At 36.2% G+C, this 72089-nt stretch overlaps 4 protein-coding genes and 1 non-coding gene across 5 annotated transcripts; 2 read left to right on the plus strand and 3 right to left on the minus strand.

Moving 5' to 3' along the window:
• Positions 1–8235: 8235 nt before the first annotated feature.
• LOC136218457 (sphinganine C4-monooxygenase 1) lies at positions 8236–10261 on the minus strand. Its single transcript, XM_066005331.1, has 2 exons — positions 9807–10261; positions 8236–8970 (listed from the first exon to the last, which is right to left on the minus strand). Exons 1-2 carry the CDS (start codon positions 10041–10043, stop codon positions 8416–8418), a joined length of 792 nt encoding a protein of 263 aa, XP_065861403.1. The 5' UTR covers positions 10044–10261; the 3' UTR covers positions 8236–8415.
• A 9077-nt stretch (positions 10262–19338) lies between these two features.
• LOC136218459 (protein GAMETE CELL DEFECTIVE 1, mitochondrial) lies at positions 19339–21795 on the plus strand. The gene is made up of 3 exons (XM_066005333.1): positions 19339–19853; positions 21080–21269; positions 21378–21795. Exons 1-3 carry the CDS (start codon positions 19366–19368, stop codon positions 21588–21590), a joined length of 891 nt encoding a protein of 296 aa, XP_065861405.1. The 5' UTR covers positions 19339–19365; the 3' UTR covers positions 21591–21795.
• Positions 21796–22277: 482 nt separating this feature from the next.
• LOC136218458 (PH, RCC1 and FYVE domains-containing protein 1-like) lies at positions 22278–41044 on the minus strand. The gene is made up of 10 exons (XM_066005332.1): positions 40569–41044; positions 40374–40487; positions 39911–39997; positions 39097–39186; positions 38723–38803; positions 38356–38526; positions 36100–38202; positions 25118–25264; positions 23402–23691; positions 22278–22760 (listed from the first exon to the last, which is right to left on the minus strand). Exons 2-10 carry the CDS (start codon positions 40419–40421, stop codon positions 22667–22669), a joined length of 3111 nt encoding a protein of 1036 aa, XP_065861404.1. The 5' UTR covers positions 40422–40487; positions 40569–41044; the 3' UTR covers positions 22278–22666.
• A 5893-nt stretch (positions 41045–46937) lies between these two features.
• LOC136218460 (cullin-3A) lies at positions 46938–50916 on the plus strand. The gene is made up of 2 exons (XM_066005334.1): positions 46938–47389; positions 48765–50916. The coding sequence occupies exons 1-2, from the start codon at positions 47229–47231 to the stop codon at positions 50800–50802; spliced, it is 2199 nt and encodes a 732-aa protein (XP_065861406.1). The 5' UTR covers positions 46938–47228; the 3' UTR covers positions 50803–50916.
• A 16810-nt stretch (positions 50917–67726) lies between these two features.
• Positions 67727–67832, minus strand: LOC136221119 (small nucleolar RNA R71). Its single transcript, XR_010684907.1, has one exon. It is a non-coding gene; the product is annotated as a small nucleolar RNA R71 (small nucleolar RNA).
• Positions 67833–72089: the final 4257 nt, after the last annotated feature.

Consider the following 72089-nt stretch of genomic DNA (forward strand, 5'->3'; position numbering starts at 1 on the left):
AATACTTAAGACGACAAGAACGGTTAACAGACATCATTGGCCAGCTATCAATGGATGTTAAACAACTCCATGCCAACCAGATTGCATACTTCAAAAGTGTGAGGTTCACACCCCCATTTCCACACCAACCATGAAACAACCAAAAACTCTCCCACGGGGCAGTAATGTCTCTAAAACTTCAAACTTTTACTTTTCATTTGCTGCCCTTCGCCCCAAAAATGTTTAAATTCCGTATTGACGACAATCCGAGAAGAAAATGGGGGAGGGGAATTTTATAGAAGTGTGTGATGCAGTGGTGAGGGGTAGGGGAAGACCTAAGCAAACTTGGAGGAGGGTGATTGAGAGTGATATGAGTTTATTGGGGATTGAAGAAAATATGGTAGTGGATAGGACGGAGTGGAGGGAGAGAATTCGTGTCGCTGACACGACTTGATTTCAAGGTTTTATATGATGGTTCATGTTAGCCCACCCGAATCATTTCGGGACTAAGGCTTTGTCCTCAAAGCTATCATTGCTAGCTCATACTTTCCATGCTAATAGGATCGAAAATCATGTGACTTAGTACTGAAAACCCCCATGTATTATCGAGATTAAATTAACCAATTTAGAAGTGCCAGAATATTTTTGTATTCGTTTACACATTGACAGCTTGAATGATCTTCAATGGGCATGCTCAAATGTTTGATAATATGACTTTGAAAACAACAACACGAATTTTCACCTAATCCTTAATAGCATATTTGTGCCTACACATTACACAGAGCAAAAGCATTACAATTTGCTCTATCTTTTTCTGAGTGATGTCCACACAGACCGTAAATTCTAGAACTTGCCATGTTATACGTTTCAAGACCCCACTCGATGAGTTCATAAATTGAAAGTTTAATGAACCTTTGTATTTGCCTTGTAGATATTTTACCCTCCTCTATTTTGTTTTTGTTTTTTTGTGATTAACCCGAGTGATTACCTTTCGAACTATACCAATTTTGTATATGTAGACACGACCTATCTTTGATCAACTCATTTGATCATTATCACCCTAATCCTTGCATATATCCTATCTTGTTTGACCAAGGGTATATTTGCTCTATTATTTTGAGGAGTTTTCTCATGTTGGAAAATTGTCATCCATATTACTCTCTTATCATTTGTTGAGTGAAAGATTCTGAATAATTTCAGAGCTTCACCAAAAAAAAAATCGAAAAGCACAAACAGAAACAGAAAAAAATTCATGCGTTTATTTTGCACATTTTCCTTGTTTTCATTCCCTATTCACTGATTGACTTTCCTTTCGTATATATAATCATTTTTGTTTCCTTTGTTTGAACCAAACTCCCGTACTAGGTTCCTTTAACTTTCTAAAATTGGACTCATATATAATGGTGGCGATTCGATATATCGGCAAGCTTATGGTAATTTGTTTCTGTGTTGAGACTTGAGTGAATCCTAAAAATACATAGAAAATGGTTCCCATAAACACTTGTGAGATTGAGTGACTCTTCGAGTGAGTGTTGTTGATTTTGTTTTGTCCTTCTCTTGCATAAATGACTTGCCATATTGTTGAGATCTTTCAAGTAGTTAAGTAAATCCTAGGAAATAAAAATATTCTGATGCGGATAATTGTTGATTTATTTTCTTCATAATGCATGGGGGTTTAGGAAAAGGAAACATGAGAAGTAGACAAAAAGGTTGAGATTTATGACATGATCTGATATGCTTGAAGACAAGCATTGAGCTAGTGTGGGGTATTTGTTAAGTGCCTATTTTTTATATCTTGACACTCATTCTAGATCGATAAATTGAGCTAAAATTGACCACTATGACGGGTAAATTACACCCATGGCCACTGATCTTTACCCATTTAATATTATGGCCATCGAACTTCAATTCTTAACAGTATGGCTATTGAACTTTACATTTTTTAATACTGGTAGCCACTCAACGCCTCAAAAACAACCGTTGACGACCTAAAAGTAAAAAATCTGAAGCGTTAATGATATTCTAAGGAACTTTAGTTCTTGAAAATTTTCGTTTGAGATCATTTAGGTGTTGTTTTGTTAGGAGAGACAGTGGATTTTTAGAGAGAGAAAGCTCCAAAAATTTTGATTTTGGAAAATAAAAAATGTGGTTTCATGGTAAATGTCGTTCTGAACAACTTTACTTCTTGAATATTTTCATTTTGAGGTAGTTAGCTACCGTTAATGGTCATTTTGAGGAGTTAGTTAAAATTGAGTAGCCATCGATGTTAAAAAGTATAAAATTTAGTGGTGATACAGTTAAGAATTGAAGTTCAGTGGTCACAATATTAAAATGAGTAAAGTTGAGTGGCCATGAGTGTAATTTACCCCCACTATGCATGCTATTATGCTTGTTTTTCTGTTTTCCACCTTTTCACGAGCAAATGGAAAATATAAGGACTTTCTAGCATATGAACAAAGCTCGTGAGGACTTGAGCCAGAATTGGGAAACTTTTAGAGACTTAGAAGCAACCTGGAAGTTAGTCTTGTCCAAGACTAAGTGATCGCAGAACTGCTGATTTTTTTTTATCAGAAACAACTTTCTCATTTGACTTATTCCAGCCTATTTTTCTGTTGTAATTAACGGCTCTTTGCCACTCCAATATATTCTCCAATAGAATATAGGTCATAGGTAAACATTTAGTCCACTTTCCCCATTTTCTTAGGATTTAGTGGAGATGAAACCATTTTGTGAAGGATTTTTCTTCTTATAAAAAGGAAAACTCTCATTTCTTCTGTATTCTATTTTTTCCATTATTACTTTACATTTACTTTCAGAAAAGCTTGAGCTTCCATGGCAATTTGTAGTTAATCGGTTAAAGGTTAATTCAAAGGCGGGGTTTCTTCAGTTATTATAAGATCATTATTTTTATTTGCATTCTTCTAATTCATTATTGTTTATTTTCTCACTGTAATTCGAGAAAGCATATTTTTCCCTTGTTAATTAAAGCTTCGAGCAGCTTGGCCAATTGTTTAAAGGTTTAAAAATACAATAGTTAATGAGCGAAGCTAAATCCATAATTGTTTAGTTGAGCCCGTATAAGTAGCAATTAACAGACAGATCCGATATTTGTTTGTTAAGTGAGAATTATAATTTTATTTGTGAATCAATATCGCTAAGAGTTGGATAGCCAAGATTAGTTTCTTCTCATTCTTAAAGCTGCCAGCAGGTTGAATTCCATCCACTAAAGAGAAATTATTTGTTGATTAGTAAATAGCTATAGTCTTACTTAACTATTTAATCAGAAGGAAGAAAGCTAACTCAACATCTAATACGGTGTATGCTTAGGAAATTAAGTCTCTGTCTGTACTTTTACCTGGAAGTGTTGTTAGAATTTATTTATACCCATCAATTATCCAGTTTTATTCTTTGTTTACTTATTCGTTATTGAAATCAATCAAACTCAATCCCCTTTTGAGTTATTCTTTGCATTTGCTCTGGTTATCAATTGGAAGTTAAGTCAATATTAATTCTTCGTGTTCGACCTCGACTTACCCTGTTTACAATTAATAGTAACAATTGAGTTGAGAATTTAATTTGGTGGATTCGACACCTATCAAACAATCTAAACAAAAATCGCAAATAATTCATAAATAATGTTAGGACTTACATTCTTTCCGACTTTTGTCATTGAAATCGCACAAAGAACACATTGAGAAATCGCACAGGTGATAGAAAACGTTTTCGCAGAAGAAGAAAGAAGTAAAGGGAAATAGTTAAGTTGTTGTATCTATACTAAGTGTATTTTGGGCAAGACAAATTTGAAAGTATCTAGTTTTGTAAAGGATGATATAATGGATCTAAATATGCACACTGATGAGAATCAGATCCATACCAAGAACGAGATTATATTTACGAATTTTAGTCATTTATTCGATAATCCTATGAAGTGTGCGAAGTTCAAAATGAAATCATTTAATCCATTTCGAGTTACGCGAATATCAAATTCAAAACGGATCAATTAGAATTAATTCATTTTGAATTTTGATTTTGAAGGAATTGAATTTGGATTTTAAGGAGATCTAATTAAGTTGGATAATAAGTTTTGGATGGTGGGAAATTATTTGCAATTTAAAGAATTGCACAATTTTTCTTTAGTATGAGACTACATGAAGAATTATGAGGATGACTTTTACTTTGACTTTCTAGGTAATAATTTTGACTTGCTTAGTTACTTTTTTACCTTTATATTTATTATGTTTATTTTAGTTATGTAAAGGCAAAGTATGTCCAACATGATTTAGTTTTAGTCTTTAAATATTTCCAATTTTCTAAGTTTGTAAGAAGTTTGATATCAATAAAAATATTACTCTTAAGAGTTTGTGAGTGGTTTCTCTTGTGTTCTTTGGGGCACTACTTTGAACAGTTCGAGATTAAATCCTTAATTGTTGGAGACTGTGATTGAGTCTTTACAACCTAGTTTTGTAAGGGTTCTTTTCTGTCCGACCCTGATTCGTTAGCTTTCCTATGGATAAAATCTAGTTGTCAGATTTTCGAGACACTGTTCCTCGTGGGTTCGCATCACACACGAGCCTCTCAATTGGACCAATATTATAATTTATCCTTTTAACAATTGAGATTTTAATAATTTAATAATTTAATGTAATAATTAAATAAATTTTGAATTTATATAGAAAAAAAGGTTTTGAATCGAAGTTCACCTAAATAAGAGTAAGGTCATGTTCTTTTTTTTTATTTAATTTCAGTATAAGTAAGTTCAGTTCAGTAGCATTTAGTTCAGTTAGGTTCAGTAGCATTCAGTTAATTTAACTTCAGTTCAGTAATTTATCATTATTTATATATAGTTTATTACTATTATTATGATTTATAATTTAGTATTATTTATATATAATTCATCATTATTTATTATAATTATAACTATTTATATATAATTTATTATTATTTATTATTATTTGTTATTATTTATAATTTCATATTATTTATATATAATTCATCATTATTTATTATAATTATATATATTTTTTTAAATTTACGCACAATACACTTACATTAAAGAAGAAAGAAAAATCTCCACCAAATCCGGATGTGATTCGAACCCATGACCTGGCAAGGCATAGGTAATCTCTCAACCACTATTATATATAATTTATAATTTAATACTATTTATATATAGTTCATCATTATTTATTACAATTATAATTATTTATATATAATTTATAATTTGGTATTATTTATATATAATTCATCATTATTAATTATAATTATATAATTTATAATTTATTATATGTATAATTTATCATTTTTTATTATAATTATAATATAAAATTTATCATTAAATATAAAATTTATTATAATTATAATTATTTTATGCAAGTTAAGTTAAGTAACATTTAGTTTAGTTTAGTTTAGTTAAGTAGCATTTTGTCATGTCTGTGTCTAAATTTCTAGAATTTATACCTAGATATTAATATATATTATAATTATTGGGTGTGTGATTTTTATTTGGTGTTATAGGAAAAGTTTGGAGTTAATTTGAGGGTTTTATGTGTAAAATAAAAGTTTAGGATAATTTTTAAAAGATTATATAAAGATAGAGCACCAAACTAGATATTTGCCAAATTTGGATATAAATCCCAAATGTTCCAGAATGTGTCGAGCATCGTCTTCTTTTCTTTTCTTTTCTTCTCTGTTTCTTTTTCTTTTATCCTTATCAAATCGTTCTTCGACCGTTTCTCCACCGTTTCTTTGATTTATGGAGATTCGACCGTTCCAATCACTCGAAATTTAAACTAGATCATCCTTATGCATAGATCTAAAGAGTTTTTGAGTTTCGAAAGTGTTTGGAGGGGAACATCTTAGACAGAGCTTAGAGGAGAATTGAACGGGTGTATTTTCTTCAATTAGCAGTCAATGTAAGTAATTATCAACTATATTTTGAGTTTTATGTGTGTGTGTGTGTGTGTGTGTATATATATATATATATATATATATATATATATAATCAAAGAATTTTCAGAAATTGATATTTTATGATTATATAGGAATTTTATAAAATTGGGGTTTTTCGCAATCTTGCTTTTTATTGTGAAATTATAGTCCAAATGAACTATTGACTATGTTTATATGTGAATTACAGATTTTACTGGGTTATATTGATTTGAGGTTTCGTTGGTTGATTAACTTTGGAATTTTATTTGATTAAGGATTGATATTTTGGACAATTGAAAACTTGTGAGATTGATCATGATCAAGTAAAGTATATACATATATACATATATGTTTTTGGTTTCAATCTATATATATATATATATATATATGGAATAAAATATTTGGTATCCATTGAGAGTAGTCCGGTTTGGTGGATTTAATGCTAAAGACCATATTTAGTGAGAAATATGGTCTGTGTACACAGTTTGAAGACCTATTGGGTATGACAGTGAAGTGTTGGGTGAGACTATATGGGATAGGCAACGTTAAGAGACGTCTCGTATATGTTGTGATTTGTGATTGAATTATAAGGGGATGAATTCAAGAATGGATACAATATTTTTATGTTTTTATGTTTTTGGTTTAATACCTTAACTATATTATGTACTTAAGTTTTGAGTATATTTTATAAGGTTTTGATTAAATCCTTTATAAATGTATATATGTAGCTATGTTAAGTAAATTTGGTTTTTATAGCTGATAGTTTCTTATTGAGATTTTTGTCTCATTTTTTCCAAATGTTTTTAATGTTTTGTTTTAGGCGAAGAAGTGCAAGGTACCGAAAGGGGTACTTGATCCTAGGGCGAGGTTCGGTTACAGCTGCGAGGTGCAAGTCGTCTTTAGGGTATTGCATCCATTTTGTTCATGTACATATATGTGGATAGTATATGTTTGAGGACACTTGTATAACTTGTTTTTGGTAGTGTCCTTTTGTTTGGTATATATATATATATAATTAGCTGAAGTTGAGAACTTGTTAAGTAGTGTGATATAGGTTATGAGTAAGTCATAACTTGTTTATATAGGTGATGCTGGAAAATCAGATTCGTACCTGAATCTTGTGATGCATTTTTCGACCAGATATAGGCCGAATCTGTCATGGAGTCCTAAATGAAAATTCTTTATTATTATCTTACGTTTCCAGAGTTTTTTGAATCGCCTTAATCGGGCTCCGTATGAAAAAGTTATGCTGGAAACGACATATGTTGATCATTTTAGCTTTAAACCAGAATTTGGTTTTTGCTTTGATTTTTCTCCTTATTTGAGAGATACTGTTAGGCCAGATATTCTGGAGCATATCTTATCTGATCTTATTTTAAGTCGGGTTTGACACATTTAATTCGGTTCAATTAAGCAGCATTCAGTTCAGTTAAATTGAAAAAGAACCTGATCTAAAAGGATCTGTTAGGCCAGATATTCTGGAGCATATCTTTGTAAGGGTGCATGAAAAAAAAAAAAAAAAAAAAGTGCAACTAAGAGAATTACAAAATGAAGAAGCTTTATTTGTGTGTCGAGTGATTGAAATAAATTATCAAAACAAAGCAGTTGTATATTTTGTAAACCATAATAAAGGGTCTAGGCCCCAACAAAATAAGTCAGCTATTACAATTGTGTTTAATGGGTGCTGAAATAATGTAGAGTAGAGTAGGTATTCTGTCACAAACAAATACATGAAGAAGTCCAATTTTAATTTTTGACAATCAACGTTGGCCCCTTTCATACTTGGGAAAGCATAAAGGTACCTTAATACATAAGAATAAGCTAAGCTCCATCTACTTGTCAAAATTATGTCATCCTAACCAAGTTTAAGTTTAGGAACCTGAACAAGTACAAGAGCCCCCTATTATATAAATACATTAATGAGATAGATAAAAGAGGCTGAAGGGTGAAGCCTGAAAGGGTAATAAAGAGTAAGCTTAGTTTAGTGCCACTGCCTATATATATATGTGATGGAGCCGGACCACCTATAACAAGAAAAAACCAAGGGCTTTGGATTTGGTTATAGGTAGGTAGCTATTAATGGGTGATTGAAACACCTTGTATTGTAGCTAGCTACCCGACTGAAACTGAAAGGAAGGTCATAATTCTCTCATTGAGATGCTGACCTAGACCAGACCTGCCATTTCTGGTTTTCTCTCTATCTATTCTTCACAATCACAATCTAACTAACTAGCACCAGGTTAACCAAGTGCTCCATTGCAACATTTCTAGGGGCACAACCAAGCTATATGTATTATGGCAACAAAATCACAGTGTCTACTGTAAATGTGCCAAAACCCGTACGGTTCCATCCTCTTTTCTGTTACCTATGTAAACAAATGTAAGCAATGCACAACAGTATTAAGTATATACAAACCACAAAACCCTGTCTGAGTCTGATATAAATTATAAAACAAAAAAAAAAAAAAAAAAAACTTATACAAGTAGCACATTGTTTGACATCATTATTTAATCAGCCTTGTACTCCTTAGCAGGCTGTGCTTCAAACCCACCCTCTTCTCTCCTCTCAAGTGAGTAAGGCATATAAGTCCCAAGAATTCTATCCCAAATCACAAAGAATGGTTGGGAAAAGTTGTATTTGGTGCCGTAAAGCTGATGATGAATATCATGATAAGCAGTATTATTTCTAAACAACACATGGAACAGGTTTCCAGGAAGCCATAACCCACAATGGTCATCTACTGTTTTGATGGTAGCAAATGAAAAGAAGAAAATGGAAGTTCGAGGAGACATTCCCGAAAACAGAAAAGATAAGGCCCCCCCAATTGTGTCAAGAAGAAGCCCCTCCACTGGATGGTTATATAAAGCCCCAAATGCATATGGTACAACAAGCCGATGATGTTGAGAATGGATATGCTTATACAGAAACTTGTTCAGATGCATGTATCTATGCATGAAATATTGCCAAGTGTCCAACACAAACATTGCAGTCAAAAACTGTCTACCCAGAACCATTAAGGAAGAGTGATGACCTAGGGCAGCCAGTGAATCATCTCCAGTTACCTATGGAAGAAACAAGATGACAATTTTAAATCAGTGAAACCCCTATACTATCAGAGTATCAGTATCCATCAATAAGTATCAAGAAGTAGAAAAGAAACATGATCAAGTAAAGCACATAAGAGCAAGAACAACATATTGTAAAAGGAACAGTCTGGTAAGTGTTAATGCATCACTACTAACGAAAGGGACATAGATGAGTCTGGTAAGTGTTAATGCATCACTACTAACGAAAGGGACATAGATGAGTCTGTTAAGTGTGAATGCATTACAAATGTAGATAAGAGGACAACAAAGTAAAATGAAGAACAAAAGAAATATTCTATTAATGGATTACAACAACGTATTCCAATTCAAACACAGAGAAGATAAGTAAGATGAGAATTAAAAAGCCATGCTAAATCAATTCCTACAGAGACACTATTGTTTGTTTGATTTCAATGTTTACTTCTTGTTAAGTGAAAACAGAAACATAACAAACTTGGTGTTTCACAGGCACATGTATCAGACCATCACATATATATAGGCAGTGGCACTAAACTAAGCTTACTCTTTATTTACCCTTTCAGGCTTCACTCTTGATCCTCTTTTCGGACTTCAAATTATTAATTACAAAGCAACCCAAGAAACAAAAACACAATCCATGACTGCGATGATTTCCAGACGACAGAACAATCTCAACTTAGAAGTTATCGTACTTGAAAGAAACTACATGCATCGGTAAGTTATGAGAAAGTTAAATTTCATCGTAGAAGTCAAACGAACAATGAAATATGGAAACAGGCTACGATGATCGGGTTTCGAACATGAATAGTGAAATAGTATTAAGAAAAGCATACCTTGAACAAAAGAATAGCAACAACTGCTTGAATAGATTGCTGAAGAAGAACGCCTCTAACAACAGTACCTTTAGACACCAAATTTTTCTCATCTTCATCCTTCTTCGTATGCAATCTATAATTTTCAAAAAATCCTAAAATAACATATAATCCGGAATAAACCCAATACACAAATATTGGTACAAAAGTACCCAGTAATTCATCTGAAACTTGAAAACCCATGTTATGATCCAACATAAATGAAATTATAAAAAGGAAAAAGCTCGACGGCGATGAATATCAGTATAAATAACAAAACATGGGTCGTTCAGGGTGGGGTCATATGAATTATTTTAGGGTTTAAATGAGAGAAGAAAATTCCATAGAAGTCGTTGAAATCGAAAAGGGAAAAGGAAATCACAGAGGTGAATTTGGATGGAAACAGAATAATAAAAAATAAAAATCAACCAATAATGCATTCGCCGATTCCTTTGATTATATGAGTTCGGTCAAAACGACGCCGGCTTTGACTGAAAATATCGGGAGAGAATCTACCAGTGTCGTGTAATATCTGAAAGCCTCTCGCTTACTTGACCTAAATAGCGACACGTTATCAAGAAGGAATAATAATGAATAAAGGGTACTACTATCCAAAACAAATGAATAAGCCTCTTTGTTTGGTTAACGGAGGTGAGAGTTAAAGAAGGTAATGGAAAGAGAAGGGAAGGGAAGTGATGGAAAGAAAAGTTAAAAATTAATCTTGTTTGAGAGTTTATAAGATGTAAACGAGGTTAAATGTTTAACTTTGTTTGTGAGTTTAAATCTGAAGGGGAATGATGGTTAAATTTACTCTGCAGAGATAAAAAATTTTAAAAAAATTTACGTTACTCCTATTAACCCTCAATTTAGAGGTTAGAGGAAGTAAACATTTAACCCTATTAACCTCCATTAACTTTCAAAAAATAACTCACAAATAAGGTTAACTTAATACTTAACCTTCCATTACTTCCATTAACCTCCTCCCAAACACGGGCTAAAGGGTTTGGGTGTCAATTAGCTTCGTAACTTGATATTTTTTACAAATTGAATCTTGAAAATCTAATATATTACAAATTATTACAAACAACTCCTTTTGACATTCATAATTTTGATATCAACACTAATACAATCAAATTTTTTTCAATGACATCTTTCCATAAAATTTTAGGCAAAAAGTATCACGAGTCCCTTAATCTTTTAATTTTTTATTCATTAAACAATTGATTTTTTATTTAGATACATTAAACCTCTGATTTTTTTTTTTTTATCATATTAAGCCCCTAATAATCAAAAAATCAATTTTAACATAAAGTTCGGTTACCAATTTGTTATTCATTTCACATGCGTTCGGAATTTGTACTTTCAGAGTTTTAAAACAGTTTTTTATATGTGTAACATGGTTATACAAAAATCGTAAAACTTTAAATTCAAATTGTAATAAATATAATTTCAAATACATATGAAATGAATAACGACTTTTTAATTGAATTGGATATTCACAACTAACTAATTTATCAAACAATGGTTTAATAAGATAAAAAAATAAATGATCATGAACTTAATATGTTCAAATGATCAATGACTTAATGAACCAAAATATAAAAATGAGTACCTAAAGATTCCTTTTACCAAAATTTTATTACTCTTTAGTCAAAGGTTTTATAGTCATTTATTAATTAGAATTTATCATTTTTAATCAATTAAATACTTTAAAAGTGAAGAGCTCCAACAACAAAACTACTCTTTTTTTCCAATTTTTCCAATAGATCCTCCAATGTAATTTTATTAGCCTTGAGTCAAAAGTTTTATAGTCTTTTACTGTTATACCATTATTTTAATTAGCAAGGATTTGATAATGGACAAATTATAAATCTGGACCAACTGAAAGAGTCTATTAACATATTTGACACATTTTGCTTCCATCTCACCAAATTAGACACTTCCATCCCTTTTGGATAAATATACATACCTCCATTCAACTTCTACTTCTGCTCCTACTCCCGCTTCTTCTTCTTCTTCTTCTTCTTCTTCTTCTTCTTCGTTTCAACAAAAGGGGTCTAAAGGATTATTACTCGGCTTCTCTGCCGGAAAATAAACCAGATACAGCTGCTGCTGATAAATTTATTGTCGTTCATCGGCGTTCATCCACCTCTGGCTGATAATTGATCTGAGTTTCCTTGGACAGAGTTGCCATGGTTGAGTTTATTTCTTGATTTTCCGGTTGTTTCAGTGGTTGATTATATGGAGGATTTAGACGCGATTTTGATTTTTTAGCGGTGAAGAAGAAGAATTATGTGAAAGAAAATGGTATCGTTTCAATTTTTCCATTTTTGTCGCATTTGTGACGAAATTTGTCACATTTCGTCACAAATGCGATAACAGTTGTCGTATCTGCGTTATCGCAGCTGTGACAGGAGTAATTTTGTCGCAGATGCAACAAACTTTGACACAAATATGACAACTCTTGTCGCAGACGCGATAACTGCTATCGCATTTGTGACGAAATACGGCGCAGAAGCGACAACTGTTGTCGTATTTGTGATGAAATACGACAAATTTCGTCACAAATGTGACAAAAATGGAGGAAATTGAAACGATACCATTTTCATAATGGAGCTTCATAATCTCTTTTTTCTCTCTGTAAACCACCATCTTTTCTCTCTCTAGACTTGGCGATAATTCCGCTTTTGTAGGTTTGGGATGGCGAAGAAGACATTGAGAGTCTGAGGAAGAAGGTGAATTGAAATAAGGGTATTCTTGTCCAAAGTGGATGAAAGTGTCTAATTTGGTGAAATGGAAATAAAATGGGTCAAATATGTTAATGGACCCCTTCAAATGGGCTAGATTAGTGATTAGCCCTTTGATAATTAAATACTTTTTTCATCTAACTAAATAATTTATCTAAAATAATTAATTCTTTATTAATTGATTACTATATATATATAGTAGTGGAATTAATTGATTAATTGATTACTTTTTTCCACAAAAGTCACACTGAACTCTTTTCCGTGGATTCCAACCTTTCCTACTGAAGGACTTACCTCCAGAGTAATGATGAACATGATTGTGATTTTTATCAGACAGATGGTACTGGATTGATGTCACGTCCTTTCGAAGGCATGAGGATTCTTTTTGAACCTCTATGATAAATTTATGCATGATTTTTAAATTTTAATCCTACCTAGTGTTGTCTTGTAGAAGATGTCGGATGTCTCCGAGTTTTACTTCTTCTATCTCCTCACATCTTCTCCCAAGAGCTCTGATCTTTTTATTACACTTTTTAACTAGAGTATAAACATCATACAGAGCATTGACCATTTCAGTTTGGAAAAGATAGAGAGTTTACCTCATAGTTTTGTTGTTCATTTTCAGAGACATTGGGAACTTCCACTTCCTCAGCCATTGACTGAACCTCTGTTTCATCTGCCATGAAACAGATATTTGCAGTTTCAGTGCCATCTTTTTTAGAGGCATAAGATTCATCATTGTCACTCCATGTTGCAACCATGGCCTTCTTACTATATTTCTTTTCCTTTTTGAGTGTCGGACAATTGGATTCGATATGTCATGGTTGATGACATTCAAAACACGTGATAGGCTTGGAAGATTCTTTTCTGAATTTGCTATCACCTTGCTCTCTTCTGTATCTGTCAGACCCCTTGAAAGGCTTCTGATATTGACCACTCTTTTTGAACACTCGTTTCATTTTGCGGGTGAACATGGCCATTTCCTCATCGTCAGTAGTGCTTTATTTAGAGGAGTCAACTTTCAGCACTATGGACTTCTGTTTCTTGTCTTCTAACTTCTCCTTTCTCTCAAAATTCTTCATCGAGAGTCCATGAGTAAGGAGAGAGCCAATTATCTCATCATACTTGTATGTTTCCAAGTTCTGGGCTTCTTCAATAGCAGTCTTCTTAGCCTGCCATCCCTTCGAAAGGCTTCTGAGGATTTTCTTGACCTTTTCTTCTTCAGAGAACCCTTTCCCAAGTATTTTTAGCTCGTTTATTATATTTGTGAATCTGACATTCATATCAGAGATGCCTTCTCCATCTTTCATTTCAAACAGCTCGTCAAGTCTCAAGTTTTGGTCCACCTTCGACTCGTTGACTTTGTTGGTTCCTTCATAGGTCACTTCCATCTTGTCCCATATTTCTTTAGTAGTCTCGCAACTTGAGATTTTATTATATTCTGCAGCATCTAGAGCACAGTGAAGCATGTTGATAGCCAAAGTATTAGTTTGCAATTTTTTTAAGTCATCTTCAGACCACTTGTCTTGTGTCTTTACAACAGACGTTCTTACTACTGTTTTAGTAGGTTCGTGTGGGCCTCTGGTTACTGCTAACCAGGCACTCATGCTCTGTGGTTGGATAAAGTTTTTCATTCTGTTCTTCTAGAATGTATAGTTTGATCCAAACAACAGAGGGGGTCTGGTAATGGATAGACCCTTTAGAAGAACCTGAGTGGCCTCGTTACTAGGGAGGTCTCTTGTGCTGTTTGAAGCCACAAGCTTAAGATAGTGTTATCTTTTTAAGGAGCTTATTAGGCTCTAATACCACTTGTTGGTCCCTAGTAATATAGTATTAGTTCCAAAGGGAGGGGGGAATGGAACTATTTGGCAATTTTGGCTTTTTATAAAATCCTGAGTTTGTCAGCACAAAGTTACTTTAAATACAAGATAATTAGTATCAGAAGCTGGTATAAGATAGACAGAGGGATCTGTTCAATCTGGCAGTTCTGGTCTTAATTACTTGCTTCTGAGCTGGACATTAAACTTATAGGAGTTCTATTCACAATGCGCTATACTTAAAAGAATAAATAATAAGACAGAGGCGGTTATGCAGTTTATGTGAAATCAAGTATAGCACATGAATAATCAGAAGCAGCAGGTTAAAGATTAGGAAATAGATACTCAGCAGATTTATCCTGGTTCGGCCTCCAGCCTACGTCCAGTCCGCATAATACCTTCTTCTGGGCTTTAATCGACTAGAGCACTCTTTCAGAGGTAGGGCACAAACCTTATACAAATAGATAGAGCCTCTGTAAAGTACATTCCTCTGTAGTCACTCAATTATCTATACTTCTATTGCTTGCTTATAATCGAAGCAGACAACAAAGCTTCTGATGAAAAAATATTATGAACAATGGTTTTTCTTTTACAAGAAATGCAATGAAGATCTAAACAATATCCTTGGATGAACAAGATAAGAACAATGCTTGAATATTTGAATACTGTGTTTTGCTTTTGAAGACTGATTTTTGCTTGAGAGCTTTTTGGATTTCATCAACTTCAATTGGAGCTTGTGGGCTTCTATTTATAGGCAGAGCTGTCAAGAGATCCATTTGAAATTCAAGTTACCGTTCTGACCAGAACGGAGGTTGTCTTATCAGCTACTAACGCCTTTTTGTCAGTTAGGTGAAAAGGTCTGCTACACTTCTAGAACTTCAGTCTTGGACCGTGTAATTCTGCCACCTTTTCTATCTGCGATGGTGACAGAGGTACGTTGACCTGACGTGTCCTCTATAGCACTCATACTTTTGGATCAATCCTTGGGAATAAGCATGCCAGTTGTATATCCTCTCTATTTTGTGGTTTTCGGATATAGAAGTGGCCCTTTGGATGAATGATGAAGGTTTCTCTATCTCAAGCCCCTCTGTTTTTCTTTGCTTCAACTTAGTTTAATACACTTAACACACAAGATTAGTGAATAAATGAATTTGAGCCTTAAGATTATTTTGATTACATTATTTTGGGGTTCTGATTAATTTTTGTCAGATTCAAAAACTCGTGGAAAATTGTGTTTCAACAGATCATACTGTCATTCTGCCACTATCAATTTACTATACTGCACGAGGAGTGGATTCACACCGTGGGCGTGGGTGCGACATGCAACAAAAAGGCAGGCAGACTAGTTATGTTCAGCCTCAACAATGTTATTCACAACCTATTGGAATCGCAACTTTCAAACCCAATCAATTTTTCTTGATGTACCCTCCATCATTTGTTACAATTATAAACGGAAAGTCCATGTGGCCAAAAATTGTTCCTCTCTAACTTTTCCAAAGGAGCAACATATGAATCTGAGGCATGCCTCTTATCTCACCTATACTTCTCAAAACAATAATCAATGGATCATGAATACCGGGGCAACTCATCATTTGACCTCGAATTTGGAAAACCTCATCTTCACTCTGAATATCAAGGCCTTGAACAAGTTGAGCTTGGTAATGGTTATAAACTCCTTATTCATTCGGTTGGGTCCTTTTCTTGTTGTATTAATAGTAAAAAGCTTCATTTTAAGGATATTTTGTTTGTTCCTTCAATTAGTGAGAATCTTTTTCCAATTTGTTCTCTAACCGCTGACGTATTTGAAGCCGAAGCATGTTGGTATTTAGGAGACGAATTTCAAAAAAATTTCCTAAACAAACAATCAGGGTGATCCAATCACTCTGATAAACAGTCAAACATCCGATGTCTGACATCAAATCCTTAACCAAGATCATTAAGTTCTTCAATAATCAAATTGATATTTATACTACGAGATTGGAAAAATCCCTCTTGTAGATTCCAATCGGGTATTAAAGCTTCTCTAGTGGTGAAGTCTCTAGTCAGTCCACTAAGTCGATTCGATCAAGCCTCGAAGAAACTAATTAATCTTGCTCAAAATCGAAAACTGATTCCGAATATGATTTTTCTTAACCGGAAAAACGTATATTATTTCCTTCATCTGCATATATATATCTTTTGATATATATATGCATGCTTTGTTTCAATTTGGATTGAAACAAAGCATGCACCAGGACAAGTGTCCTGGTGCATGTTATATATATAAAATAATAATTAATATAATAATAATAAAAAATTCATATAATAATTAATTATATTCTTATTATATTATATATAATAATAATTAATTAACAACTTAATTAATTACTATTATATCTTTTAGTATATATTTAGAGGAGCTAACTTAAGACACCTTTTAATAATAACAATCAACACTTGACTATTGTATTTGGAAAAAGACATCGATTTAAATTGAGCAAGAATAATTATTTATAATTTCCTCATTTCAATTGAATATCAAACAGTGTTAGAATGTTTTGTCAATCCCATTGACATATTCAATTGTGTCAATCAATTAATTAAAACACTTTTAATTAATCAATTTAACTAAAGCTTGATACAAACAACTTGTATGTATGTGACTTTCTAGGTTCATCTTTAACTGACATTAGAGGCATAATAATAACACTTATTAATTATGTTAGGAATCCAATTCCTTGTACTACAAGTGTATCCTATATAAGCTTAGCTTATATATACTTATAGTCCTCTAAAGGTCATGGTCTCCAGCTAACACACTGCGCCATGACGTCCCAATTAAGGAATGAAGTTACTTGAAGTAAACTTATAATTAAACTAATTATGAACCATCGATCATAATTTCCATGCACTAAAGTCCTTTCATTAAAAATCCGGATCTTGACTAGAGTCACAAAATGTCAAACTCTAATCGTCAAGATACTAAGAAATATTGATTTAGTCTTTGATAAAATAAAACTCTCATCAAAGAACCATTCTTTGATACTTATCTCATAAGGTGAGTCTTATTGTCCTAGCCAGGAACTCATTCCATCAAAAAACCAATCAATAACTATCTTAGGATTTATCTCTATTTACTTAGAGTAATGAATCATCTATTAGCAAACTCTTGTTACATTACACAACTAACTATAGCGATTCACTGCCGGATTACCAGAATTAAGATCCCATTACAAAGCAGGAACAAACTATAATTACCTGCGCAAGAACAACTAAGTTTCCTCAAGTCAAAGGACTATATGCACTATTATGACCTAGATAATAATTATGTTGACTAGGAGTAAACCTTTGTGCAATTATTATCTAACGTCACAGTTCGACCATTCACCTCTTTGAATGTCCACATATTTATTCTGATATCATCATATCAAACAGAATGAGATTTTTTGTTTCTGATTAATATCTCATACTAATCGAGAAAATAAACAGAGGTGATAGTCTAAGGATACACGAGTGTCCAATTCATTATCCACTAACTATGAACATTTAAGATTATTATTTTACCAAAAAAAAAATATCTCATTATTATTAACTCTTAATAATATTATCTCTTTGTAAATAATCTTTGGACTAATATATATATTCATTAAGTAATTAAAAAATACAAATAATTACACATGAATACATATATTATTAACTGCCATTTGGATACAAAATTCACACTGTATAATATACAAAAGGAATGGCCTAGGGCATACAACACTTACAACCGCTTCGAACCAAATTTCGGTGGGTGTTTCGTACTAAAACTCAAATAGATTGTACAATTACACGATGATATAAGGCTCGAGCAACCTGGGATTGATTACTCTAAGACCTTTAGTCTCGTTGTAAACCAACTAGAATTCGTCTCATTCTTGCTCTAGTTATGTTCCATGGCTGGTATATGTTTTAACTTGATGTGTCTAATGCGTTTTTGTATGGAGATTTGAAGGAGGATATCTACATGACTTAACCTCCTGATTTTATTGATCTCATGCATCCTCACAATGTCTGCAAGCTCCGTACATCTCTTTATGGACTTAAGTAATCTCCACAAATGTGGCATGAAAGAATAACATTCAAGTTACTTCTCTTTGATTTCCAGGATTCTAAAACAGACAGTTCTTTGTACTTCTATATCAAAGGCTCTATTTGTATATATTGTCTTATATATGTTGATGATCTTTTGGCCACATGAAACTGCTCTTCTTTTATTAAACAACTTGTTGCATTTCTTGATGCCAATTTCGCAATTTGAAACTTGGGTCGAGCCACTTACTTTCTGGGCATTGAACTCGACTTGGGCAAACATGGTCTCTTTGTACTTTGATTCTTGCCATAGCCAAAATGGCAAATTCTCGCCATATAAGTTGAAGTTGGGTGATGGAGATGATTCTTCCTTTTATCATAACATTGTTGGAAGTCTGCAATATCTCACATTCATTAGGTCGGATATCGCTTTTGATATTAATAAAGTTTCACAATTCATTCATGCTTTTACCGGTATGCATTGAGGTGTTGTTAGTGGTATTGTCTCTAATGGTTTGCAATGACCAAAACAACTCACTTTTACGTGTAATATGACAGCATGTGTCAATCACGTGTGTATGCGATATGAAAAAAAATTACATTTTTTTGGCTTCTATATTTCAATTTCAAGCATTTAAATTAAGTAAATATAAAATACAGAGAAACACTACGGTTATTTTGTTTTTTCCTATCAATGGATGATAACTTTGTTTTTTTCCCACCATTAGATTAATTTTCTATTTTATCATCCAACAGTCAAAGTAACCATAACTTGCACTATAATGTAAATATATTTTTTCTGTCACGATATTATTTTGTTAATTAATTTTATTTAAAATAATTCAGAATAATTTTATTGAAAGGGAAATGGAAATTGCAATGAATGTATATAAGATAGAAGAAAATGAAAGAAGCGAAGAGAAGAAAATGCATTCTCTCCGACGCTTAGCCGCCATTACATTAAGAAGAAGAAACCCACTCCATCCGACTACATCAAATTCTATATCTACCAAAAACGGCGATGATGAATGGAATGATGCATGGGAAACTGCTTGGCTTCCAGAGGATCTGAAGGCTAAGAATCGAGATCCATGGGAGACGGACGTCAATTATCCATCCACTAACTCACCGGAGGTGGACTCAGAGACCAAGGCATTTGTGGAGGATATGAATGAGAACTGGGATGAGAGGCGGAAAACGACCAACATCCATCAAAAACAAGACACCAAGGGAACTGAAAATGGGACTTCGCTATACAGTCTCGACAATATAAAGAAGGATTACAGGTTGAAGAAACAGAGGATTCATGCCAGCCTTTGGATGAAGGAAATTGAGAAGCAGCAAGAGGCTAATTTGGGAGATTCAGGTCTGGGAGCTGCAGATGATATCGACAGATTGCTTGATAGCTGCTCTGAGTACGTTCCCTCGATTTACTTTCTAGCTATTAATTAGCAATTTTCTGATTAGTTTTATCTGCGATTTGCTGTGATGAGTATCCCGGAGAACGCATATAAAATAAAGTGCTTTCTACATAATAATGTTCTATGCATAACCTGTTGGTTACTGTTAAGCTAATTTTAAATGAATTTGGGTTGTGATTAGAAAAATAAAATAAAATAAAATTATATTACTTCATTTGAAAATCCAAGTTTAGATTATATATGTTGATCAATATATTATGCAAAAGAGAGCTACTAGCTAGTACTAGATTTGGAACACGCGTAATTACTCTCTGTCTTGTAAGTTAAAGGTTGAACAATGTGAGAGATTGTATATTGAACAGACAGAGCATATGAACTTCATTTTTATACACACCCTGCAATAAACATTGTTATTTTTAAACATCAAATCTTTCTTTAAGTTGCCTCCTGCAAAATTCAATATAGTATGTTTATTTTATTAAGACACTTGCTATGAACTATAGAAAACTGACTTCATTTCTTATTTGTAGCTTCTCAGTGTAGTTCTTGGAACTTGAAGGTTGGGAAACATATAATAAGCATCTTTTAAAACTATTTTGAGGGGATATTCTAGCCTTGTCATCTGGACCAATGGCTTGACCTGGCATATTTGCTAACCTAATCCTACTACCATTTTTTGGGGTTGGTCTATGATTTCCAGCATTTTCCTGGTCAATTTGATAAACCATCAAGAATCAAACTAAAATATCTAGGAGTCAGGCACACTTAGGTCTCTGTTAATTTTCATATCATTTCTTACCGACCTATATCAGATTTCATACCTGGTTATGTTAACCAAAATGATGCATGCATTTAAATACATATTATGTGCTGATCCTTGAGGTTTCTTTCTATCTCATATACTCTTTCATAAAATGTAGAAGTAGAGCAATTTTTTCCATGATTAGTTTTCAAATCACGCACTTCTGTTCCTTACTTCCTTTTTGTTGAAGTGTCTGTCTCGCTCTTCAAATGTGGCATTATCATAAAAGTAGGATTCAAAAATTTACTAGCAGATGCTGTTAATCTCTTTCTCTCTCTGTGATTGATGAACTTAATTCTGGTTAGTAAAGTTATTCTGGGCAACTTTATAAGTTATGTTGTTTATACATGGAAAAGTTTGAAGATATGAATGTCATCTTAGTAGAGTCTGAATCCTAGGTTATTGGTATTGGTTGCAGGATTTTTGATACTGGCAACAAGAACTGGGATAATCCAGAAGTGTCAAGTTCTTGTGAGTTGAAAAGCAAACCTGATGGTTGGGAAACGACATCCAAGGCGCAAGATGGGAATATATGGGAGATGTCACAAAGGGAAGAAGATATTCTAGTGCAAGAATTTGATCGTAGAATTGCATACAGCAAGTTCCAGGTGCGTACAGTCCAGTAGTGTTGTTTAATGAAAATATTTTTCTTTTCTTGTGAGGGGTTGGTATAATAAATAATTGGGTTGTTTTTTTGTGTGTTAAACTGGAAACAGATCGCTAGTTTTATAAAAACTCACATATTTAGCCGGAGGAGACCAATAGATGGATGGAAATACATGATAGAAGTGCTGGGACCAAATGCCAGGAAAGGGAAAGGTAGCGTTTCAAGGATGGCAACTCTTTCTGATACAGCCACTCAACCTTTCAAGGAGGAAAGGACTAAAAATTTCAAGCCCCAAAACCCCAAATATTTGCATTATCATTAACTAACCCTCAATACCTGGATTATTGTATAACTATGGTATGGATATTCTTCTACATATGGATTTTAGGTATTTCGACCCCACCCTTCTCTTTAATATGAAAATCATTGAGATTTTCAATGGTTTAGATTCATGCTTTTCTTTCCCAAACATTTGTTTGTTCCTCAACCTCCAAACACATTGACATAAAAGAAATCTATTTTTGTTATGCAACCGTTACAAAAGGCTAGAAGTTAAAATTAAAGGGTTAAGGAACATAGTTTTGTATTGTTCCTTTGCATCATTTTATTTTTACATTATCAACAAGTAACAACACGAAGTCTATTAGTAATTGCTCGCCTGTGAATCAAAACTTATCAGCAGTTAGTGTTTACCAACAAAATATCTCTAAAAAATGGATTTAGGACACTAAGAAAGAATAAAATGCTAGGCCCAGCCTGGGGGTTAATTTGATTTTCTCAAAACCCCAAAAAAATCAATTTGGTGCAAGGTTGTGATGAAGTTTCTCTTACAATCTAATCTCAAATGAAATCCATCGCTTTATGAAACTCCAAGGAGTGAAACCCAATTGCCTTGCTTTCTGGGATCAAGAATTTCTTCTTGCCTAATATATAGAGAAAAAGGAAATGGATAAGGCTATTCAATGAGGAACGGAGAAAACATAGGAAACTGGAGAATGAAGTAAACTAATTGAAGTCAAAGGAACTTATTGGTTATCACTTTTATGTAAAACTATTCTCATACACTACCCTCAGAATAAAAGAAAATAAACAGAATAGCATTTCTGATTTCTTCAAATCTTTTTAACTACTTTCAGGTCAGCTATGGATCAAAACCAAAACATGTACTACAAGTACATAGAACAACAACAAGGTTTCCACATCGGTCAAAAATGCACTTTATCTTTTTCTTTTTTCTTCTTCTTGTATCCATTTCTTTACATCTTTCAAAATTGCGATAACTCCACTAGATGGGATGATTTGGGGGAAAAAGAAATTTACAGTATCCAGTGGAAAAGCCTACATAAATTAAAAATGTAAGCGTAGCAGACTACACAAGGAAGACAATTGCATTGCATATCAATCTGTACTCAGTATATTGTGCCGCTCACATATCCGGGGTCCATGTTCTGCCCACCACTTCTCAGCTTGTTGTTCTGTGAAATGTTTCCGACTGTACAAGATAATATGAATTGAGATGTTAACACAAGGAGACAACTCATTTTCTATCCCACTGAAAATCATCAATTATATCTTTTAACAATATATTCTTTTGGAAATAACAAGAGGCACACTTCACAAAACCTCTGTATCATTTCAGGAATAGGAGGGAGGAACTAGATATTAAACATAAATATTTCTCTTCGATCTTCTGTTCCACAAGGCAATTAAAATATACCTTGCAATGCTATTTTTACTCATCGTGTGGCTTGGCCACTTAATTCGATAAGAGTAATTCTACCTACATGTAAAAAATGGCAAACACATTGCAATACAGTTTATAGTTTCCAATTTATTCTTCATTGCTGTGCTGATTGTAATATTGATGCATGTTTTATTACTCAATATTTATGTGTTAGGACCAGATATACAGAAAGAGAACCATAATATTTCAAGCATAAGACCAAGGAATTCCACTGACAGTCTGTTAATGATGCATTTGTCAAATTCAAAGCCACGCAAAACTGGTCTGAAGGCTAATATGAAGGTCAATATAGAAGTCATAGGATCTTATAATATAATAAAAGATAAGACCTTCTTTATCAAAATAATAAAAAAAAAAGATATGTCAGTTGTGAATTTAGGTTCCAATACCTGAAACGAATTCGCTTGAGTTCATTATTGCCACCTGGATTGGAAGACAAAGTAATGTACACGCCTGGCTCAGCTTGTATCACACAGTGTGGCTTATCACTTTGAGCTTTGGCTCTGAATGACAACATCTGATGATCTGCATTGCCATTTGACTCAACTTCACGAGAAAGTTCACTAGAATGACTTTTACTAGGTGATATCTCTGGTGCATCGGATATATGTTTGGCAGAAGATCCAGAAATAGGACTGGAACTCAGTCGTTCTGGCAGTTTTTCAGCCATTTGCTTCAACTGTGAGACAATGAATCCTCAATGTTAAAAACATGAAATTTTCAGTTAGCACGTTTAGAGAGATAAATGAATAGCCAACCGGTTATATATCCCTTATGCAAGCAACCAACACCTGACAAACCACTCTCTCTCTCTCACACACACACACACACACAACCGAAAAAGCAAAATATCAGTTGATTAATTTTCGACTTTCAATTTTTCATTTTATGCACTTCAAAAGTTTGTCTTGCATATACAGCCACAATGAAAAAGGGACTTTTGTTCATCTTAGTGCCTGGAATGCAACCTCATGTCTCATGAATTGATAAATTTAACCCCAATTGTCAGGCATAAAGATCATATCATTTGAGCGAGACAAATACAATGGAAGCAGAAGATACAAAGCATTTGTACCTCATGAATGAATGCCAAGAAACACAGATAAATACATAGTCTAAACCAATCAATGCATCTACTAGTCTCAGCAATCAAGCATTCAAAAAATTAGATTCTGTATACCCAAAGCATAGTCTAAACCAATCAATGCATCTACTAGTCTCAGCAATCGAGCATTCGACAAATTAGATTTTATATACTCAAAGCATTGGCGCAACGGTAAAACGTTGTTGTCGTGTGACCAGAGGTCACGGGTTCGAGTCTTAGGAGCGGCCTCTTGCCAATTAAATTGGCAAGGGAAGGCTTGCCCCCAATACACCCTTGTGGTGGGACCCCTCCCCGGACCCTCGTTCAGCGGGGACGCGTAATGCGACCGGGCCGCCCTTTTTTTTTTTTATACTCAAAGCATTATTTTTTCAGCAAAAGTCAGCTCAATTAGATTATACTAACACACGCCTCTCTTCATTGAATTTCTTTCAGGAATTAAAATAGAATGTTGGAAATCTTATAGAAACTGTCTCCTTGCTCAACTAATAATGTATCCAGACTCACCAGTTTGTATGCTTCGCCCAAACAAATCAAGATATCTATGCAAAATACAGCAATGCCAGAGTTGAGATTAATGACTAAACATGTATCCTCAAGAAAAGTTTTGTGCACACTGCATACTTATTTCTTCTTGCTGTTTTTATACTCTAGTGCTGCATAGAAGTTCATTATAGAAATTACAAAATATGAAGATGAAACATTGAAATGTGAGAAGTTGATCCGTGGAAATGCCAGGGAAACCATACTGCTTCACACCTCACATCATAATTCAAAACTCCCCTTATCAATGAATACGCTACATTCACTACTATATATTGCAGGTTAGTATTTTTGCATTTACTAATCAAAACGACAATAATGCCATTTCAGCATTTATAATGCCTCTGACTTCCATTCTTGTCAACAGCTTCTTCGAAGCCAACTCTAAATTATAAATAATTAGCCACTGCATCAAACATAAACACCAAAAAGAATTGATCAAAGGAATTCTGTATCCTACCTGAGCAGTAAGAGACTTAATAACTTCCTTTGCGGATTTGCGCTTTTCGGCTTCATCTGCTGCAATCGCAGCCACCTCCTTTAGTTGCCTTGATTTCTTTTCAAGTTCAGCTTCAAGGCGACGGGATTTGGCAGTAAGATCATCTACCTATATTGTAATTGCAATGAAATTTCCTTAGCATTTTCTCCTAAATTTACCAAATCAGGTTCTACCGAGGTAAACATTACAATGGCAACATACCAAGGAAAACATAATAATAACAGTAAATAAATGAATAAAAGGTGAATGGAAATGAATCGTATTAGTGGGTGCCCTTCATTAACATCTTAAATAAATAACTTATGATACAACTTACAATGCTGACAAAATCAGAACCAAGACATCTCATCCTCACTTGATTCAGTTGGCAAGTAGTATTGATGAATTCTCAATCAAGAGTGCTGCTTTATCAAACATCAATGAAACATGTTCACGGTAAAAGAAACATGTACCCAATACTAAACTAGCTAGATGGCTGTAATACCATAGTCAACATAATTGGATCTAAATCCACTTCCAAATGGTATCTTGTAGGATGGAGGATCCCTAAACTAATAAAATAGTCACTTGGCTCGCTTTTGAGCCAATAATGGGATGTCTTAACATATTGGACTAATGCCACTTCCTTCACTTCTCTTTTTTTCTTGCAAAAGTGTGATTCTGCATATGCTTAGAGTGGGCACGATTCATTCATGTGAAAGTCACTTAACCTTTTTCTTTTCTCTTCTTTTCTTTTTGTTAATATATTAATAAGTGAAGAACTCTTAACAGATTTTAATTCAATTTGAGGGCGAGCCTTGGCGCAACGGTAAACGTTGTTGTCGTGTGACCAAGAGGTCACGGGTTCGAGTCTTAGGAGAGGCCTCTTGCCAAATAAATTGGCAGGGGAAGGCTTGCCCCCAGTACACCCTTGTGGTGGGACCCCTCCCCGGACCCTTGCTCAGCGGGGACGCGTAGTGCGACCGGGCCGCCCTTTTTTTTTGAGGAAATTTAAACAAGACTTGGAAAAATTGTGTACTTCCTAGAGTCAAGCATGGCAGTAAGAAAAAAGTAGAATCAATAAATGGAACTTTATAATGGATTATGCGCGAAAAGATTCAACCTCCTTGAGCCAAAGAAATATTCGATCCTTCAGTACTTGTTTGCTTGTTGTTATGCAATCTTAGAGAAGGACATAAAAGCGAACTGTCATTGTCAAATCAAACCCATATACTCAAAGCAATATACGAAAGCCATTCAGAGGTTTGGAGAACATTGAGGACTCAATTAAGGAATGCGGAACTTGGAAGTGCATATTGACCAATGATCACAAACATTTAGTAACTGAATTGAAAAAGTAAGACTCATTTGAGTCTCATGCTCGACAGATTTCCCATGGAAAATGTAATGGCTCAATAAATAAACTAAATTCACAAAATAAATCCTCAATCCTAGTACATCAACAATTAACAATCAAGCATCTGAGTGTTTTCATCCTAAGATTAGAAATCTTATGAGTATGTATGACAAATTGCCCTTTAACCTGATGCAGGGAACCTTTTGCATGCAAGTTGGCCCTAATCATGAAATTCTCAAGTTTTTTCAAAATAATAGAATGTCAACATGCATAACCAGAAGAATTCATCCAAAATTATTCTCATAATCCCTCTCTTTCATTGACTGGTAATTTTTTAGAGGTCACTTGTCACATAATTTCATCATAGAAATTAAATTTCAATTTGTATAGCCGGAAACTTGTTGAACTTTAATTTGGGATTTGATTTGACTCCCTAACCAAGTTATTCACTGATTTTTCTATTTGATCCACAACTCCGCTTGATAAGTTCATCAGTGAATTCCCGAAGTGTTCCACTAGCATTTTGGCATTATTATAACAATAGATTTATCATGCTCCAACACAGAGATGATAGAGAGATCATCCAAAAGTTACTCCGTGTTTTGGAGCTTGTTGAAGTGTGTAAGGCTGTTATGGACTGAGACTCATACTGTTACAGCTGTAACAGAATGGGTCTCCCTATTACAGCTGTGTTTCCTTATCTTGTATAGCTTATATATATATATATATGTGTGTATTGTAACAAGTTAGTAAATATCAATGTAGGCAGGTTTTATCTCTAGATTAGGTGCGCCGCCGCCCCATTCCCCCCCCACCTTCTTTCTTCACCAAATCCACCGCAGGAACTTCCATAGCAACCCAGCACGGCCGTTTGTTCACCAGATGACTTACTCCGGTCACACACCTCAGCAGAGTCTTCCTTTTCTCCCGCTATCCTCCATCTTCTTGCTGAATTAGAGTTCCTTCTCTTTCGGTTTGCTGCTATATCTAGTTGAGGAGGAAGAAGAAGCTTCCCTCCTCCTCCCACCGTTTCTGTTTTCCTAGTTCTTAATCCGTTTGAATTTGTACCCGTTTCTGATTTAGCAAGAGCAGAAAGGGTAGATCTTATCCGTAGATCACTTCTACGTGGTTGCAAAAGAAAGGACTCACATCCGAAGGTTCAGAATGGTTCAGAATTTGGAGCTACGATAAATATATGTTTCAGCGTTTGTTTATGCTAGCCTTACTTTTAATGGCTTTTTTTGCTTTCTGTAGTCTTTTTCTTGCCCTAGTGGATCCTATAAGTGAGGTTTTATCCCTTCCTTTCATGTTGTACTTGCAATCTTCTTACTTAATGACATATTAGCATTTTCAACAAAAAAATATCAATGTAGGCTCTTACTCTACATGGTTTCCAATGTATTCCTAGTGTATCACATGATTTGTAACAGAGCTTTGATACTTCAATGATACTTCAATGGCTGTGGTATAATCTATATTGAATCAATGTTCTATATCTCAATTTTGGGGTAAAATTTTGATTATGAACCTTCTAACTACATGGCATCCAATGTATTCCTAGTGTATAACATGATTTGTAACAGAGCTTTGATACTTCAATGGCTGTGGTATAATCTATATTGAATCAATGTTCTATATCTCAATTTTGGGGTAAAATTTTGATTATGAACCTTCTAACATAAGTCATGGAGGAATTTCTCTCATATGTCGTATCATTTATAAATCCCAAAACTCATGGGGAAAATGACTTGCCATAAAGCATAAAAATTATGTACAAGGTTTTATTTTATTTTATTTATTTATTTACGTTTCCAAAAAGAAGAATCAGGGAAACATCCCATCTCAAATCGCATTTTTTTCTCTCCCTAGAGGAGCCCCTCGAGCTAATCTTTCTCAGGTTTATTTAGGGTGTAAAAGTTACAGTGAGCACAGATCTTGGACATCTCCAATGGAACCACACAAACTGCCCAAAAAAAATTATAACTGAATTTTCGTTATATTTTTGAAAAGTTGTGAACTTTTTTAATAAAACTTGTTAATTATTAATTTGGCATGGTTTTGAATCTTATATATCCCTATTGAGAATTGTATTAAAAACAAGAAATATCAAAATTAAACTATTTTTTTTATTCTATTTTATATTATGTGCATGAAATAGTGTATGGATGATGCCTGATGATATCTATCATATTTTTACATCATAATTCAATGCCATAATTCCATGAAACCATGAATAAATTGTAAAAATATTTCTTCATTGACATGCTTCCCTAAATAATGAAATAACCTTTTTCTATCAAATATACTCCTTTTGTTTAACAAAAATATATGTGCATGTACACAATACACCTATATATCCATATGTAATATGCTAATAAACAAAAAATATTCTTATGATAAATTAACATTGGCCTAAACCATACGCAGCCCCTGAACTTATCAATTTTGGTCATTTTGCCCTATGAACTTACGGGACGACCTATTTGCCCCCTCAACTATTTAAAAGTGGTATTAGCAACCCCCTCTTTTCATTATAACGGAAACAAGATGAAGTTCCAACATTAGTACAAGTGTTCATGGAAGTATTGGAAGCAGTCTGCATATATGTAGACGATTTAGAAGGAGTTAAAGCTATATGCAATTTTTACAAAGAGAACTTGTGTACTGTCTATACTAACCTGATTTGCGGCTTGTTTTAGTAGTGCACAAACCTTTTTATTATGACCTTGGTGCTTGCAATGAGAACATGTCATTATTGTTTCCATTACAATGAAAAGAGGGGATTGCCAATACCACTTTTAAATAGTTGAGGGGGCAAATAGGTCATCCCGTAAGTTCAGAGGGCAAAATAACTAAAATGGACAAGTTCAGGGGCTGTGTATGGTTTAGGCCATTAACATTACTACATATATTAACACATTCCACTGTAATTATAATTCTTAAGTGTGCACACATATACACCCATATAAGTGAACTGGCATATCATATGCTAGTATATAATTATTATTGTTATTAATAATACGTCTATGGCACTCATCTCATTTTTACGTTGACAAAATTTTCCATGTTAACACCATATATTCGTTGAAACCCATATGCTTAATTCTTTTGGAATCTTCTATATATAATTTGAATATTTTGATATGAAACAGAACTTTTCATATTGAAACAATGCTAAGATTTTAACTCAGATATTTGATAATAAAAATTAGGCTTAATACCTTCCCGGCCCCCCAAGTTGTCCCCATATTGCAACTGACCCCTCGAACTTAGACTTGTGACAACTAACCCCCTCAACTTGCTTATTTGGAACAAATAACCCCTCAAATAGGTTAATATTTGTGATTTCAGGAGTTTTTTTTTTTTTTTTGCCCTTTAGTTAATATATCAGTAGAATAGTTAGATTTAGCAACCATATTTTGGAAATCTTTTATTTCTGATGTAATATTATGTTGAATGTTTTTGTGGGTTTAGGGGTTATCTGTTCCAAAATAAGCAACTTGAGTTATTTGTTCCAATTGAGCAATTTGAGGGGTTATTTGTTTCAAATAAGCAAGTTTAGATGGTTAGTTGTCACAAGTCTAAGTTCGGAGGGGTCAGTTGCAGTATTGAGACAACTTGGAGGGGCTGGGAAGGTATTAAGCCTAAAAATTGTATGCAAATACATGCACAAAAAATAGTGTTATTTCCGTTATTATCAGTTGAAGGCATTTTGATAATGAGATTCTGGTTTTGTTTTGGATATTTTCTGTTCTCCGGAATGTACTGAACATTCAGTCTTGAACTAGCAGTTATTTGCTATAGTCTTAGTAAATTGTTTTAAAAAAAAGTGAAGATTTGTACATTTTATTCACAAGTAGAAACCTTACCATTGGAAGAAAAAAGAGATTGGCAACCAACAATGTGGTCTATCTAACAATAACACCACCCTTATGCTCCCTATTAATAAATTAAGAGTGCACCAATGTCATGCGTTTTTTTCCTTTACACCGTTTAAATATATATAGTTTGGTCTAGATCCCTATATCGTGCAAATCAGGCCAATAACGACCACAACTTGATTATATTTACGTAAATAGATGTATCTATATATTTGGTTGCAAAAGGGAAAAGGAAATAAGGATGAAAGGATGTTATGGGTCCGCGAATAGGATCTCATCACGGGTCTTTCCACCGCGAAGTCGAGCGCGATCTTCTTATTCTTGTTACGGCCTTTGCTTGGAGTACCTATTTTTCTTAATTTGGGAATGGTGGTTTTTTAATTAAATAGATCACCAACTCTTCCTTAGTTTCTTGATTAAAATTCTTGATGCTTTATTCGATAAAAATCCCCCTGTTTAAAGAGAGAGACTGAATCCTAACAGCACTAGGTATCTTTCCCCAAATAGGATTCTACCACTTAATAATTAAAAGTCCTAACAAAATACTATCAGCTAAGAATACGAAACCTATCCTACAACAACTATCCAAAACTAAAATAATAATTAAATTAAATAACATTAAAAAAACCTATCCTTGCGCTTGTATTTCTTCCCCGCGAATGCATCCACAACATTACACCCTTCCTGGAAAAAGAGCTTGTCCTCAAGCTCGAATTCTGGGTAAGACGCCGGGGAACCCATGTAGCTTCCTCAGTTGGAAGAGCTGCCCAATCCACCAAAGTTCAACAATGCCTCGATTCAGCCTAGAGAAAAGAACAGCTCTCGGAGTGGGAACCACTCTGCCCTCGTGTAGAGGTGGTAGGGACGAGACATCAGTAGGAGGAACACCTTTGAATGCCTTCGGTAAGGAAATGTGGAAGACATCATGAAGGCGGCTAGTTTCAGGTAAAGCCAGGTGGTAGGCAACCTGTCCCACCCTTTTCATAAACTGGAATGGGCAATAGAAACGTGGAGACAACTTGTGGACCGACCTCTTTTGGACAGATTGTTGTCGATAAGGGTGTAGTTTCAACCACAGGAATTGATCCGGTTCAAAGGATAATTCCCGATGGTTCTTGTCATATGAATTCTTCATTCGAGCTTGAGCTTGTTGTAGGCAACCTTGTATGGCAGCCAACATGGTATCGTGCTCTTAGAGAGAGCGATCAACTGCTTCCAAACGGGTGGAACCTGACTCATAGGAGAGCAAACGGGGAGGGGAGCCTTGAAATGGTGTCATCCCTAGTGCAAAATGATAAGCAGTGATATAGCAATATTCCACCCAGGGAAGCCATTCAATCCATTTTCTTGATTGATCACCAACAAAACAACGAAGGTACATTTCAATTGTACGATTAACTACTTCTGTTTGGCCGTCTGATTGAGGGTGGTAGGCAGAAGAAAAGGCTAAAGTGGTGCCACTTAAGCGAAACAACTCTTTCCAAAATGCACTAGTAAACACAAGATCTCTATCACTAACAATGGTTTCGGGTAAACCGTGGAGCTTGAACATATGAGTAAAAAACATATAAGAAACAGAAGAAGCACGGTAAGGATGAGAGAGTGGGATGAAATGAGCATACTTAGAGAACCGATCCACCACCACATAAAGGACAGATTTCCCTCCCACCTTTGGTAGACCCTCAATAAAATCCATTGAAATGTCAGCCCATACTTGCATCGGAATCGGAAGTGGTTGAAGAAGGCTCGAGGGATGCAAATTCTCCCATTTATTTTGTTGACATATTGAACAGTTCTGCACAAAATCTCGAATGAATGCTTTCATATGGAACAATGTTTTTTTAACCTCTTCATGGGTGGAGAAATGGACATTAGAAATAATGGTGCGAATCAATGGAGAAGAGTGTGAAAGATACACTCGTCCCTTGAAGTAAATCAACCCATCCTTAATTTCCCATCTGGAGTTTGTTGTACCAGCTTGAATCTGATGGATAAGATTCTGCAATTCCTCTGAATTCGCCACTTCTTGTCGAATCTCATCCAACACAGAAGACTGTGGGCCTGAAATTGCACAGAAGAACAGATTATCTTCGTCCCGTCGCGATAATGCATCCGCAGCCTGATTCAAAGTACCAGCCCTATAATCCACCCGGAAATCAAACCCAAGCAGTTTACTAATCCAATGTTGTTGAGGCGGAGTGACCAGCCGTTGTTCCAAAAGATACTTAAGGCTGAAATGCTCCGTTTTGATAACGAACAAACGTCCCCAAAAATAAGCTCTCCAATGTTGAACATCCTTTGCCAATCCTATAAGTCAATTTACAACTGAAGAATGCAATCGGATGGCCTTGTTGATGGAGTACAGCCCCAATGCCAATGCCGGATGCGTCGCATTCTACCACAAATTCAAGATCAAAGTTCGGTAGCTGTAAAACTGGTGTGGTTGATAAGGCTTCCCGTAGATGTGGGAGTGGGCCATTCATGGACGGATTTAATTTTTGTAATATCAACCGATACCCCTTGATCATTGATCACATGGCCTAAGTAAAATCACTTGGTTTTCTCCAAACGAACACTTGGAGCATTTGAGAAATAATTTATGCTGGCGCAACAACTCAAATATCAACCATAAATGATGTGTGTGTTCCACCCATGTTTTACTGTAAACTAGAATATCATCAAAGAAAATCAATACAAACTTACGTAGGTGGGACTGACATACCTCATTCATTAGAGATTGAAATGTGGAAGGTGCATTGGTGAGGCTGAATGGCATGACCAAGAACTCAAAATGGCCATGGTGAGTTCGAAATGTCGTTTTTTCAGTGTCCGTAGGAGCCATCCGAACTTGGAAATACCCTAATAATAAGTCCAATTTTGTGAAATATTTAGCACCATGAAGCTCGTCCAATAATTCATCTACAACCGGGATCGGAAACTTGTCTTTGATTGTCCGTGTATTAAGCTCGCGGTAATTGACACAAAAGCGCTAGGATTTCTTTGGTACTAGCAAAACAGGAGAAGAACAAGGGGAGCGGGTGGGCTGGATGATGCCTTGCTTAAGCATGGCTGCACATTGTTTTTCAATCTCCTCTTTTTGTAAGTGGGGGTAGCAATAAGGTCTTACTACCACAGGTTCAGAACCACTCTTCAAAGTAATGCGGTGATCACAAGTTCTGGGTGGAGGGAGCCTTTGTTGTTCTAGAAATAAATTCGAAAATTCAGCAATTAATTTGTCCATGGTAGTTGTTTGGGAGGCTGCCCCTTGTAACGCGTGCAGTTGTGAGTTCTTTGCCTTGACCCATTCACCCCTCCATGTCAATTTTTTATGATTCAACCTGAAACTCATTGTTAATGCAGTAAAATCACACAAAATTGGTCCTAAAGTACTCAACCATCGCACTCCAAGCACCACATCAAACCCATCCAATGGTAAAATATATAGGTCAGCAATAAAAGAATCCTGCACAGTGCATCTTCTCCCCATTAGCTACCGAAACTTGCAATTTGGGTTTGAACACCATTGGTAATTGCAGTTTGGAGGCAGCCTGCTCACTGATAAAGTTGTGGGTACTACCCGAATCAATTAGAACCCAGATGGATGCTCCTCTCTGATGCACGGACACTCCATAGACCCAGCGTATCCCGTGTCGGATACGTATCCGATACGGACACGGCCGGAAACTCCAGGGACACGGTGTCGGGGCCGTGTCCGTAATATCGGAAAGTTGGACACGCGTATCAGTGAAGGATACGCGTGTCCCAGGAAAAAAAAAACATGCGCTTCTTCAAATGTCAAATTAAAACTTGCGATTCTTCAAATTCAAATTATACAGCCGTTCAACTTCACCGATAGTCGTTATAGTTGATAGATTTAGAGAGCCAAAACTCCAAAGGACAGGGGGAATTAATGCCAGAAGAAGCTCCTAATTAATACAAAAACTCTCAAACTTCTCCATCCATCTATATAAATAGGGCTCCTAATTATTTAGTTATATTACAAAAAATCATATATATAAATATATTTTTAATATTTATAAATGTGCCCCAATATTTTTAATATTTACACGTGTCCCCCACGTATCCGTGTCCTGTGTTTTATAGAAATGACGTTTCCCGTATCCGTGTCCGTGTCGGATACCGTATCCGTGTCCGTGTCCGGGCAACATAGATGCTCCTACAATAACTGCCCGAAGTTGCATGGTCTGTGAGTTTGTTATGCCTGTAATCGCATGAAGCAAAATTTCTGGTTCCAAGTCGTCTGTAGTATCTCCGTCTTCGTCTGAATCAGTTGCAAAGAGAAAGAAAAGTCGTTTACACCTATGACCCGCAGAATATGATTCATCGCAATGCCATTTCGGTGCGAGACAACCTTTTGATTATAGGTGGAGCGCTGCTGCCCAAACTCGAAGTTTTTGGATTGTTGCTCACTGCAGTCCTCTGGTCACGGTTGGCTTGAATGGAGGGTGGCGAGCTAATTCCCTTAGGGGCTGCCCACGAGTAAGTGGCTCATCCTAGGCTTGTTACTCTGCTAATTTGCAATTTCTTTTCAAAGGCCCTTGCGAATTCATAGCGGTAGCCAAGGTTGGAGGATTTTGCATCTCCACATCCATCCTTAGGGCTTCTGTTAGTCGAGCAATAAAAGCAAGGAGTGTTTGAAATTGCTGCTGGTATTCTTCCACCGTTCCCGTCTGTCGGAGATTAGCTAATTCGCCTAAGGGGTTACTGCTCAATGGCGGCCCAAATCGCAGCAAGCAATTGGACTTGAATTGATCCCAAGTAAGTCCAGGCTCTTCTTGTTCGAGTCGGCAGTACCACAGTTGTGCTTCTCCTGTCATGTGGAAAGCAGCTAACCCTACTTTTTCTCTTCCATCTGTCGATACAACCAGCCTAAAGGATCCTCTTTCCCGTTGTAAGAAGGAAACTCAAGTCTAGTATATTTTGGGATAAGAGTATTTGAATTTCGATGTTAGCCACCGTAATTGCCGTAACCAGCCTCTGTTTCGCTGCTTCCGGTTGCCGTTCCACCTTCAGGTTCTTTTCTTTTTTCCAGGACGTGTGCCTCCAACAATCGTTGGATTCTCTTCATGCCCTCTCTTATCTCTCGCAGTTCTTGGCTAAATTTTTTATCGGATTCTGCTGCGATCCAGTTCCTAAACTTTGGCTGTCCATTGTTCAAAATCACCCATGACGATAGGCTCTGATACCAATTTGTTATGGTTCCGCGAATAGGATCTCATCATGGGTCTTTCCACCGCGAAGTCGAGCGCGATCTTCTTATTCTTGTTACGGCCTTTGCTTGGAGTACCTATTTTTCTTAATTTGGGAATGGTGGTTTTTTAATTAAATAGATCACCAACTCTTCCTTAGTTTCTTGATTAAAATTCTGGATGCTTTATTCGATAAAAATCCCCCTGTTTAAAGAGAAATAATGAATCCTAACAGCACTAGGTATCTTTCCCCAAATAGGATTCTACCACTTAATAATTAAAAGTCCTAACAAAATACTATCAGCTAAGAATACGAAACCTATCCTACAACAATTATCCAAAACTAAAATAATAATTAAATAGCATTGAAAAAACCTATCCTACAGCAATTATCAAACCTAAAATAATAATTAAATAGCATCCTATTTAAATAACTTGCACTTGTATTTCTTCCCCACGAACGCATCCACAACAAAGGAGTCATACAATAAAGGAGTAGTTGAGTGGATTAAGTACCTGCGCCTTTAAACTTGTGATTTGATCACTTAAATTGCAATTAGTATGCCTCGAATCGTCAAGAGAAGATCGAGCTGGACTTATTCTTCCTGCAAGAGAGGGTGCTACCTGAAGGGTTGTTTTTAAATCAGAAGCAGGATCAAGGAAAAATTTCTTTGTTGTTCCGCCTATAAGCAATGGTAATTTCAATGAACTTGAACTTCCTAACAACCAGTTTCCTTTTAGAACAGGTAAGATGCTACTAATTTCTGATTCAGATCTTCTGTCATGCATAGAATGACAGCTTTCAGCAATACTGATTGACTCCACAGATGAAAGCCTGGAGAGTTGTCCCTGTAATTTGGGACCCGGAGTCTCTTTAGATACTGTGTCATTAGGTTTTTGGTTCATATTTCCAGGCAAGGCTTTAGGACTTCTTGCAACTGAACCATGTTCTGCTGCCTTCTTTAGCTTGTTGAAACAATCATCACAAACCCTATGCGGTTTGTTCATGTTTGGAGCTAACGCAGCTTTGAGAGATTTTCTACTGCTGCATGCTTTGCAAAAGACTAGACCACAGTTGTAACAGTTGTGGCGCTTTCTTCTAAAACCAAATGGATTATGGCAACCAGAGCATACTGAATGATCAGCACTTAAAAACCATCTGTGGGGACATATAATTGCAGTAAAATTGGAACCACATGCTACAGCTTTCACTTGCTTATCTTTTAGAAAACCAACAAGGGTAGGTGTATCTCGGTCTTCATTGTCTCCATGGCCTAATTGTCCATTTGTGCCCTTTCCCCAAGTATAAACCTCTGCTTTCGAAGTCAAAACTGCAACGTGATAAGAACCACATGAGATCTCCTCAACAAAACTTCTTGATATTTTACCTTCAACAATAGAAGGAATCTTCTCTGTAGCTTTTGGACGTCCAAGTTGTCCATAAGAATTACTACCCATTGTATATACTTGACCTGCTGCTGAGAGAGCGACTGTTAGATTATGCCCGCAAGCTACCTGACAGATATTTACATCATCTAGCGCAGCTACACATTCAGGAAAAAGTCTAGGTTCTGTATCACCATGTCCAAGACGGCAATTATCTCCATCTCCCCAGGTGAAGAGTTTTACCGATGAACAGCTATCAGAATCTTCTGGACTAGATAATTCAGTTGTTAGTTCAACTGCAGCAGCAGTGTGCCAAATACCACATGCAACCTTTTTAGTTTTTAACCCTCTCAAGGCTTCTACTTCCCTTGGGATTCCCGTGCTGCTGCGATCTCCATGGCCAAGGGCACCAAAAGATCCATCTCCAAAAGTAAATAGCTGACCAGAAGATGTCACAGCAGCAGTATGCCAAACTCCACATGAGATATATGATATATGTAAACCCTCCATGTCACCACCTACTTTTTTAGGTATCCAATGACTGGCTTCACCACCATGTCCAAGAACACCACTATTATACACACCGTCACCCCATGAATAAAGATCCCCAGACAGTGTAACGGCACATGTGTGGTTCTCTCCACATGCTACTGATTCAATATTCATACCAGCCAGGGCGTCTATAAGTTTTGCGTTAGGAACATCAACTTCGGCACCATGCCCAAGTTTGCCTCCTGACCCTTCCCCCCAGCTGAAGATCTCACCTTGCTTAGTGACCAGCACAGCATGTCTGCTACCACAGGCAATATTATGGACATCTAGAACAAGTTTGGACTCCAATACCTTTGGAAGGAATGCATCAACCTTGGAACTTGATGACTGCCCTATTCTGTGAAAGCCACCAACGAGTACTCCATCACCAGTACCTTCTCCCCAAAAGAAGACATCACCCAGGGCATCAAAGTCTTCATGATAAGAACCCTGGCTGGATGAACTTACTGCACTTGATAAACTGACTCTAACTGTATTCTCAGAAGCAGATGTACGACCATTCGAGTTGTCTATACATGCTGCTGTTAAATAGCTATAAGGCCCAGCAAGCATTTCTGCTTGACTTGGACTCTTTGCTTGGGCAGTATAAGATACGATATCATAGAATGCCTTTCCCAGTCTATTTTGTGGCATGCCCTCAAGGGGCACCTGATTACCTGGACCATCTCCTTGCCCTGGATCCTGTGGTAATTTGTAGAAAAAATAAAGGATAAGAAGGAGAAGAAATTAATTGTAAATTACTCCCAGAAAATCAAATCTTTATAGGAAATCAATTGTGAATCTTCAGTGAACCCTTAAATCTTTGTAAAATGAGAGAAAAAGATAGCTACGGACAGATGATGAAATTGAGAGAGTAGAATGTCTTCTTAAACGAGTCTGTGGACTATCTGATGCTGCAGTTTCGCTTCTGGAATCAAGTCTCCACTTCCGCTGGTAGCTACCACGAGTAATGAGTGCCTTAAGGCCAACAAACCAAACTTCTGCTTCATCCTTGTCTTTACATATCTGTATGGTGTCAAACCAAGAGAAATTATATCTTGGTGGACATGCTAATGTGATATAATTTCTGGACACAAGTACTATGTTGCACAGAATTTCATTGAAACGAAAGATATACCAAATAAACAAAAAGATAGTCAAGCATATTACTGTTAAAAATGATTTTATCAATGTAAAGAAATTACAGAGGGTGTAAACTCACCAAGTCAAGTGACCTGTCACTGTATATAAGAGAAAATGATTGGTATTCTTTTTCTGGCCGAGGATAACGTTGAAATATTGCCTGAAAGATGATGTTATATTGACGTTAGAGTTGAAGAAGAAATACCTAAGCCAAGAGAAGATAAGATGTCTACAAATCTAACAGAAGCACAAGTAAAATGCAACTAAATGGACCAAAAGAAAAAAATATTAGCCAAATGTCAAGAAATGGAACTATTTCGTCGAAATTTCTTTGAATATTCACTTTTAATAATGCAAGGCATGTCTTTGAAATGTTATAGAAATTCTTTAATCAAAAGCCTAAGCCTGTAGTTAAAAAAATTCTAAGAAAAACTTTAAGTTGTATGAACTTACAGTACGTTGTCCAGGAATAATTTTTGAAACTTGACTAAGTTTTAGCTGCTTCTCTTCTTTGCCCGAGTACCATATCAATAGATTCTCATCCTGAGATACAACTCCAGCATAAGGAAATATAACTGAAAAATAAAAATATATAATACGTATAGCTAAAACAAAATTAACTAGATTAACAACAAAGGAACTATATATCAGGAAATATGAGGTTGTTTTGCATTATTGAGCTTAATCAACAACTCATGATTCACCAAAGTCTAGTATCCAAAATTTTGAATCCCTAGGATTCTTTATATTTCTTAACGCTTCCATCCATAAAGAGTCAACTGTTACATAGCAACAAACCACAAGAAACAAATTCTTAGACAACCTTGGAACTTTTCTCCTCGAATATTTGCAACCTGAAACCTTGCCTCGGATCTTTTCATAAACACTCATTTATCAACTGCTCCATCAAATCTGACACCCAACCTTTAATTTTTAATGCTAAAAAAGTTGGGAATCTACAATAGATTGTTCAAAGGTCTCAGTACTGCTAATGCTGGTTGACTGCTATGATGGTTTGACAATTAAAATTATTAAGCGAAACAACTAATAAAAAATGTGCTGGTGATAAATAAAGTATTGATACAACAGAAAGATGGATATGCCAATAGGTTGGTTGAACTGTTGCTAAATCAATTAGTTAGAACCACAAGGAGGGCATAGATACACATTTTAATATGACACTGAAGGTATTTTCTTTTCAAGTTATTCAAAAGGCTATGGAACATTTAAACATAATAATAGCATGTAAATAGTGAAGAGAACTTACATTTGAAAGTTGAAACGGACAGAATTTTGGCTTTCCTCTACGTCCATACTTGAGCAAATATGCCCCTTTCTTAAGTGCTCCAATGGCCTAAAAGAAAGAGTTTGGTTCATATGCATATCTATTCAGCAATCTACATATAGACAGAAGTTGTTCATCTACTGCTAAATGAAAATACCAACAAATATTAAATTAATGAAATTGCACTATAAGAAATAATGGAGTATGATAATTAGCTTTTCACTCATGACGCAAGAAGTATTAATTATTCACACCAAAGAGAGAACTATCAATCCATTTTGATGGATTCACAAAATTGCAGAAGGGAAACGAAGGGAGCACACAAAGTAAGAAGACATCAGTTTCCAAGTAAAAGAAAATGAGTTATGCAGCATATTGAGGAAAACTATGATATTAACATGAAACGTAAGCAAAATCAACGGCAATAAATGGAAGCAGGTTAAACCTGGTCGATATCCTTCTCAGCAGGACCCACTCTCTGAGAATCAGCCATTCAAATTGTTGCAGTGTCGTAGAACCAATGCCCATTTGAACACCACCCCTTGACAAAAATGTTTACCTGGTAAAGCAGTTCCCAGGTTTGCGGCATAAGGTGACAGCCATAACCTCGTTCCATTCTAACCCATAATACTAAATTTACCTCCAAAAATCGAATGTGCAAGTTCTTTTTACTCGGAAATCTCGTCGAAGAAGGCTGAAATCAGCATGTATTAGCTCGGAGAGAGCTAAAAACAGTCCATCGGAAGAAGCAAAAACCCTAGGAATCCAATAAGTGTATTCAATGGTAAGAATAAGCTCTTGAATTTCCGAAGCATTAAAGCGGAGCTGAGCATCCAAATGGAAATGCTTTTCGAATAAATTAAAAGAGATCAAATGAAGCAATTATTTATTTGAGAGAGAGAGAAATGCAATATAAGATTAGAGAAATTTGAGAAACAGGAAAGATATATTTGACGGAGGAGTGTAACATTGGAGCTTTAAACGGGTTGTTGAAAAACAAAAATTTAAAGAAGAGAGGAAAATAGAGGTTGAAGAAGATAGATAGATAGGTGTGCAAATTGGTTAGCGGATGAATGCAAATCTGTATCTCGATATCTCTGGGCAGAGGAGAGAGGGCAGTCTAACTAACTGACTGTTTCGCTTCTCCTGAAATCACCAAAACGGACAAAACTAACAAACACAATGTCGTTTTCCTACCTTCAGTGCCACGTCATTCTTTTCAATTTCGACAAATAAATAAGACAACAATAACTTCTGGCCCCCTTCAGGCCCACCACATCTTGCTTCATATCAAATATCTACTTCTCAGTGCCAATGAGGGTTGGTCCGAGTGGTAAGGCGTTGAACCTCTGCTTGAAAGGTTTGAGGTTCGTTTCCCCACTTCGTGTACTGGCTGGCAGACCATGGTACTTTGGCAATAACATGCTTGTTCTTGTGGGAAGGAAGCCAATGGGGCTACTATGCAACGTGGCAATGATGCAAGTGGCTCGAAGTGGTTGCGAGAACCGAGTGGCAATAGTAACTCAAGGGGTTTTGAAACTAGGCTTGATAATTAGGGTGAATGGTGTAAATGAGGGAGATTGGATGCTGAGAATTAAATTTGGTTATGAATGATGCTTTACTGTTGAAGCAAGGGGCCATAGTGGAGGTCTCTCATTGATGTGGAAAAAGATGAATGGCATTGCTGTTCAGTTGTTTTCGGATCATCACATTGAAGCTATTCTAAAAGATGAAGAGAAAGGTGACTAGAGGTTGATCGGATTTTATGGGTTTGCGGATCGAAGTAGGCACAAGGAATCTTGGGAATTACTTAGGAGTCTGGCTAGAAACTCTGCTCTACCATGGGAAATTTTAGGAGACTTTATTTGCATATTGGACCGAAATGAGCAGGTGGGAGGATCGACATACCTGCAGTCACTAATAAATCAATTTGCAAAAATAATTGCATCAACAACACTGATCGAATTACGTATGAAGGGTAGTCCTTATACGTTGGAACACGCCAAGGCATCGAGGTTCTGGATACAGGAAAAATTGGATAAGTTTTTGGATATAATGCATAGTGCAATCATTTTTCTCAGTATGAGGTAACAAATATTGTTGTTGCATACTCATATCATTCACTGATCCTACTGAAGACGTGCGGACGGAAAAGAATGAAACAGAAGGGTAGATTTCATTTTGACAGAGCTTGGCTTCGAGAGGATGAGTTCGACAGATTGGTCTCGATAGTTTGGAAGCAAAATTCGCTAGTTACTGTTCTGTCACGACTGACAATGTGCTGGTCGGCTATAGAAGAATAAGGACGACACTTTAAGCTGCGATTCTCTCGAAAAATCGTGAGATGCAAACAAGTATTGGAACAACTACAAGATTGTATCGATCCTGTGTCAGTAGAAAATTTCGTTAAGGCACACCGAAGTTTGAATGTGTTACTGGAGCAAGATGAAAGTTATTGGTATCAGCGGACAAAGGTGTTTTGGCTAAAAGATGGGGACTTTAATTTGAAATTCTTCCACGTAAGTGTCAATGCGTGGAGACAAGTGAATTTGATTTCGAGTTTAGTTGATGACAATAGGGCAGAGGTTTCTGATGTAGATGGTATGGGTGAAGTGGTGAAGTCATATTTCGAGCAGCTATTTTGGGGAAATGGGGAACTAACTATAAGGCTATAAGTGTGTTGCCAGCAATGGTCACGACTGCTATGAACGATGATTTAACTAAAGCTTTCATGTTTGAAGAATTCAGTTTAGAAGTTAATCAGATGCACCCTGACAAATCTCCAGGGTCGCATGGCTTAAATCTAGTTTTTTTCCAACACTATTGGCATTTAATTAGTAGGGACATTTTTGTTGCTTGCTCTGATTAGCTTAATATGGGTGAATTTCATGCACATCTAAAAGATAATATTGTGAAACTTATTCCTAAATGTGAGAATCCTCGTAGAATGACTGAATTGAGACCTATTTCGCTATGTAATGTGTTGTATAAGATAATTGCTAAGGTCTTGGCCAATAGGCTGAAGGTAATTTTACATGTGGTTATTTCTGAAAGCCAGTCGACATTTGTGCCTGGTAGATCCATAATTGATAGTGTGCAGATAACATTTGAAATAATCCACTATATGAAGAGGAGGAATAGAGGAGCCAAGGCTGAAGTGGCCCTAAAAATTGACATTAGCAAGGCCTATGATAGGGTGGATTGGGGTTTTCTGAAGGTAGCTATGAGCATAATGGCCTTTTGTGCACAATGGATTAAGTGGATTATGTTGTGTGTAAGCATTATTTCATACTCCTTTGCAATTAACTCAGATATTGTTGAGGCCCTAAAGCCAGGGACAAGGCTTCGGCATGGAGATCCACTCTCTCCGTATCTTTTCCTGTTGTGTGTCGAGGTCCTTTCATAATTAATTAGTAGGGTGGAAAGAGAATGGGTTATTAAGGGGTGTCGTATATGCCTTGAGGCGCCTAGTGTTACACATCTTTTCTTTACATATGACAGATTCCTATTTTTTAGTGCAACGGAAGAAGAATGTAGCTGAATGAAGGAACTATTGGCAGAATATGAAAATGTGTCAGGCCAGACAGTTAATTTGAGTAAATTAGGTATTTTTTCCAGCTTGAATGTGAAAGGAGATCTAAGGTCGGCCATCAGTATACCCCTCAAGTTCACGCCCCTCTTAACATGGGTAGGTATTTGGGTCTACCGTCTCTAATTGGTAGATCAAAATGCTCTATTTTTTTGTTCCTGAAGGAGTAACCAGCAAAGCGATTGAACAATTGGAATTTTCGCTTTCTGTCTACTGCAGGAAAGGAAGTCCTTCTAAAGTCTATAGCTCAGGCACTTCCTACATATGAGCACCTTTTGTTGCCAAAATCTATCTATGACGAGCTGTAGAAGATGATGAACTCTTTATGGTGGGTTATGAAGGAGGATGGAAGTAAGCGGGTACATTAGTTTGATTGGAGCCACCTGTGTGGGCGTAAAAGTGGAGGTGGATTGGGTTTTCGGGAACTACGTGAATTCAATATTGCATTATTCGGGAAACAAGGCTGGAAATTGATTGATGAGCCTCATACAATGGTTAGTCCATTGTTTTAAAAATTGAAATATTACCCTAGGGGGACTTTCCTTTCTTCCAAATTATGGACTAATCTTAGTTTTGTTTGGAGGAGTGTGTGGAGCTTAATAGAATTGCTGAAAAGTGGTCTGAGATTAGGGATGTAAATGGGACGGGAACGAGGACTAATATGTGCCCCGTTAGCGGGGACGGTGCGAGGATGGGAAATGGTATCCCCGCCTCGCGGGGATTCCCGACGGATTACCCGTTTAATCCCCGATAACATATTATTAATCATAGAAAATAAAAAATACGCATAGAAAAACTCGAACTTATGATTAATCTGATCCAAATGCTTTACCTCTATTTCACTCTATATCTATTTGTTCATCACATTCTCTTTTTTTCTTTCTTTTTTTCTCTATTATTTTCATTTATTTCTTTTTTCATATATTCTTTTAAACTTTAAATGGGTAAACAGGGATGCCTGCGGGGTCGGGGATTCCCCACGAGGCGGGAATGGGGATGAATTTTATCCCCGTTTGTTTCGCGGGGCGGGTATGGGGATTCCCCGTTTAGTCGAGGAACGGGGATGAGAACTCCAATCCCGGTCCCGCCCCGTCCTGTTTACATCTTTATCTGAGATGGTGCATTGGTTGAGGAGATCAAGTTTCGGCCTATCAGGACATATGGATATGGAGTGTGGATAGGCTCCGTGTCGGCGATATCTGCGAGCGTGACTAATATTCTATATAGTAAAAGAATGAAGAACAAATTGATTGAATGTCTTGATGAGATATTACGAGATAAAAATAGGAAAAATCATCACCTTAAACTGATTCAATTGGATATATAAGGTTATTGTACCAGAATGAATAATTGAATTTGAATACTTGGTGATCATGAAATTCCATCAAGCAAAATGATTATCATCAAGATGAATTTGTGACTAATTCTTATGATTTTTTTTATATGTAACATATTGAATTTATAAAGTTTCTTTATGTGCAACATTAGAAAAGTATTGATTGTAATAGTTTATAGCATAATATATTGATATTGCTTCTATTTTAACATAGATTGTAATTCTTTTGTATCATATATATAATAGTTAATTTTAATTGTAGTTTTTTTTGGTGGAAAAGGGAAAGAAAAAACAAAAAAACCCCACAAACTAACCCGGGATTAGCCTAGGAAAGCTAATCCCCACCAGATCACCCGACAGCAACGAAAAAAGGAAGTCCGGAGGAGAAGAGAAAGTTGAGACTCCCAACATCCTCGCATGGCCCTCAGCAGCAAGGCGGTCTGCCACCCTATTCTGCTCCCTGAACACATGTCCAAAGTTTATGGTATCGAAGGAAGAACACAATCTTTTGATCTCTTTAACTAAGTTTTGGCTACCTAAACACATAGCCTTATTATCAGATATCATTTTGACCGCTTCAAGGTTGTCAGATTCCACGAGCAGCCTTTTCAAACCCAGATTTTTGGCGAGCCTAAGCCCAGAGAAGATCCCCCAGAGCTCAGCAGTAAAGGAAGAACCCACCCCCAGATTATGAGTAAAGCCAGACACCCAAGTACCATCGGCATCTCTCAAAGCCCCTCCAGCTGCAATTCTGTCGTCCACAAGACACGAGCCATCAGTATTTAACTTCACTATCCCTTCACCCGGTCTACTCCATCCAAAAAGATGCTCAACATATCTCTGGCTAGTACTAGATAAATTATCCTCCTTGAAGCTATTAATAATAGTATTAATTTTATTAGATAAGTAATCAAGTAGATTAGGAATAACAATAGCTCCTTCTCCGAAGATATCAGCATTCCTCCACTGCCAAAGCTGGTGACAGACAACGGCAAAGAGGATAGCACCATGCTCCAGCTCAGGCAATAACAAACCATTAACACCATCTATAAACCAATCATGATCAGAATAGGCAAAGAAATCAGATAGCAAATGGACCGGAAGCACTTTCCTCCACACATTTTTACTCTTCGCACAATCCCTAAGAACATGGCAGATGATTTCCGCTTGAACTCTGCATCTACTACAAGTATCTGCCTCCACTAAATGACGTCTTTTCCTTTCTACATTCGTAAGCAACCTATTCTTTGCACCAAGCCACATGAAACTCCTAATGCGATAAGGAACTTTCAAGTCCCAAATATTCTTCCAAGCGACTGAAGGAGGAGCATCCAAATTAAGATTGAAGGCCTCAAAAGCAGATTTGCAAGAATAAGCATCGTTATTCGTAAGGGACCAACATTGACTATCCTCATCTTCATCCTTACTACTAATTTTAACACCTCGAATCTTCAATTATAACATAAATTGTAATTCTTTTGTATCGTAAATATAATATTTAATTTTAATTATAGTTTAATTCAATTTTTGGTTTTTCATTATATTCTAATATATTTCTTAATTAATCTCCTATTTTCTTATTATTGTTTCACAGAATTCCAGTTATAAAAAATATGAAAATGTATTAAAATTATTAAAAAGTACAAATCATTGAATTTTGTAAAAATAAATAAATCATTCACCTTTAATTAAAATTCTATAAAAAAATTAATTTAATTTAATTTGAATTATCAATAAAAAAATATATATTAGTTTCAAATATACCTAATATAATTTTTGTCATAGTATAATATACTTAAAATAAATATATCAATTTCTACCAAAAAAAAAAATAAAAAATAAATATATCAATTTATTTATTTATTTAAATTATATAAAAGTTTCATATCTCGTGTATCGTACGTGTTTTCCACCAAGTATGAAATAATAAAAAAGAAATTCTTAACTTCATCTCCTACCAAACGGCATCCAAAACCACCGAAAAAGGCCAAATCTCTCAGTTTCCTCAACTCCACCTACAATACAATAGAAACATACTATTTACTTTTAAATAAAAATAAAAAAATATTTTCCCCGTAATAATATTATCATTTGAGAATCAGCTCTCTTGCTATCTGATTTGTTATTTTCTGTTTCTCCTATCCCCCTCCCTCCTCTTTCCAAACCCTAACTTCCCGTCCGTAAACCAATTTCCCGGTTTATTAACCGGTCTCCGGTTTCCAACTCAATTTCTGATAACGTCTTATTCTTTTCATTTCACCTCTTTCAGCTTCATCGATCCTTCTATTGCTTCCTCTTTTCAACCTTTTTCTTCACTTGTGGATTTGGAGTTGCGAGATCGGGGATTTAGGATTCGGATTTGGATCGGGGGAATTATGAGTAATCAGAAGAGAAGAAACTTCCAGATAGAGGCGTTTAAGCACCGGGTTGTGGTGGATCCCAAATACGCCGATAAGACATGGAAGATTTTGGAGCATGCTATTCATGAGATTTACAATCATAACGCTAGTGGCCTCAGTTTTGAAGAGCTCTATAGGTTTGCTTCTTTTAATCCATTGGAATTTATTGTTTTTTTTTTATATTATTATTTGTTAATTTTCTTCATGATAAGTGCTTCTTTAGATTTCACACGTTTATTTAAATTGACGATGATTTGAAGTTATCCGTGTGTTGAGGAAGAGATTGCGATTCATTGTCTTATTCTTTTATCTGTTCTATTTTTTATTATGGTTTTTTATTCGTCTGTTAGTTTATTTGTTTCTTTTGCAATTTCAGTTTCACTGTTGTAGGTTAAGTGTGGCTACTTTGATTGGTGAAATTCTATTAGGATCGTATCTTGTAATTTCTTGTTTTCTACTATGCTTGTACTGAAGTTCTTGAAGAATCGACTTACTCAGTTGTTAACTATGATCTAATCATTGCTTTGCATTTCTACAAAAGAGGATATTTTCTGCTGTGTTTTTTCAAATCATTGTATCAACGCCATGTAAAATACTTGTACGGTATTATGAATAGGGATGAATATGTTTCCATATTTTTTTTTTCTTCAGCAGTGTTATTTGCGTACTCATGTCAAACATATAATGATGTCTTCATATTAGCATTGTCTGCCTACAAATTTCTGTTGACTTGTGAAGTTTTACAACTCTAAAAAAGTTCTTTGAAAGCTCAATGGATATGAAGTGGAAAATATAACTTCTCAAACTTCTTTTATTGTTCAATGCCTTTTCCCTTCCACACTCAACTGATGTTAGTTCTCTCATGAGATATTCTAGTTGTTGCATGCACCTGCTATGCTAGAAGTGACATTCTTCTCTGAAGACATTTTCACGATTAGAAGACATTTTGCCTGACCCTTTTTAGGTTTCAGATGCGGATAGCATGTGATTTTATCACACGTAAAGATTATATATAAATAATAGTGAGACATGTGATTCTTCCCTGCCATTGAGGGAGAGAGATGGTGCTTGGGCTTGCCTCTGTTTCAATTTATACTGTTCTAAATTTGTAATAACATGAAAAGTTTACTTATGAGTTTAGCTTCTCACTCTATTTTGTGTTGAAATCATGGCATGTTTTAAAGGTATTGAGAACTGACCAGAGCATTATTCACCTTTTTACGTTGTCTTCTCTTCTATATATAAAGCCATATATTTATTTTACGATGATCTCTAGTGCTATGAATTTTAAGTTGTATGCTAAGGAGGAATTCAGTTGATGTTGTATCAGATTGCACGCCTGCCTTATTCTTTCTGTTGTCTGGTTATCTTCTCAATGATCTGTTCATTTCTGCCCTTCCACAAATCTTTGTTTTTCTCTACTCTAGAGCAAGAAAATGAGGGAAGGAACAAAACTTCCATATAATTGAAGCAGCCGTGTCCCTAATATTACAGTTTTGGTATTCGTTTCAGGAACGCCTATAACATGGTGCTGCACAAATTTGGTGAAAAGTTGTATTCTGGTCTGGTATTAACTATGACTTCACATCTTAAAGAAATATCGAAATCTATTGAGGCAGCTCAGGGTGATTCGTTTTTAGAGGAACTCAACAGAAAGTGGAATGACCATAATAAAGCATTGCAAATGATTAGGGATATATTGATGTACATGGATAGAACATTTATTCCAAGCACACATAAAACCCCTGTTCACGAACTTGGATTGAACTTGTGGAGAGATAATATCATACATTCCAGCAAAATTCAGGCAAGGCTTCTACATACGCTTCTTGAACTAGTTCATAGAGAACGAACTGGTGAAGTTATAGAGCGAGGATTGATGAGGAACATAATCAAGATGCTTATGGATTTAGGCTCCTCAGTTTACCAAGAGGACTTTGAGAAGCCATTTCTGGAGGTTTCAGCTGAGTTTTACAAGGGTGAATCTCAGAAGTTTATTGAATGCTGTGATTGTGGGGAGTATTTGAAGAAGGCTGAGAAGCGCTTGAACGAAGAGATAGAGAGAGTGACCCACTACTTAGATGCTAAGAGTGAAGTTAAGATAACTAGTGTGGTGGAGAAGGAAATGATTGCTAACCATATGCTGAGACTTGTCCATATGGAGAATTCAGGCTTGGTAAATATGCTTCTTGATGATAAATATCAAGACCTTGGAAGAATGTATAACTTGTTCCGACGGGTTCCAAATGGTCTTTTAACAATACGAGAAGTTATGACTTCTCACCTAAGGGAGACAGGTAAGCAACTGGTTACTGATCCAGAAAGGTTGAAGGATCCAGTGGAATTTGTTCAGCGTTTGTTGGATGAAAGAGACAAGTATGATAGCATCATAAGCATGGCATTCAACAATGATAAAACATTTCAGAATGCTTTAAATTCCTCTTTTGAATATTTTATAAATTTGAATACTCGCTCTCCTGAATTCATTTCATTATTTGTGGATGACAAACTTCGGAAGGGTCTAAAGGGAGTAAGTGAGGAGGATGTGGAGGTTATTCTTGACAAGGTGATGATGCTGTTCCGGTACTTGCAGGAGAAGGATGTATTTGAAAAGTATTATAAACAGCATTTGGCTAAGCGGCTGTTGTCAGGAAAAACAGTATCTGATGATGCAGAGAGGAGTTTGATAGTGAAGCTGAAAACTGAATGTGGATATCAATTCACTTCGAAATTAGAAGGTATGTTCACAGATATGAAGACCTCTCAGGATACTATTCAAGGGTTTTATGCAAGCCACCCAGCGCTAGCTGATGGTCCTACATTGGTTGTCCAGGTTTTGACCACAGGATCTTGGCCAACACAGCCTAGTGTTACTTGCAACTTACCTGCTGAAATGTCAGCATTATGTGAGAAGTTCAGGTCATATTACCTTGGAACCCATACTGGGCGGAGACTGTCTTGGCAAACAAACATGGGGACAGCAGACATAAAGGCAACATTCGGAAAGGGTCAGAAACATGAGTTGAATGTGTCTACTTACCAAATGTGTGTGCTTATGCTGTTCAACAATGCTGATCGGCTGAGCTACAAGGAGATTGAACAGGCAACAGAGATTCCAGCTTCAGATCTGAAAAGGTGCTTGCAATCCATGGCCTGTGTGAAAGGAAAAAATGTTCTTCGGAAAGAGCCGATGAGCAAAGACATTGGGGAGGAAGATGCTTTTTTTGTGAATGACAAGTTCACAAGCAAATTCTACAAGGTGAAGATAGGAACGGTTGTTGCACAGAAGGAATCGGAACCTGAAAAGCAGGAGACCCGGCAAAGAGTGGAGGAAGACAGGAAGCCTCAGATTGAAGCAGCAATAGTTAGGATCATGAAATCAAGGAGGGTTCTAGATCATAACAATATAATTGCTGAGGTGACAAAGCAGTTGCAGTCGCGATTTCTGGCGAATCCGACAGAGATTAAGAAACGTATTGAGTCTCTTATTGAAAGAGATTTCTTGGAGAGGGATAGTGTTGATAGAAAATTGTACCGATATCTTGCTTAAAGAGATAATTGAGCATGTTTTCTTCTTCTTCTTCTTCTTGTGGGATGGTTTAATCAAATACCAATTGTTGTCTAGTTCCGGATTTGAATGAAATACCATTTGTTTCCGCTTTCAGTTGAGTTGTCTTTGTTTATTCTGAATTAAAAAGGTTGGTGGATAATTGTTGATTAGGAAAGAATAGATTATAAAAATTTGTAAGACGAGGAGCTTGACTCGATCAGTAGTAAAATGTTGTCTTGATGGAGAAGAGTTGAGTTGCCCTTTATGAGCACTCGAATTGGCTGTAGCCCTATTATATATTACGCAAAGTAATATTTGAAGAAGAATCAGAATTTATCATAGAAGATAAATGAAGAGAAGATATCTCAATAAAGTTTCAGATACCAATTACTGGACCTGGATTGGAGAATGCAAAATTTTAAAACTGCCAGGTCAACAACAATTGCTGAACTACTTGGAACATAAATTAAAATTAATACAACTAATTCAAATATGTCAAGGATTGACAATTCATGTAACATTGGTCTTAAATGGCGTTAAACGATACTTTTCAAGATTCACCTCTAAAAAAAAGTTGGGATAAGGTGTAAAAAAATATTCATAATGTCTAAAATAGTGCAATTTTATTTCTAAAGTTAGCAGCCAAGAAACAATTTTACCTCTAACATTAGTAAGTTCGGTCAATTTTAGACATCGTTAAGAAAAAAAAAATTATTCTGCGTATTCTGCATTAGTTGGTCGTAAAAAACAAATAGCAATTTTATTTTGTAATTTTATAATAGAATTGGAAATCAATATTTTTAAATTCGACGAAATATTTGAGTTTTTAATTGTTTTTTTTTTGTAACTTGTACAAAACACAGTACAATTTCAAACATTAGGAGTAAAATTACTTTTGACTATCAACGTTAAAAGTATTTTTGCACCTTATCCCAACAAAGTTTTAAGAAATCAACTCGAAGTTCGAGACTTAAATCAAAGTGTGTTACTACAATTACACTCTTATTTTAATTTTGGCCAATTTCGTAATTAAATATTTTTCTGGTTTAAATTATGTAACATTTATGATTGGGCCGAATTGATAAATTTATCAAAAGTTATGGCCCAAATTTGTAATTCTGTAAAAATTAGTTTTTTTTTTTTGAAGCAAAGGAAAGTCTTTATTAAGTATTAGAAACCAAACAATCAGAACGCAACAATGGCCGAATAAAATCCGGAGAAAGAACAAAAGAATAAGGGCTAGCATAAGAACGTGACCCCCGTGCCAAAGCATGAGCGACACTATTCGCTTGCCTAAAAATAAAAGAAAGACTAGCAACATGAATCTGTTGAATCAATAGCCTACAATGTGAGATCACTAACTCAAACTCCGAAAACCTCTCCTCAACACTCGCCATAGCCTCCACCACGAGCCTAGAATCAGACTCAATTAAAACATTTGAACATTGCTTTAAAATGAGCCAAGACAAAAACTCCTTCAACGTTAAAGCTTCCGCGATCAAAGGATCAACCTTGCTAAATTTAGTGTTCGAAAAGCCCCAAAGAAACAGACCTTGCTGATCCCTTGCTACCACCCCCATCCCGATTTGATTTGTATCCCTAAAAATTGCAGCGTCAAAATTAACAGTAATAAAACCCGGAGGGGGCCGAACCCAGCTCTTCCCACTGCTCACCCTCCGCACCACACCGTCCAGCCTAACAGCACAAGCCTGAGCCTCCAGAAATTGATATAAAAAATCAAGAGCGTGGCGGACAGCAACATTTGCAGGAACCGTCTGCCGGTTCCAAACTCTATCATTTCTATGCCTCCAAATGCACCACAAGACCATACACGCCCTACCCAAAATTGGCTCCGGATGGCGATCCATAAGAAAACCAAGCCACTCGCTAGACCTCTCCACAGGCGGAATATCGAGCGTAATATGAACTTCACGCCAACAATCAATAGCAAAAGAACAATCCACAAAAACAATGCAAACCATGTTCACCGAAATCACCACAAACAACACAAATATTTTCAACATCCAAGCCCTTCCTATAAAGACGATCCCAAATCGGTAAGACATGGCTTCCAAGTTTCCACAGAAAATGTTTCACACGCGGAGGCAATTTTAGACTCCACATTCTCACCCAATGTTTATTACCTCCCCCAATAATATTGTCTTCAACCTGAAAGCAATTATAAAAAATAAAACGATAGCCTGACCTTACTTCGTAATGACCCTTCCTATCGTGGTGCCAACGCAAAACATCAGCACTCGACAAATCCCCACCCAGCAACCTTAAAATAGCTTCCGTATCTGCATCACTAAACAATGAGTTAATCAGATTAAAATTCCAGTCAGTAGTACTAGGAAGCCACAAGTCTCGAACCCTCCCAATCGCATCTGAACCTGGAAAACCCGACGAGATATAGAAATTATCCCCAGCCAACCATGGATCTTCCCAAATCCGAACCTAAGCACCATTACCAATCCTCCATCTAAACCCTCCTTTAACATATGAAATTGCACAGTGAATACTTCTCCACGAGTGGCTCGGATTAGAACCTAAAGAAGCCGAGAACACATCCTCCCTTAGGAAATATCTAGCTTTGAGAAGCCTAGAGAGAAGAGAATTCGGATACTGAATTAAATTCCATACCTGTTTACTCAGAAGAGCCAAGTTGAAGGATCTTATATGATGAAACCCCATACCTCCCTCATCCTTCCTAGCACAAAGACGATCCCACGAGGCCCAATGTAATATCCTATTACCATCTGACTTTCTTCCCCACCAAAAAGAGTTAAAAGCTTTCTGAATTTCATTAGTAAGAGAAATAGGCACAAGGAACACACTCATGGTATAAGCCGGAATAGCCTGGAGAACAGATTTGATAAGGACTTCTTTACCCACCTGAGATAATAACGACGCTTGCCATGAATTAATTCTTTGCCAAACACGCTCCTTAAGATAACTAAAGACCTCCTTCTTCTTCCTTCCTACTAAAGAAGGCAAACCCAAATATTTGCCGCTGTTCAACGGACCATGAATTCCAATACAATTCCTAAGATCAACTTGGAGATCCATTCTAACATTAGCACTAAACATCAGCCCCGATTTTTGGAAATTGACACTCTAACCGGAATCCACTTCATATTTCTGCAAAATAGCCTGAACCACCCCACATTCCTCTCTAGTAGCACGAAAGAAGAAAATACTATCATCCGCAAATAGAAGTCGAGAAATAATCGGGCACGAGGGCAAACTTTAATGCCGTGAATACTACCCCTCCCTTCAACCTGCTTGATCAATTAGGATAAACCCTCAGCACACAAAATAAAAAGGTAAGGCGACAACGGGCACCCTTGTCGGAGACCCCTCTGAGGTTTAAAGGCTTTGCTTTCAGTACCATTAATTAAAACTTTATACTTAACCCCTGAAACACATTGCATAACCCATTCAATCCAGCAATCCGGGAAGCCCATCCTCAACAAAATCGCTTTGAGATATGACCACCTCACTTTGTCATAAGCCTTCCGGATATCAATTTTCATAGCCGCGAAACCCACCTTCCCCGACGTCTTCTTGCGCATGTAATGAACAATTTCAAAAGCGATCAAAACATTATCCAAAATTGATCTACCTTTCACAAAGGCCGACTGTTCTGGACCAATAAGATGAGGAAGAATTGATTTTAGGCGATTCACCAACACCTTGGAAATGATTTTGTATATGACATTGCACAACGAAATCGGCCTATAATCCTGAATTGTAATCAGGCTAGAAGACTTGGGAATTAAAACAATTAACGTCTCATTAATGGAGGATGGAAACACACCAGCATTTAACCATTGAGAGCAAGCCAAAAAAACATCATCCCCAATTACAGACCAAAATTTCTGAAAAAACCCCGGACTAAGCCCATCCGGCCCCGGGGACTTATCCGCTTGCATAGCCATAATTGCACATGTAAACTCTTCTTTACTGAAAGGCCGCATAAGGGAACCAACCTCATCTTGAGTAAGCCGATTCCGCATATAATCCACATCACAATCAGCAACAGAACCATTATCATCATAAATGGATGAAAAATAAGATCGAATATGAGGCTCTAAAACCTCCAAAGTGTCAAGTTTAACCCCACTATCAGATTGAATAGAGAGAATGCAATTCCTTCTCTTCCTAGCCGAGGCAACAGCATGAAAGAACTTGCTATTTTTATCGCCTCCCTGCAACCAGAAATTTTTTGCTCTTTGCTTCCAATGTTGCTCTTCCTTGTCAAGACAAGAATCAATTTCCTTTTTAAGATCCAAAATTATTGCATTCGACTCATGAGAATCCCGCTGAATCTCCACCTCCAGACGATCCTTTAGCTGCCGAACCCTCCTATGATAGTGCATAATATGATCTCTATTCCAATCAATCATTACATTAATGCACTCACAGAATTTATCAAGTAAACCAGGACTTCCCGAACCCTGCCAGCAATTCGAAACAAGATCCATAAATCTCTCCTCTGATACCCATCCATTTTCAAACCGAAACTTCCACCCCTTACCGTTATGCACATCCAGAGAAGTATCGAGCTTAAGGGGATGATGATCAAATGTAGAAGTAACAAGGCAGGTTAAAGAAGCGTGTTGGAATATCTCAAACCAATCCATGTTCGCCATACACCGGTCAAGTCTTTCCTCCATATGATTCACAGTACCACGGCCTCTTTCCCACGTATATTTGAACCCCACCAGATGAAGATCTTGTAAATCACAATCCGAAACCGCTTCACGAAAACCATTGAACAGCCACTCTGGGTGCTCATGTAAACCTCTCTTCTCCTCCGGGCCCAGAATATCATTAAAATCCCCGATAACACACCATGGCAAAGTCGAAGCCCCCCTAAGAGTACGCAACAAATCCCAAGTAACATGTCTTTGACCTTTATCCAGATTCCTATAGTACCCAGTACAGCGCCAGGAAGGAGAATGACTGACAGAAATAGACATATCAATATGATTTTTAGAGAAGCTCAAAATCTTAAGAGAAACCGAGTCTTGCCACAAAACCGCCAAACCACCACTCCTACCAATACTATCCACACAAAAACAGCCCTGAAAACCAATGTTCCTTTTAATTTCATCCATTCTAGTAGAATGAACAAGAGTCTCCATCAGAAAGATGAAGGCAGGCTTATGACTCTTAACCAAATCCTTAAGAGCCAAGCCTGTGCGTGGATTGCCAAGGTCGCGACAGTTCCAACTAACACCTATCATTATGAGCGGCGGGGCATCCCTAGGACCCCGACCGATACTGAAGTGCTGCTAATTTGGCTCCCAGCAGCAGGAATTGACACCTCCCTACCATCAAGTTCAGACTGAACTAGAACCTTCCTCTTGCGTTTCCTCTCCTCATCAAGAACCATATCATCAAACTCATTAGTATCCCCCTCATCCCCCAACTTATGATCTCCATCACCCTCAACAATCTGTTTAGCCTTGTTGTTAACAATTCTCATAGTAGTGTTCTGTTTGCTTTTGTCACCATCAGAAATTCTTCCCTCTGCTTCCTTACAAACCTGCCCCTCCGGAATTACAACCCCAATTTTTTGCATCTGATCATTCACTGTATAGACATTAAAATCCCGCGGATTCCGTAACCACTTCTCGGCTCCCCCCTCACTGCCTTGCCTTGTGATCCCTCTTAACCAAGGACCCCATTCCTTCTGAGATAACTTCCTCTCCTTCTCATCAACTCCTGTACAACTACTCTCAGTATGGCTCAATCGGCCACATAAGACACAAAACAGAATTAACCTCTCATATTTGAACTGAACAAATGAAGAACAACTATTCGGAACCTTTATCTTCTTCCACCTTTTTAAGGGAACCCTAACATTAACCCTAACTCTGATACGCATATATGTGTTCCACAGACCCGAGTTATTCGTGCTATCGTATTCCAAGAATTCTCCAACAAAACCCCCCCAATTGATGACCCACAGACTCAAACATGAAACCAATGGGCAAATCGAAAACACGCACCCAAAAATTAACATGAAACAACGGAACCTGAGACAGAATGTCACCGCACTGTAACCTTTCAAGAACCAGCGTTATATTATCGAAATTCCATGGGCCAGCATCCAAGATTGCCAATAGATCATCAGCGGCAAAAAATTGAAAAAGGTATCGCTGATCCCCAATTTCTTTAATACACAGACCTTGAGTCGGATGCCAAAGAATTGCTAATCACCTCTTCATGGATAGGAAATTAACCAAAGACTCAGTAATGAAGCGGACTCAGTAATGAAGCGGCCTACCAGACTTAGATCAACCAAGTTTTTCCGATTGTCATCTTCCGGCACTTCCAACACGAACTCCTCCTCCTCTTCATCCAATAAGGATAAATCGGAGAATCTTTGATCCATATTCACCTTGGAAACGCAATAGTGAAACATGGGAGAAAAATCAGAGAAGAAACAGCAAAGAAGAAGCAGAGAAAACCTAACCCAATCTCAACAAAGGAGGAGAAACCAAAAAGCTCTCAACGCGGAGAGAGAAAAAATCCAATCTCAATAAGATAAAAATTAGTTGATCATTAGTTAATTAAGTGATTTACTAATTAATTGTATCAATTAATCCATAATTATTTAATTAATCATATTAAATTGGCGTATGTGGAATTAGTTTGAAAATTTGGCACGAGGTTTGAACGTGGGTGCATCTAAGATTGGTTGAGAGAAGTTTAGCACTCCCATTAACGTGGAAAACAGAGTCACAGACAGTCGTCCACGTACAATTGTAGTATAAATAGAGAAAAGTGCATCAGAAAAAGACTACGCACACCAACACACAAATCAGTCTCAAACCTGAAATTTACAATATTCATTTAGCAAGTTTTCTCGTTGATTGTATTTGTTTCCAAGAATTCTCCTTCGTTATTTTCATATCCAATAAGTCTTACTTTTATAACAATTCTCTACAATTCACTTTCAAGCTTCCAAGTTCTTTCAATTCGATTTAGTTTAATTCTGGTGTATTATTGTTCAATTAATCTCGTTTTGTAGAATTGATTATGAATTTAAGGCTTTTGCGTCCTTTCGACTTTAACACAATTGTTTGGTTCAAGAAGTTAGGATTGATAAATTTTGAGATTTTCCTACCAACTCTCTGCCACGCTCGCGTTCACGAAACAAAAAAGCGAAATAATATTTTGACACGCTCAGTGAGACACCAACATGCTATCAAAGAAGAGTTCTAAAGAGAATACTACTGCTTTGTCTGCTGATGTGGATGTTATGCTTGGTAATACACGATAAGTTGCTGATCCTGCTAAGCAAATTAAAGGAGCACTCCACACTTTTTCAAGGACCAATGGTTCGAGTTTCATTCCTTCAACCCAAAGCAATGGACTTCACTTACAAATTCTAGATGAGAACAATTCTCTAAATATAGCTACAACTTTGGCTAACATGACCAAAGTGATTGAGGCTCTGGCCAAAAAGTATGATGTTACTTTGTTACAGGTTAACTACAAGATTGACATGCTAAGAGAAAAAAAGAAGGATCATACTGAATCAAGCGTGACCGATTCTCCAGCAAAAGGAAAGTAAGGTGCGGTCTCAGCTAAGAGGCTATTGATCGGTAGAATCCTTACCCAATGGGTTACCATATCCTAGAATTCATCATTTTCTCTGCTGAGGAAGGGTAGTCCACTTTGGAGCATATGGCGAGATTTACGATTCAATGCGGAGAGCTAGCCAATCTTGTCAATTTTGACTATTTCAAACTGCAGCTTTTCCCTAATTTGCTTACGGGTTTGGATTTTACTTGGTTTTATCCTTACCCTATAATTCAGTGTTTACTTGGCAGGATATGGAAAAAGACCATTCCATGCTCAATTCCACCGGTTAGAACCCGAGGTTTGTGTGGTTGAGTTATTTTGAATGTCTTGATGAAGTGGAGAGACGGCCAATAAATACATTTCTTGTTTTATTAGAATGAGAAGCAGATGTAGGGTGTTTCTTCCAGAACACAAGTTTGTTCAGATGGATCAGTGAAGTTTAGACATTGAACTCTGTAAGAAGTTCCAGGGAATGGAATTTAGAGAATTTTACCAGTTGGCTGCTAAGGTCTCTGAATATGAAAAATTGTTAAGAGAAGATAACTACATGAAGAAAATCTCAATGGGCTCATATTTCCATGATATTGACAATCCTGAAATTGTAGTAGTAGAACTCTCAAACAAATGAGTCAAAGTATGCCCAACACACTTTAGGCCATCCAAAGAGGGAAAATCTAAGAAAAGCACTATTAACTAGACTTTTGATGTGGGCAAAACCGAGAAGATCTTTGAATACTTAGTAAAAGATAAGTTCATTAAAATTACATAATGACTACTAGAGAGGAGGTGGAGAGCAAGATGAATTGCAAAATACCATGACACTTGGACTCATTCAACTAGGTGGTGTTGGGGTTTTAAAAATATTTTCCAAGATTGAGTTGAAAAGGGAATTCTAAAGTTTCCAGAGAAGAAAGAGTGTTGAAACACAATTTCCACATTAATTTTGATTATGATAAAAATATTAAATGAAATTAATATCTCCATAATTAATAACACATTAAATTTAAATATTCATTTATTTATACTAATGTGTTTGTTGAAGTGTGTTGATAAATTAAAAATAAGTTCAAAGAAATAAGAAAGGCCTTAAGCCTTAAATCAAAGCCCATGAGCCAAAGGTATTGGATCAAGCTTCAGCCCAATAGCAAGAAGGATCCAGAAGCAAGAGTTAGCTGTCTCAAAGATAAGACAAACTTGGAAGACAGAGATCAACGCACGTTAGACAAGATCAAGAGTTGACTCTACGCAACTGACAAAGCTTCACCAAATAAGGAAAGATTCAGAAGCTCCAGACAGCTTGTCCCCCGATCAACTTGAGAACTTTGCCTGATTTGGTTAGACAATCAGCCTGCTTCCGACCAAGCTCTGAAGCACAGTGCAACAGACAAATCAATGGTAAAGAGATAGAATACTATTGTCTGCTGACACTGGCCTCTGAGAGAGAAAGCGAAAGAAGAGTGTTTCTCTCCAACGGTTATTTCGAAATTCGAAATGATCCCTGTCTTGAAGTGTCAACTATAAAAGCCCCATCATTTGCAACTTTGGAACTTGATCTTCAACGCTGAAATTCTGAGAGATTCATTCCTGAAGTTCCCAATCAAAGCAAAGCAAAGCAAAAGCATTTACGCAAACGTTTTATTCATCTGTGTAACAATTTTCTAAGATCTTTCATAGTGTTCTCATTCGGAACAAAACTATCAATTCATTTAGAATAGTTCGGAAGCTCTGCTGTTTGTTCGGTATTTAGTAAGCAGAGAGTTAGATAGTTGAGTGTAGGTTATAAAGGAAGGTACTCTGTAATATCTCAATATCTGTTGTAAGGGTTTGTGCTCTACCACAAAGAGCTCAGTAGTGGATTAAAGTTCGGGAGAGGAATTCCAGGGACTGGATGTAGGCAGGAAGCCGAACCAGGATAAAACTGCTGAGTATCACTTTCTCTAACTCTTACTCTTTATTGCTTGCTTTTATTTCGGAAGTATAAATTAGTCAGAGTTGTGTTTAACTGTGATAAGTTTAGAAGCCCCTCCGAGGCATTACCTTTCGAACCAAGGATAGAATCAATCTTAGTTGTTGATCAACTAAAGTTGCTTCTGAACTTTTAATATATATCCTCTAGACCGTACTATTGAACTGTGAGAAGTATTTTTACTTAGCTAAATTTTTAAAACTCTCTATAGTTCTATTAACCCCCCCCCCCCCCCCCCCTTAGGAACTAATTCTCACATTATAAGGGACCAACAAGTGGTATCAGAGCCTAAAAGCTCAACGCACAAGATAACACTATCTTGAGCATGATCCCAAGATGGCTACCAATAGCACTCGTTTCCTACCTGGAAATGAAACAACTCAGATCTTGCCTGAGGGCTTGTTTATCACCAGACCACCTCTATTCTTTGGATCAAATTATACCTTCTGGAAGAACATAATGATTTTTTTTTATCCAAGCTATGAATATGAGTGCCTGGCTAGCAATAGTCAAAGGCCCATTCATTCCATATGAAACGATTGATGGTAAACAAGTCATAAAGGAAGAGACTAAGTGGTCAGAAGATGACCTTAAAAAATTGCAAAATAATTCCTCGGCTATAAACATGATTCACTATGCGTTAGATGCTGCAGAATATAGCAAGATTTTAGGATGTGAGTCAGCACAAGAAATCTGGAAAAAGATGAACATAATGATTTTTTTTTATCCAAGCTATGAATATGAGTGCCTGGCTAGCAATAGTCAAAGGCCCATTCATTCCATATGAAACGATTGATGGTAAACAAGTCATAAAGGAAGAGACTAAGTGGTCAGAAGATGACCTTAAAAAATTGCAAAATAATTCCTCGGCTATAAACATGATTCACTATGCGTTAGATGCTGCAGAATATAGCAAGATTTTAGGATGTGAGTCAGCACAAGAAATCTGGAAAAAGATGGAAGTGACCTATGAACGCACGAGCAACGTGAATGAGTCAAAGGTGAACCAGCACATGAGACTATATGAGCCGTTTGAGAAGAATGATGGCGAAGGCATCTCAGAGATGAATGTCAGATTCACCAATATAATCAACGAGCTCAAAAGACTCGGAAAGGCCTTCACGGAAGAAGAACAAGTGAAGAAGATACTCAGAAGCCTTCCAAAGAGTTGGCAAGCAAAGAAGATTGATGTGGAAGAAGCTCATGATCTAACAACCTACAAATATGATGAGCTTATCGGATCTCTTCTGACGCATGAGATATCAATGAAGAGCTTTGAGAACAAAGAGAAGTCAGAGAACAAGAAACATAAGTCTTTGGTCGTGAAGGTAGACTATACTGATGATAGCTCCTCCAATGATGAGGAAATGGCTATGTTTACCCAGAAGATGAAAAGGATGTTCCGAAAAAACGAAAAGTATGGAAAGAAGCCCTTCCAAAAATATGACAAAGCTAAGAATGAGTATGGTGATAGCAAGCTTAGGAAAGAAACTTCAAAGCCCATCACATGCTTTAAATGTCATCAACCTGGTCACATTAAGTCCAGCTATCCTACTCCGAAGAAGGATAAGAGAGATGAGAAGAAAGCAATGGTTGTGACCTGGAGTGATAGTGATGAATCATCATCCTCTGAAGCTGATGCTGCTGAGACAGTAAACATATGCTTTATGGCTGCTTAGATGGAAGAACCATGTGCTTCCAAAGTGCTAGAACCTTCATATGCCTCTGAAAATGATGATCAAATCACTGAGGTAATTTCTCTCCCTACTATAAAAAATGAAATGATAAACGCTCTGTGTGATGTGTATTCTCTTGTTAAAAAATGTAACAAGAAAATAAGAGCACTCACCAGAAGATGTGATGAGGTTGAAGAAGTTAAACTCGGAGACATCCAACACCTCCTCCAAGATAATACTAGATAACATGAAAATCTTAAAATCATGCATAAGTTTGTCTCGGAAGTCCAAGTGGAGTCAAAGAGCCTCCGAAAGGACGTCACATCAATTCAGAACCAACTAAGGGTTCCGAATAAAAAGAGTTATATCCATCAGTACACTCAGGGTCAAAATTCCAGTGGAAAAGGATGGAGCCCACAATCCAGAGTCCAGTGTGACTTCTGTGGGAAACACGGCCACACAACCAAAGTGTGTTGTCACAAAGTTAACTATAATGACTGCTATAATGTTTTGCCTATTAAGCCTAACAAGAAAGGACCCAAAAAGACTTGGGTACCTAAAAACAAGTAATTTCATTGCAGGTAGGCTTGAGATGTGCTCAAAAGTCAAAGTTGTGGTATATTAACAACGCATGCTCAAGGCATATGACTGGTGATGAAACTCAATTCATCACATTTGTGCATAAACGAGGAGGTAACATAAGTTTCGGAGACAAAAAGAAAGGTAAAATAGTGGGTTCTGAATCCATTGGAGGTAACCCATCTATTGAACATGTCTCCCTAGTCAGAGGACTTAAGTATAACCTTTTGAGCATAGCTCAGTCATGTGATAATGGAAGAAAGGCTATATTTGACTCTTCTAGATGTCAAATACTCGATAGTAAGACTAACTCCTTAAGTCTTACTGCTCAGAGAATTGATAATATCTTCATGTTAAACTTAGAAAATAAATTTTCAAAAGATATATGCTTGGTCTTTAAAGAAGAAAATTCCTGGCTATGGCACAGAAGACTTGGTCATGTAAGCATGGACTTTATGGCCAAATTAGCAAGAAAGCAACTAGTTGAAGGATTGCCAAGCACCTTAAAATTTGAAAAGGATCATTTATGCAATCGGAAACAAACAAGAAAATCCTTCAAAAGTAAAAATATTGTAACAACCAAGCGTCTTCTGGAATTGCTACATCTGGATCTCTTTGGTCCTGTCCAGCCTCTGAGCTTAGGCGGAAGAAAGTTTTCCTTAGTCATTGTAGATGGTTTCTCTCGTTATACGTGGATCATCCTGCTCAGTAGCAAAGATGAAACCTTTGAGACATTTTCAACCTTTTGTAGGAAAATTGAAAATAAGAAGGATTTAAAAATCGCTCATATCAGAAGTGATAGCAGTGGAGAATTCAAGAATCAACTATTTGATGAATTCTGTGAAACCAACGACATTGATCATAATTTTACTGCTCCTAGAACTCTCCAACAAAATGGGGTTGTTGAAAGGAAGAACAGAACTCTGGTAGAAATGGTCAGAACAATGTTGAGTGATAATATGCTTCCAAAGTACTTCTGGGGAGAAGCTGTCAATACAACTTGCTACATTCTCAATAGGGCTCTAGTCAGCCCTATTATGAGGAAAACCCCATATGAACTTTGGAAAGGATGGAAACCAAATATTGGTTACTTCCGAGCCTTTGGTTGTAAATGTTTTATTTTAAATACTAAAGACAGTCTTGCTAAGTTTGATTCAAAGGCTGATGAAGCCATTTTTCTAGGCTATTCAACTAACAGTGAAGCATATAGAATTTTCAACAAAAGAACTCAAGTACTTGAAGAGTCAGTCCATATTGAGTTTGATGAGACTAACCCTACAGACAAATCGAATAACGTTTTAGAAGAACCTAGCCCAGCCCCTGCTGAGCTTAATCGGAACCTAGAGCCAAGCCCACTTGGAATCTCTGAAGGTAAAATCGAATCTGAAATTGTTTTTACTGACAACACTCCTTCTGCAGATATTGTTGAAACACAAATAGCTGAAGACATTTATCTTCCAAGAGAAGTTAGAATTCCTAGAGGACACTCTAAGGATAACATCATTGACACTATCGGAAACAAACTAATGACAAGAAATCAACTAAGGAGATTCCTAAGCAACATAGTGTTTGTATCAGTTCTGGAACCCAAGAATTTTCCAGAAGCTGAAAATGATGAATTTTGGATGATTGCCATGCAAGAGGAGATGGATCCATTCAAGAGAAATTATGTGTGGGATCTAATAGCACATCCGAAGAATCAGAAAACAATTGAAACCAGATGGGTCTTCCGAAACAAGCTAAAGGGAATATGATCAGAAACAAAGCGAGATTAGTAGCACAAGGAAACCATCAGGAAGGTATTGACTATGGTGAAACCTTTGCTCCAGTAGCAAGGTTAGAAGCCATCCGAATTTTATGCGCTTATGCTAGCTATATGAATTTTAAACTATTTCAAATGGATGTCAAAAGTGTTTTTCTTAATGGAGTTATAAACGAGGAGGTATATGTAAATCAACCTCTGCATTTTGAAGATCCCAAGCTTCCAAACCATTATTATAAACTCAAAAAGTCTCTGTATGGTTTGAAACAAGCACCTCGTGCTTGGTATAAATGCTTAACAAGCTTCCTTCTGGAAAGAAACTATGTCAGAGGCAAATCCGATACAACCTTATTCATTAAGAGGAAGGGTAAAGATACCTATTGGCACAAGTATATGTAGATGACATAATTTTTGGTGCTACTGACGTATCACTCTGTAGAGAATTTAGTAAGCAGATGCAAACTGAGTTCAAAATGTCCATGATGGGAGAACTTAGCTTCTTTCTTGGACTTCAAATCAAACAAGGCAAAAACGAAATCTTCATTAGCCAAACCAAATACACCAAGGATATATTGAAGAAATATGACATGGAGAACTGTAAGCCCATCTCAACACCCATGAGTACTGATATTGTACTCTCAATAGATGAGGCTGGTAAGTCAGTAGATAGTAAATTGTACAGAGGTATGATTGAGTCGCTACTTTATCTTACTGCCAGCAGGCCAGATATTCAATTTTCTGTATGTTATTGTGCTAGATATCAAGCTAACCCTAAGGAATCTCATTATATAGATGTAAAAGAATCCTTAGGTATTTGCAAGGTTCTATGAATGCAGGTCTATAGTATCCCAATACCTTTGAGTTCACTCTTCTGGGATATATGGATGCTGGCTATGGACGAGACAAGCTTGAACGAAAAAGCACTTTCGAAGGATGCCATTTTCTCGGAAGCAACCTAGTGTCTTGGTTCAGCAAGAAGCAATGCTTTGTAGCCCTATCGACCACAGAAGCTGAGTACATTACTGTTAGAAGTTGTGTTGCCCAAGTCCTCTGGATTAAGCAATAACTTGAAGATTTTGGATTAAAGACAAAGACTATTGAAGTCATGTGTGACAACAAAAGCGCTATTGATCTATCCAAAAATCCAATCCAACACAACATGATAAAGCATGTCAGCATAAGGCACCACTTCATCAGAGATCATGTCCTTAAAGGAGAAATTAAGTTGATGATAAGCCCAAAATATACCTATATTAACATGCATAAATGTGTCAATTTCATGTAAAAAAATATGTTAATTATATTATTTTGGAAAGATTTCATGTTGGTATTTGTTGTTTGTGTGCAAGGTGTTAATTATTTGGAAAAATCCAAATAAGAGCAAAAATGGAGTAGAAATGAGTGAGAAATCAAGCTTTTATGAATATCTCATACGAGAATCAGAAATCACGTCAGAGAATTCAGTGCATAAACAAGGAGGAAAAGGAAAGTGGCAAATCACGACCGAGATTCCATAATCTCGACCACGACACGCCTCTAGCAGCCAACAACGCGTGCCTTCCTTCCTTCCTTCCCTCTTCCCTTTATCACGTACGAGATTCTTGAATCTCTACAGAAACAACGAAGGCATTTAGCACATTTAACATGTTTATTTCTCTAAGAGACGTATCCTTTCATCCGGATAGAGGCAATCCTTCACCAACGGACACGTCTCTTCAGCATACCATTTGGAAGATTATAAATAGAGGAAGAATTCAGAGTTCAAATGTTAGAAAATTGTTACACAAACTTGTTAAACAAACTTACAAGTTGTATAAATAGTTAGAGATACAAGATATAGATTTTATTATTAACATTAGAGTTTACTCAAGTCGAGTTTATACTTTGTAGATCACTGAGGGGTGCTATTTCGAGGATTCAGTGAGAAGAACCAGTATTGGGGGCGACCCACGGTCTGACAAACCTACGAAGTTGAGTAAAGGATTGACAATCCGGAACTCTTCCTAGTCAAATGCCATTCAAACTTCTTCTTCTCTGTTAACTTGAGATGTTTCAACTCAAACTAATGAATATCTTTTAATTCAATTCCATCTTTACTGTTGTTTTATTTTAAGTTTGATCTAGCGATACTCTTTAAGTAATTCTAACGAGTGTTTTCATGCAAAGGTATTTATAAAGAGATTTTGGTATTTTTCATGCTAACTTGTTGGACACTTAAGCAAATTCGGATTGATATTTGGTTATTATGAGAGGTCGATTAATTTGAATAAACACCAAATTTGATTAAGGTTTTCAGTCTTAGACCGAGGGGAAAGATTGATTACAGTTCAATGCTTTTAAATTGAGTAAATTGATAATTTGTTATATCTTTCTAAACAAATCAAAGTTATAAGTTGTATTTTCGCTTAGTATAAATAAACCTTGAAATGAACTTTAATCTAAATATAATTTCTATAAATTGTAATCTCAACTATAACCAAAATTTGAATTAGAAACCTTTTAAACCATTTAACGATTTTTCTATTAACCTCGAGAAAACGAATTTAATCAGAATAGTAATTTTATTATCAAAACGTTCTCTGTGGGATCGATATCTTTTTATTACTACAAGCGAAACTGTGCACTTGCGGAATTCGCCCAACAAGTTTTTGGCATCGTTGCCGGGGAACGCCAATTTGATTTTAAAAATTATTTTTTTATTTTATTCCGAATCTTGGTTTATAGATACTTATACTTATATTATATATTATATATACTTATAAATTTTATTTTTCAATTTTTGTTTTGAAGGTAGTTTCTGTTCATGCGCGTAATTTCTGTTCATGCGCAGTACTAGAAGTTCAGGCATTCAACCAGAATCACTTGATCCTGAAATTGAGAATACGCTAAAGAAAAAGAAGAAAATTAAAAAGAAAAAGAATAAAGAGACGCAAAATCAAGAGCCACAAGTAGTAGAAATGGCTGGAGAACGCCTTAGACTTATGGATTATGATACACCAGGAGTTAACAGAGTTACCAATAGTGTAGTCAGACCCAAAATAAATACAAATCAATTTGAGATAAAACCAGCATTATTAAATATGCTACAAAGCAGTGTTACTTTTTATGGATTATCTAACGAAAATCCAAACGCCCATTTGACTAACTTTCTTGAGATTTGTGACACCTTTAAGATAACAGACATTTCTGTCGAGGCAGTCAAACTTTGCCTTTTTCCTTTCACATTAAAGGACAGGGCTAAGATCTGGTTGAATTCTATGCCCGCCGGAACAATCCAAACTTAGAACCAATTAGCACAAGCATTTTTATCCAAATATTTTCCCCTAGCCAAAACAGCTAAGATCATTAAAGAAATTACATCATTTACACAAAATGAAAATGAAACCTTGTTTGAAGCATGAGAACGCTTTAAAGAACTTCAACGTTTATGCCTACACCATCATTTACCCGATGAACTTTTAATGCAAACCTTTTACAATGATATTAATCCTACCACAAGGGTTCACTAGATGTTATGTCTGGAGGTTTATTTATGAAGAAGACATCTGCTGAAGCAAAAGAACTTTTAGAGGAAATGGTTATAAACAGTAGTATGTGGCCCGCAGAGCATGCACAAACACCGGTTACTCCAAAACCATCGTACTCAACTTCATCATCTGCTAAAGGTATAATTAATCTTGACCCTATAGCGATGCTACAAGCACAATTTTTAGCACTTTCGCATAAAATAGATAAGCTTGTGACACCGTGTGATGTTAACGGAAACCCCATCCAAAATGAAATTGATTATAGTAGTGCGGATGAGGTTGAACAAGTAAATTTTGTCCAAGGACAGAATCGAATCAATAACCCATATTTGAACACCTATAATCCAGGGTGGAGAAATAATCTGAATTTTAATTGGAAAGAGAATAATAATACTAATGTCAATCAAGATAGAACTGATAATTATCAAAATCAATCAAGAGATTCTATTGGCACACTTTCTTCCAAAATTGATAAATTTATTGATGCTATTGGTGGTAAGATGGATAATCATGATGAAAATTTTAAACATATTGAAACTGAGTTTGATCAATTGTTTAAAAACCACTTATCTAGCATCCATAATTTGGAAGTACAAATTAGACAAATTCCCAAGTCAATTCCATCCCACAAAGAGGGTAGCCTTCCTAGCCATACGGAGGAAAATCCTAAAGAGCAAGTTAAGGCTATAACTCTTAGATCGGGAAAACATTATTTAGGTCCGGAAATTCCCGGAGATGTTACTAACAGTTTGCAGGAAAAAGATTTGACGACAAAGTCCAAGGAAGTGAATGAAAATTCAAAGAGTTCACCTAAAGAAGCAAATGCAAGTTCATTTCAACCAAATCCTCCTTTTCCTCAAAAAGCTCGAAACAAGGACTATGATAAGCAACTTTTAACCTTTCTAGATAAACTTAAAAATTTGCATATTAACTTAACGTTTATGGATGCAATAACTCAGATTCCTAACTATGGTAAGTTTTTGAAAGATTTGATATCTAAGAAAATAAGTTGGGAAGGTATTTCATCTATAGCATTAACTGAAGATTGTAGTTCAATTGTATCGAGGCATGTGCCCACCAAGTTAAAAGATCCAGGATGTTTCACCATTCCTTATAAATTGGGAGATATTGAATTCTCAAGTTGTCTTTATGACTTACGTGCAAGCATTAACTTAATGCCATTATCAATATTTAAAAAGTTAGGTCTAAAAGAATATATTAAATGAACTAATATGGTTTTGCAATTAGCGGATCAAACCACTAAGAAGTCGTATGGTATAATTGAAGATATTTTAGTAAAAGTCGATAAATTTATTTTTCCTACCGATTTTTTGATACTTGACTTTACATATGATGTTAATTGTCCATTAATTTTTGGTATACCATTTATGAATACGGGACGTTCATTAGTTGATGTATCCGAAAGGAAGGTAATTTTGAGAATTGGTGAGGATGAAATTGAGTTTAATATGAATAGAGCTATGAAATATCCTATGGAAGAGTTCGTTTGTATGAAACTTGATTTGGTTGATGAATGTGTTAATGATATGGTTAAAGAAGAAAATATTGTAGAACCCATAATTGAAGCAGAAATGGAAGATAAGGCTCCCGAGCCTTTGATTCGTGATGATGGACCAATACCACCCTCAGTTTTAAAACCACCAAAATTAGAGTTAAAAGAATTGCCTAGCCATTTGAGATACACTTTTATAGGTGAAGGCGATACTCTTCCTATTATTATCTCTAACAAATTAACTAATGAACAAGAGATGAGTTTAAAAGAAATTGTTAGAAATAGGATAAGAAGTATAGGTTGGAAAATTTCAGACCTTAAGGGAATTAATCCTAGCATTGTGATGCATAGGATACACTTAGAAGAAGGAAAACCTCCTAAAGCGGATAGGAAAAGATGCCTAAATCTAATCATGAAAGAAGTAGTTAAGAATGAGATTACTAAACTTCTGGATAACGGGATTATTTATCCAATTTCGGATAGTGAATGGGTTAGTCTGATCCATTGTGTACCTAAGAAAGAAGGTATGACTGTAGTTAGAAACCTAAATACGGTAACAAGGAAATATCAGTTTCCTATTCCTTTCATTGATCAAATGATTGAAAGGATAGTCGGACATGCATTTTATTGTTTCCTAGATGGGTATTCCGGATTTTTTCAAATCTATATTTACCCGGATGACCAAGATAAAACCACCTTCACATGTCCCTATGGAACTTTTGCTTATAGAAGAATGCCCTTTGGTCTATGTAATGCACCTGCAACTTTTCAACGTTGTATGACTGCTATTTTTAATGATTTTATTGAAGATATCATGGAAGTATTCATGGATGACTTTTCTGTATATGGTGATTCTTTTGATGCATGTTTACAAAACTTAGATAAAGTGTTGTCTAGATGTGAAGAGGCTAACCTAGTGCTTAATTGGAAAAAATGTCATTTCATGGTAGATGAAGGAATGGTTTTAGGGCATAAAATTTCTGAAAAGGGATTGGAAGTGGATAGAGCAAAGACCTCAGTGATTGAGAATTTACCCCCACCAACCACGGTTAAGGGAGTAAGGTCATTTTTAGGACACACAGATTTTTATAGAAGGTTTATAAAGAACTTTTCTGTAATTGCCAAACCACTTACTAATTTGCCTATGAAAGATGCTCCTTTTGACTTTAACAAGGATTGGTTGCAAGCCTTTAATACATTGAAAACTGCTTTAGTCAGTGCACCCATAATTGCTAAGTCCGATCGGGATTTACCTTTTGAAATAATGTGTGATGCAAGTGATTTAGCCGTACGATGTGTATTAGGTCAAAAGCAAGATAAGAAACTACATCTCATATATTATGCAAGTCATACTTTATCCGGTGCTCAATTAAATTATACAACAACCAAAAAGGAAATGCTAGCGGTAGTTTTTGCATGTGATAAGTTTAGATCATACTTGTTAGGGTCTAAAGTCATAATTTACATTGATCATGCTGCTTTGAGGTATTTGTTTGCTAAGAAAGATGCAAAACCGCGTCTTATTAGGTGGGTCCTCTTGTTGCAAGAGTTTGATATAGAAATTAAAGATAAAAAGGGAGTTGAAAATCTTGTTGTCGATCATCTTTCTAGACTTGAAGATGAAAACGGTCCCATTGGTGAGAGACTATAGGCATACGAGATGATTTCCCTGATGAACATCTCATGCAAGTAAAAAGTCTAATAGCACCATGGTATGCGGATATAGCCAATTACCTTGCTGCAAATATAGTTCCTGATGGTTTGAATTTCCATCAAAAGAAGAAATTCTTTTCAGATGTTAAAATATACTTTTGGGAAGATCCATTCCTATTCAAAATATGTGGTGATGGCATGCTTAGGAGATGCGTTAGTGAGTCAGAATGTTATTCTATTATGTTTGAATGTCATGCAAGCTCTTACGGAGGTCATAACGGTGCAAGTAAAATAGTTGCAAAAGTATTAGAATGTGGATTCTTTTGGCCTACTTTGTTTAAAGATGTTCGTTTGTTTGTTAATCGTTGTGATAAGTGTCAAAGAGTAGTTAATCGTTGAAATTTTCGATGTGTGGGGAATTGACTTTATGGGTCCTTTTCCTCCTTCTTTTGGCCAAAACTATATTTTAGTAGCCGTAGACTATGTTTCTAAGTGGGTTGAAGCTATTGCAACCCCAACTAATGATGCTAAGGTAGTTGTTAAGTTTTTGAAAGATATTTTTTGTCGATTTGGAGTTCCTAGAGCAATGATAAGCGATGGAGGTACTCATTTTATTAATAAAAAGTTTGAATCGCTTATGAAGAAATACGGAATACATCACCGTGTTTCTACTCCATACCATCCTCAAATGAATGATCAAGTAGAAATCTCAAATAGGGAACTCAAGTGGATATTAGAGAAGACAGTTTCATATTCTAGGAGAGATTGGTCTTAAAAGCTTGACGATGCACTATGGGCATACCGTACCGCATTTAAAACACCTATAGGAATGACAGCATATAGATTAGTCTATGGTAAAGCTTGTCATTTACCGGTAGAATTAGAGCATAAGGCATTTTGGGCAATTAAAACCCTAAATTATAATTTACAAAGTGCAGGGAGAGCGTTTGTTAGATTTAAATGAATTGGACGAGTTACGTTTCTTGTCCTATGAAAATGCTAAGTTGTA

The sequence above is a fragment of the Euphorbia lathyris genome, chromosome 2 (assembly GCF_963576675.1).
Source record: "Euphorbia lathyris chromosome 2, ddEupLath1.1, whole genome shotgun sequence".
Lineage (NCBI taxonomy): Eukaryota > Viridiplantae > Streptophyta > Magnoliopsida > Malpighiales > Euphorbiaceae > Euphorbia > Euphorbia lathyris.

Coding starts and splice junctions, on each gene's coding strand:
- LOC136218459 (XM_066005333.1), top strand. CDS start 19,366: ATGCATTCTCTCCGACGCTTAGCCGCCATTACATTAAGAAGAAGAAAC. Junction 19,854..21,079: donor TTGCTTGATAGCTGCTCTGA/GTACGTTCCCTC, acceptor TATTGGTTGCAG/GATTTTTGATACTGGCAACA. Junction 21,270..21,377: donor TTGCATACAGCAAGTTCCAG/GTGCGTACAGTC, acceptor AACTGGAAACAG/ATCGCTAGTTTTATAAAAAC.
- LOC136218457 (XM_066005331.1), bottom strand. CDS start 10,043: ATGTTGGATCATAACATGGGTTTTCAAGTTTCAGATGAATTACTGGGT. Junction 8,971..9,806: donor TTGCTATTCTTTTGTTCAAG/GTATGCTTTTCT, acceptor TTTCTTCCATAG/GTAACTGGAGATGATTCACT.
- LOC136218460 (XM_066005334.1), top strand. CDS start 47,229: ATGAGTAATCAGAAGAGAAGAAACTTCCAGATAGAGGCGTTTAAGCAC. Junction 47,390..48,764: donor AGTTTTGAAGAGCTCTATAG/GTTTGCTTCTTT, acceptor TATTCGTTTCAG/GAACGCCTATAACATGGTGC.
- LOC136218458 (XM_066005332.1), bottom strand. CDS start 40,421: ATGGCTGATTCTCAGAGAGTGGGTCCTGCTGAGAAGGATATCGACCAG. Junction 38,203..38,355: donor CTCTCTCAATTTCATCATCT/GTCCGTAGCTAT, acceptor AAATTACCACAG/GATCCAGGGCAAGGAGATGG. Junction 23,692..25,117: donor TTAAGTCTCTTACTGCTCAG/GTAGGATACAGA, acceptor ATTGTCTCACAG/TTGAAGCAAATGGCTGAAAA.